At 38.6% G+C, this 72089-nt stretch overlaps 5 protein-coding genes across 5 annotated transcripts; 4 read left to right on the top strand and 1 right to left on the bottom strand.

Annotated features, from left to right (window-relative positions):
* The first annotated feature begins 28454 nt into the window (after positions 1–28454).
* LOC113066500 (somatostatin receptor type 3-like) lies at positions 28455–29294 on the top strand. Its single transcript, XM_026238367.1, has one exon. It carries the CDS (start codon positions 28455–28457, stop codon positions 29292–29294), a length of 840 nt encoding a protein of 279 aa, XP_026094152.1.
* A 2634-nt stretch (positions 29295–31928) lies between these two features.
* Positions 31929–32774, top strand: LOC113066499 (G-protein coupled receptor 4-like). Its single transcript, XM_026238366.1, has one exon. The coding sequence runs from the start codon at positions 31929–31931 to the stop codon at positions 32772–32774; it is 846 nt and encodes a 281-aa protein (XP_026094151.1).
* Positions 32775–38690: 5916 nt separating this feature from the next.
* Positions 38691–43143, top strand: LOC113066498 (P2Y purinoceptor 8-like). The gene is made up of 3 exons (XM_026238365.1): positions 38691–39412; positions 42922–42989; positions 43106–43143. The coding sequence occupies exons 1-3, from the start codon at positions 38691–38693 to the stop codon at positions 43141–43143; spliced, it is 828 nt and encodes a 275-aa protein (XP_026094150.1).
* Positions 43144–50196: 7053 nt separating this feature from the next.
* LOC113066497 (uncharacterized) lies at positions 50197–58051 on the bottom strand. Its single transcript, XM_026238364.1, has 3 exons — positions 57828–58051; positions 51050–57306; positions 50197–50528 (listed from the first exon to the last, which is right to left on the bottom strand). Exon 2 carries the CDS (start codon positions 57156–57158, stop codon positions 51360–51362), a length of 5799 nt encoding a protein of 1932 aa, XP_026094149.1. The 5' UTR covers positions 57159–57306; positions 57828–58051; the 3' UTR covers positions 50197–50528; positions 51050–51359.
* Positions 58052–58064: 13 nt separating this feature from the next.
* Positions 58065–59496, top strand: LOC113067299 (E3 ubiquitin-protein ligase BRE1-like). Its single transcript, XM_026239698.1, has 3 exons — positions 58065–58198; positions 58289–58495; positions 58572–59496. Exon 3 carries the CDS (start codon positions 58631–58633, stop codon positions 59174–59176), a length of 546 nt encoding a protein of 181 aa, XP_026095483.1. The 5' UTR covers positions 58065–58198; positions 58289–58495; positions 58572–58630; the 3' UTR covers positions 59177–59496.
* Positions 59497–72089: the final 12593 nt, after the last annotated feature.

Below are 72089 nucleotides of genomic sequence, written 5' to 3'. Positions count from 1 at the left end.
ATTAAACTATCATTTTCTCCGGATTTGAAAGTTCGTGGAAACTGTCGGGATGATGTAAGTACACAACTAAAAAAAATATATAACATAGATATAGTGATTTCTGCAATTTTTAAAGCAGAAAAATTACATATTGCGCCTTTAAGGAAAATATAACAAAAATATATCAAAAATTTAACAAAACGTTACAAACTCCACAACTCAGTCCTTTGGACCACTGGACATTTGTCTGCTTATAGCATCAGTTTGCTGTTTGGTGTTCCTACACACTCCTATGAAGGATTCTCTGCCATTTTGACTAAAAGGATGAAGGAACTCTATTCATTTTAGGGTTGCAACCCGTCCTTTAAAATACGGAATCGTCCCGTATTTGAGAATAAAATAGCATGTCCCATTTTGAATCTATACGATATCTATCTGTCCCGTATTTTCAGAGTTGTTTTCAATGCAGCATCTCGCACAAATCATCCCACCAGCATTTTGTCGAATACTCGTCCTATTCTGCCCCTGATTGGGTAATACTCGCTGCCATCTTTGGATTGATAGTTTTTTTTCAGTTTCATGGCCAATCAGTGTCAGAGGAGGGCGGGTCAATTTGTCGGTGAGTGTTTTCTATTGTGCATTGTGGCAGATGTGCGACAGCATGCCTCGGGAGAACTCAATCATCTCCTGAGGCAGACAGTGTAATGACAGCTTTTTTAATCACCTCAATCATTTTCTGATTGATTACATTAGATTTCATAAGTCATTTTAAATGGTTCGCGTCTCCAATACGCACACAGTTTTTTTTTTTTTTTTACCTAACTGTTGGGTTCCACATATGGGTCAATGAGTTGGGTTATCGTAAAATTTGTTGGGTCATCTTTTTTCGTTGTTGGGTTATTTTTGGTTATAACCCAACTGTTGGGTTAAATATGTTTCCCGCTTCACTCCGTTCAAATTGTAACGGTCCAGTCAGATACTCGACTGCATTTGTGAGAAAATCTGCCTGGACGCGTGTGAGAAAATCACAATCGTAACAGATAGGTATGCATTTGTATGCACTAGATTTGGTATTTGTTCAAAGGCTGCATGCAATTTGTTGAATGGTTTGTATTTATTTGTGAAATATAATTTAGGCTAATTTATTTCTACTTGTAAAACACAATATTACTTAACTGCGTTTTCACTCAAACTGACCTTGGTAGAGGGCTTGGGCGTTGTGACGTCACTACTTGGCGTGGCCGCCATGTTGATGGCCTTCTTTACTGCTACTCGGACTACTGCGCAGTGTTTTGACCAGGGGGGCAGGGTTTCATATTTTTTTTGAAGCAGCCCTGGGCGCCACCATTGGCTAGCGGACCCCCACCTGCTGTTAGCATTATATTGACTCCCATTCATTTTGGCATCACTTTGACAGCAAAAACTTTACATCTGAGGAGTTGAAAGACTCCGGTAGTCCATTAATTATTTCTAAGGTATAAAAGGTATAAAAGGCTCCATTACCTTGTATCTTACGTTATGGTTCCGTAGAAGCAGTTTTTGTAAAAAATGGGCTAACAATTGCGTCATAACCTGCGACTCTCTGTCGTACAGTTCAGAAATTACCATATGGACAGGAGGAGAAGCTTGCAGGCAATCTTTTACTGTCTATGAGGCAATCGGGGGGACCCGGAGGCATAAAGTCAAGGGAGATGATTAATCAGAATACTTACCAAAATTTGCTCCTGTTCACGTTCGCCTTCTCTGCAAGATTCAGTGGGTGATTCGGATTTCTCTTGGCACAGCTATTAGAAGACTTACAATTGTCAGACAGGTTGCTCACGTGACATCTACATCATCAAGCTCAGTTTGAATTTATTAATTAAATTTATTAATTAAAAATCTATTTCGACCATGGTAAACCGTTGCTGTATTGTGGTGTGTAATAGCGCAACACATAATTGCCATGAAAAAAAAAAAGAAAATTCTGTGAAGCTAGGTCTAATGTGACTTTGCTTACAGATTGGCGTGAAATTGTGCTCCCACAACAAACACACTGTTATCTTAAAGAGGCCAACATCATGCTAAGGTTGCTTTCAAGTAAGCAAAATGATGCTTTGAAAACATTTCCAATACGTGAGAACCACGGAAAAAAATGGGAGGGTTGACAGCTATTAACTAAACTTTTGAAACACATAGTTAAAAGTACATGTGTGAATAGTTGTTAGCACTAACGGTTACTAAATTAGCAGCTAGTTGGAGAGCAGCCTACCTTTGTCCGGATTACTGTATTCCCACTGTTTGCAGGTGTTGTGCCAAATTTCGATCCCCTGCCGAATTATTACCCCCCCTTGTTCAAGTCGCTACATGATTACTTAATCTTAACCCCACCACTAATACGAACCCCTCCCCCACACCTATTCCTAAACCTACTAATACTAAGGGGGTAATAATTCGGCAGGGGGTCGAAATTGGGCACAACAATGGTGTTATGATCTGTAGCTCCTGAACCCATCCATTTGTGAACTGCACATGAGACTCCAATGACTTGTAGCTTCGGAACTGTTCTGAAGTGTAGGCGCTCACAAAACAAAGAAGGTAGCCGAAGATATCTGTAATGCAAAAGTGCAGCAGCTAGTCGTCATCGGTCGAGTCGACTTTTCCTTTGCAAAGCAGATTGAGTTTGTTTTTGCGAGTCGAGTTTTCCTTTGCAAAGCAGATCGAGTTTGTTTGCGAGTCGAGTTTTCCTTTGCAAAGCAGATCGAGTTTGTTTGCAAAATGCTGGTTTTGTTTGTTTAATTATGGCACAAAATTTACTTCATAAAAAAAACAGCTGATGACAGATTGTTTATCAGAACTGTTTGTCAGATTGCTAATGATTGACAGTCAACGACGAGTGCCAACTTGCTTAAAATTTACATCCCAACATAACAAAGAGAAACAGTGTATTAATATTATTTTTTTTTTTCCTTTTTTCATTTTGATATGCAAGGTTATAACATTTCCATATCTTGTGTTAAATGACTGGCACCTGTGTTGAGCTGCTGTTGTAATATATAATGGAAGAATGAATGGAAAAAATAAGTCACTTCTCTGTCCTCTAAATAAATGTTTTATTTTATTTTATTTTTTACAAAATGACACATCAGAGCCTTCATTAACTTTGCTTTTCTTCTTTTATCTTCAGTACATTATCTCTTAAAATGCCAAACACCTGTCCAAATGTACCTTTTGTGGCATATATGCTACTTCAAATGTGTACTACATGTTTGCACCTTTGCGATTTCAGCACTCTCTGTCATTGACTGTTTATTCAGGGAGATAAATGTGTATTTTTGATGGTTGTAGTCATTTGCATAGATTTATTCTGTTTATTTTGAGTGTGCTTAAACGATTTGTACGAGTGTTTGCTTGTGGTTGCTTTTTCCAATAAAATCAGTGGCCCAGTGTCATTATTTCCATTTCCAAATGAGGGCTACCATATCAATAATACATCAAACTTGACATCCTATCATAACTATGTTTTGTTTTCCTACTGGCCGTTGTAAGATGTTAAAATACTGAATCTTTACTTATTTTATCACATTAAAAAAAAAAAAAAAAACATGTTTATTGAAGAAATGTATGCAAAGTAATGTTTTATACATTTAAAGGTTAATATATTCTATATAGAACAGGATTTTTAATAAAAATATTAAGTCATTATTTATTAAACCTTTTGTAAATATATTTGCATAGCAAAATTTATGTTGTACAATGAATAGCATTATATATATATATATTTTTTTTTTTTTTACTTTTGTTGTACTTCTGTTGATACAGTCCAGTTAACCTCATGCATTTACGCTTCTTTCTTTCCCGTAATTATTTTCACTTTTATACATGTTTTTTGAGCTGCTGAACTGAGAATACAAACACAGAGTTGATGAACAACTCTACAGTTAACTTCACCTCAGCTGAAACATCTACAAAGTACACAGTTTAGTCCATTGGACCATTGGAAACTGTGGAAATCTTTGTGTACAGCATTAGTTTCATTGTTGGTTGTCCTATACACTCCTATATTATATGGCTCATCGTCACAGGAACAGGAAGTGAGTTGCATCAGAATTCTTCATTCACTATCTCTCTGTTTGTGAGATTGGTAACTGTCTGAATTGTTTGTTTTATATTGCAAATTTGTATTTTATTTCAAGTATCACCATATTACCATTATTTTTACTAGGACCAGTCTTTGCTGCCCGTCTTCTGTCTTGGTGTCTGATCTGTGTTATCAGGCAGTGGTTCATCCTGTAATCTTTCTGAAGTACAAACCTCTCAGATATAGAGTGATCTGCTGCACTGGGGTCTGGATGATCACTCTTGGATCCTGTTTGTGCAATATGTTTATCTCTTATGCATATACATGGTCTTTCTCTCTGCAGTTCGTTTTTCTCTTCTTAATCCAGTTGTTTTGTCTTGTGGCCGTTCTCAGAGATCTGAAGCAGTCAGGACCAGGAGAGAGAAGGAAAGAGAGAAAGGAGGAAAACCACATGAAGAGAAGAGCATTTTATCTCATTCTAATAACTTCTGTTAGTATGTTTATCGTACATGTTTCATATATAATCACAGGATTCTTAAGTATTCTAAATCACAATATTCAAGCACTTTGGTTCATTTCTTTGTTTTGTTATGTACTGGCTGGTTTTGTTCAGTCTGTTCTTTTTCTGCTTTGGGCTGGAAAATTCTCCTGCCTCTGTTTTCCATAAAACCCTCCTAGTTTACTAAATTCTGGGCCTTCTGTACCTGGACAAACTAATTTGATTATCAGTAGATGACTAAAACTAGTTTTCTATTTCAATTTTTTTTTACATATTGTTAACTCTTATTATAACATCATAACCTCAGAGCCACAAACACCAGAACAGCAAGGCTCAAGAACAGTTTCTTCCCCCAGGCAATCTACCTCATGAACAGTTAAATGTTCCCTACTTATGCTTATAAACGTGCAATACCCTTATATTTATTTGTTAACCCTCCATCCTAGAACATTCCTGCATCTCACTCAAATCCTATTCCATTATCATTTATAGCACAATTGATTATACACTTATTTATTTGCCAATTTGTAAATCTCTCTTTTTTTTTTTTTTTTTTTTTTTGTCTCTGTGTTGTTGTCTCTGTGTACTGGAAGCCTATGTCACTAAAACAAATTCCTTGTATGCGTAAGCATACTTGGCAATAAAGCTCTTTCTGATTCTGATTCTAACATGAAGAAAATAATGAAAATTTATGTGTGTATTATTATTATTATTATTATATCATTGTTTTTTATTTGATTTTTTTTTATGAAGTGTTTTTAACAGATATTGTTCATCAGAATTTTCATAGATATTCATCAATGTGCCACCTCACATAAAATTTGACATCCCATCATAATAAAAGATGTGTTTTGACATGCTTGGTCACAAAATTCCCATATCATGTTTAATGAGTGGCACCTGTGTTGACCAGTTTCAGAATGAGGAATGTTTGGAGAGACTGAGAATTCTCTTTTCCAGTAATAGCTCCTGTTCCAAAGACAATTGGCCACTGATTTTTTAACTCTTTAAACTTTACATACAAATTTGAATATATGGTGTGTTTTGTGACGTGTGGGAAATTATGTCATGCACAAAATGTAGGACTATATTCTTGTATATTCTATTACGTTAAATAGACTGGGCTATTTCTGTTTTATTGAACAGAAGGAACCATTTAAATAATTTTTCTCATGGAAAAATATGATATGTAGATTATGCATATGAATGTAGGCTACAAAAGGAAATATAACTGAATTTATGAAGTTGTATTTTTAAATCGTTTAATAATGTGCTCTGGGTAGTTGATTGCAAATAGGATTTTTTTTTAGAATTACCGAATTGATTGTATAAACTGTATGCATAAACATTTTATTAATTCAAAATTATTAATGTAAATAAGTTGATTGAATTAGTCTGAATTATATTTTTTACACTTCTGTAAATCACAGCCGTGGAATACTTGTGTGAGCTGTTGAGCAGAGAAGACAAACACAGAGGAGATTAATAACTCTACAGTGAACTTCATCACACCCGAAACATCTACAAACTCCAAAATTCAGTCCATTGTGAAACAGTCTGTATAAACGTGCCTTTTAGTAAAGTTTAATAATGTCTGTGTTTGTTACGACTTTCTCTCTCATTCACTTTATATTATATTCGTTTCGTTATAAGTTGTGCTGATCATGGTTATTGTGATCTCAGTAAAACTCAGTAAAATTAAAATGACGCTTATTCTCATGGTCAAATTGTGTCATCATTTGTTTCATATAAATCATTTAACTTTTATTTAGTTTGTTTTATGACAAACTGCAACTAAGCATGACAAATATTACAACTGTTCCAGTGTTTATCCAATAAAACACTTCATCAATGGCCTATTGTCACATTGCTTGAAATTTAGATTCCAAAATAACAAAGAGGAGTATAGGATTTTTTCTTTCTCATAAATTTTGACATTCTTGGTCATTACATTTCCATTTCTTGTGTTGAATGAGAGGCACCTGTGTTGACCAGTGTCACAATATATGTTTTTTTTTTTTTTTTTTTTGTGGGACACAAAGCAAATTAAGTAATGTACATATTGTATATTTTTATTGTATATACTTGTGGCAGCAGTGAAGTCAGTCTACAAAACAAAGCACATAGATTTTACAGCGACATTCACTCTTCAGGTGATTAACTCCTTTTTAATAAAACTTCTTGTTTTTAACCTCAACAATATGCAACACTGTCACTTTATCTACCTTACCAAGGGTTTTGGGGCAGGTTCAAAACTAACATCAGTGAGCTCATGTTGTTATACTGAACAGAAGTAGCAATTTAAATCAATTTGCTCATGTGAAATGATTTACAATTTGATTGTGCATATGAATATAGGCTATAAAAGGAATCATTACTGAATTTTTGAAAATATTTTAATGATATAGGAACTAGGAAATTGGGAGGAGATGAATAACTCTAAAGTGAACTTCAAATTATTTGAAACATCAAACTCCACAACTTGTGGACTGTTTGAACATTTTATGTATTCAGTATTAACCTGTTGTTTGGTCTTCCTGCACTCTCCTATGTACTATGGCTCATCATTAAAGGAACCGGAAGTGGAGTTGCATCAGAGTTCCTCAACCTCAATCTCTCTCTCTGTGAGATTGGTTACTCGCTGAATTGTATGCTTTATATTATGTCAATTTGCTTGCCAATGCAGTTGTATTGTCTTGTGGCTGTTCTCGGAGCTGAAGCAGTCAGGACCAGCAGAGAGAGAGGAGGAAAACCACATGAAGAGAAGAGCTTTTCTTATTATTCTAATAAATACTGTGACCACCACTCTCATATATGTACCACTTGCTAACGCATGATTAGTTACCATTCTAACAAACCAGAATATTTATTATTATTAATTAATTTATTTATTTATGTATTTATTTATTATTATTTTATTTATTTTTGCATAACAGGTGTTTAATGAGTGGCATCTGCTCTCGGTTGTTTATAAAGACTGGATATTCACTGTTCAAGTGATATTCAAGTGATGACAGAAAAGTATTTGTCGAGGGGGTTTGCTTTTCATTTCTACTTTTAATATTTGCATTTATGGTGTTTTATGTTACGTTACAGATGTCATGCACATATAAATTTTCTGTGACAGCTGTGAGACCAGTCTACAAACCAAGGCACAGAAAAACCATGGCACTAGAGAGACTGAACATTCACTCGTCAGGTGACAATTTTTTATAATTAATAATATTTTCTTGTTTTTCACTTTCTGATGTTTTGCCTCAAATTCAGTGTTATTATGTAAAATTAAACTGGGCAATTTATGTTTAACTAAAAGGAAGTAGCAGCAGTTTAAATTAAATAAATTAAATTGGAACACATACATGCACACACACACACACACACACAGACACACACACACACACACACAAATAAATGATATTTGTGGATTGTTTGGAAATGGATGTAAACTATTATGCAAACTATATATATATATATATATATATATATATATATATATATATATATATATATATATATATATATATATATATATATATATATATATATATATAATTGTGTGGTTTGTTTATTTGGATTTAATGCTGCAACTGATTTATTTTAATTGTACACATTGTAGTTGATTTACAATGATAGTTTATTTTCACTTCTCTTCTTCCATAGATTTGACATTTCATTTACCATTTCTATTAGACACTTTCCATTTGATATGTTTATGAGCTGCTGAACTGAGAAGACAAACGCAGAGGAGATGAATAACTCTACAGTGAACTTAACCTCACCTGGAACATCTACAAACTACACAAATCAATTAATCGGAATAATGGACCGTGTGGAAATCATTAGAGATCATTAATTGTCTGAATAGTCTGATTGCTATACTATCAATTTGCTTTTCAAATCCTACAATAATACCAATGGTTTTACAAGGACTTGTCTTCACTGGTTGTTCACTGTTTCAGTGTCTGATCTGTGTTGAGCGTTACCTGGCAGTGGTTCATCCTGTAACCTTTCTGAAGTACAGTGAACCCCCCCCCCCCCCAACCCCAACCCCCGGACGCCCACCGGGTCAGTTGTTTGTGCCAAAGACTTTAAGTTCTGAAGTTATCCGATGGGGTCATTATTCCAATGAAGCTTGCCATTCGGGTTTTAATCGTACCATGTTTTTTGTTAAACTGTGGTTTTGGTTGCCAGCCATGGCTCGTGACATTCGGCGTTTTGTTTTGGCTTGCTTTGTCTGTGCTGTTTCGAAGTCTTCCAATCGACCCCCTGCTGGACTCCGTCAGCCGCTGTTAGTTCCTTCGAGACCCTGCTCCCACATTTCGCTAGATTTAATTTCGGGTCTCCCCAGTTTGTTTCTAAATTTTGGAGAGAATTTTGTAAATTACTGGGGGCAACTGTTAGTCTTTATTCTGTATTTCATCCTCAGAGTAATGGTCAGATGGAGAGGGCCAACCAAGATCTAAAATGAGTGTTGCAATGTTTGGTTTCTCAGAACCCCTCCTCTTGGAGCCAGCAGCTCTCATGAGTTGAGTACGCACATAACTGGTTACCAGTTTCAGCTATGGGTCTATCGCCTTTTCAGTGTAGTTTAGGGTACCAGCCACCACTTTTTCCAGAATTGGAATCCGAAGTCATGGTTCCCTCTGCCCACGCATTTATCCAGAGTTGCCAACGCACCTTAGAAAAAGGTTGCTACGGAGACCACATCCTACCCATAGGGAGGGGACATGTGGAGATACTGATATGGACTGACCCAGGGGGCAGTACTACATATGGAAGGGGTCTCTGAGGCAGGTCCTACCTTGGAGTAGGGATGGAACGGCTGCCAGAAGAGACTGACAGAACGGGTCTGTCAAGGGAAGACACGGGTTTGCCAAGAGGGAAACCTTACCGTGGAAGTGAAAGTGAAAAGAAAGTGAAGTGACATTCAGCCAAGTATGGTGGTGAACCATACTCAGAATTTGTGCTCTGCATTTAACCCATCCGAAATGCACACACACAGAGCAGTGAACACACACACACACTGTGAGCACACACCCGGAGTAGTGGGCAGCCATTTTATGCTGCGGCACCCGGGGAGCAGTTGGGGGTTCAGTGCCTTGCTCAAGGGCACCTAAGTAGTGGTATTGAAGGTGGAGAGAGAGCTGTTCATGCACTACCCCACCCACAATTCCGTCCGGCCCGAGACTAGAACTCACAACCCTTCGATCGGGAGTCCAACCCTCTAACCATTAGACTTCCCCAGAATACACATATGGGATTACCCATGGGAAACCAAGCCATATGAACACCTAGCCCAGTACAGGGGCTGACCGGAACTCCGGGCATGCTAACACCAGTACTGGGCCTGGCGACAGACTGCTCTGCCAAGTCTGACTGCCGAGGGTGCTGGAGGATGCTCAACCAGGGTGCGCCAACCGGGGAACTCTGCTGGGAGGAGAAAGGCACTCACCTCCCCGTGTTAGGGGGAATGGCGCAGCAAGCGTGACACCCAGCCAGCCCTTCCTGCAAATTTACCTGTTACCCAACACACGGGAAGAAACTGGCTCTACACGAAGGTTGCAAAACCTTGCGAAGGTGTTAGGTGTCACCCAGCCCGCAGCTCGACAAATGCCTGTCAGAGAGGTGCCGTGTGCCAACACATAGGAGGAGGCCACACTCCATGTGAGGTGGGCCTTCACCCCCAGGGGGCACGGCTCGCCTTGGGAATGGTACGCCAAGACGATGGCATCCACTATCCAGTGGACCAACCTCTGCTTATAGACAGCCTTCCCCTTCTGCTGACCTCCAAAGCAGACCAGGAGCTGCTCAGAGCTTCTGAAGCTCTGGGTGCGGTCCACTTATATGCGAAGCGCTCTTACAGGGACACAGCAATGCCCAGGCTGGATCTGCCTCCTCCAGGGGCAGCGCTTGCAGGTTCTCCACCTGGTCTCCCAGCCGGGGTCTCTGGACAACGTGAGAGTAGGCCGGCCCGAACACAAGGCCCTCTTCACTTACCGAAAATGCTTGGAGGTCCCCGACCCTCTTGATGGAAGTGAGCACGATCAGGATTACTGTCTTGAGAGACAGGAAGCTCGACTGAATCCAGCGGCTCAAAGGGACCCCTCTGAAGTCCGGCAAGGACGAAAGAGAGGTCCCAGGAGGGAATCAGGGGTGTCCTAGGAGGATTTAATCTTCTGGCACCCCTCAGGAACCTAACGATCAGGTCATGCCTCCCCAGGGACCGGCCGTCCAATGCATCTTGATGGGCTGCAATGGCAGCCACATACACTTTCAAGGTGGAGGGTGACAGCCCACGCTCCGGCCTTTCTTGCAGGAAAGAAAGCACGACTCTGACCGAGCATCTCCGGGGGTCTTCTCAGTGAGAAGAAGACCAATTCGTGAACAGACTCCACTTCAGAGTATAGGCCTGCCTCATAGAGGGGCTCTAGCCTGAGTGATAGTGTCCACCACCGCTGGAGATTCCAAAGAACTGGACACGGGTGCCAAATGGTGCCCAGCCCCTGAGAGAGTAGGTCCCTCCTCAGAGGGATGCGCCAGGGAAGGGCTGTCACGAGGAGCATTAGTTCCGAAAACCAGGTCCGGGTGGGCCAGTAAGGCGCAACCAACAGGACCTGTTCCTCATCCTCCCTGACCTTGCACGGTGTCTGTGTGAGCAGGCTCACTGGGGGAAATGCATACTTGCGTAAAGCCCGAGGCCAGCTGTGTGCCAGTGGATCTGTGCCCAGGGGGGCCTGGGACAGGGAATAGTACAGCTGGCAGTGGGAGGACTTGTGGGAAGCAAACAGGTCTACCTGGGCGAGGCGCGATCGCAGCGTTGCCATGGTCACACACGCAGTGCATGCATGAACCATCCACGAACGCGCCTTCAGTGTCCTGAATGCCCAGACACGGAAGACAACAAACGTGGCCGTTGTCAGAGAACAGGAAACGACCGCATCCAAAAGGACACGGACGAAACGGCGTCTTTAAAAAGACGTGAATCGTCCGCGATTTGATCTTTTAGGAAATCTGCTCTCTTAGTTGAAGCGCCCAGGGGAATCGCTGAAAGGGAGACCGCTGTTTGCGCCGTACCGCCAACCAGAACAACCAGCTTCCCAACACAGCAGATGAATGGCTTTGTGGAGTATAACAGCTTTCATACAACCACTCGGCTCCGAAGCAAAAATCTAATGAGTGTATGCACCTGTCGCCCTATTTATACCCGTTGGCACGGGGAGTGGCTCAGGTATGTTAAATCCACAAGCCAATTTTCATTGGCATTTTCTCTTAAACTCAGAGATGATTGGCCTCCCAAGTGAGACCCCATATGTCGTTCGACATAACTCGTAGTGACCGACAGATAGGGAATGGGCTGATGACTTCCTTGTTCTATGAAGTCCCTCCTTCAGAAATACGTAACGAGTTTTGAATGTGCCAGCGGTTCCTGTGTTGTGATTTGACAGCAGCTGAGCACACCCGGACCTCCTGGAAACCCGATTGGGCTAGTTTTAAAAAGCAAGTGGGTATGATTTGTTTTGAAAACCGGGCAATCCTGATCTGAACCATAGACAGTAAAAGAAAGCACCTGCTGGAGATGTACTCATAACCACAGGAGTGTTTTTTACTGACGAGATGCGCATGAAAATCGGATTCGATTTTTTTTCACAGCCCTAACATCTAGTTAACAAAGATAAACAGCGTTGCCCTTTGTGTAATAAGTTACAGAAACTATTAAACGCACCAACTTAAATAATAAAATACACATACCAGCTGTGGATTATCATTTTCGGGAACAGAGTTAAACATAAATTGTAACCATTAAACAAAGGTGATTGGACTCCGAGATGAAAATAACAGCGTTTGGACGACATGGCGACAAACACAGACGCAGCTCTTCCGCCTTCTCCATCGGAGCGCAACAAGGCCATGCCCTCTTTGTTGTGTATTGATGTAGGCAGAGGTTAGTCCAAAAACTGTTTTAGTGACGTCATTACTGCAGGAACTAGAGGGATGTAGTCCAAATGGGTCGTTTTTGTAGGCAAATTCTGTTAAATAAAATATCTCGCTTGGCATTGAACTTTGAGCTTTAGCATTTTACAGATATTATTTATACTCTAACAACAACATTAAACACTAACTAAAGTTTAAAACATGGGATCATGAAGAACGGGACCTTTAAATTTGAGCCAAAATCATAACAATTAAAAGAACCAAAGACTTAAACTACTTCAGTCTGTGTCCACTTAATTTAATTAATATACAAGTTTCACAATTTGAGTTGAACTACTAAAATAAATTAACTTTACCATGACATTCTAATTTATTGAGATGCACCTGTCTATGTTCCATCACTGGCTTCTTTAGAATTATGATGAAACAAAATATTTTGCCTCTTTGGATCAGTGGTGTTGTTTGTTATGTACTGGCTGGTTTTGTTCAGCCTGTTCTTTATCTGCACCATGCTAGAAAACTATCCTGTCTCTGTTGCTCATGAGATGTGCAACTGCAGTTTTTTTTTTTTTGCCAATTCTCTTGTTTTATCTTCTACCATTTTTACCCTTTTTAGAATTAGGATTACATCATAACATTCATGCTGTTGTCGACACTGAGGATAAGGTTTTAACAAAATGTAAATAAGTCTTTGTGAACATAGACTTACATTTGTTTGCTTTCAGTATTTGCATAGTTGGTGATGTATTTGACATGTAGCAGATGAATTCATGCACACACATTCTTGATGTCTCACATCTCATCACATACAGACTGGACATCCATCCTTCAGGTGACAATCTGTTATAAATATGAGATCTAGATAACTATTATTATTTAGATTATTACTAATAGAGTCATAGCAGGAGATATAAACACAACAAAGCATTGAAACTAAATGCAAAGTTTGGTTGAATGAGTTCAATGAATGTTGAGATTTTTGTGCCAAAGTTTTTTTGTTTTGTTTTTTATCCATAGGATGAGTAACTCTACAATGAATTTCACCACATATGGAGCATCTTCAAACTTCACAACCTGTTACTTTGAGATAATGGATATTTTAGACATTTTCAATCTGATATTCGCTCTTCCTACACACTCCTATGTTATGTGGCTTATTGCCAAAGGAACAGGAAGTGGAGTTGCATCTGAGTTCTTCACCCTCAATCTCTCTGTTTGTGAGATTGTTTACAGTCTGAATGCTGTGTTCAATATTTTTGTTTGTTGTGGTTGGGATCAAAGACTCAAGATATTGAGACGTTTTTTAAAAGGATTCGTCATCACTGGTCGTCCTCTGTTTCAGTGTCTGATGTGTGTTGAGCGTTATCTGGCAGTGGTTCATCCTGTAACCTTTCTGAAGTACAAACCTTTCAGATATAGAGTCATCTGCTCTACCGTGGCATGGATACTTATCCTTGGCTCCAGTTTAGGCTGCATGTTTACATCAGACTCTTTATATATATATATATGGTTCTTCTCAGTGCAGTTTCTTCTCTTCCTCTTCATTCAGATGTTTTTCCTTGTGGTTGTTCTCAGAGCTCTGAAACAGTCAGGACCAGGAGAGCAAAAGAGAGAGGAGGAAAACCACATGAAGAGAAGAGCATTTCATATCATTCTAATAACTACTGTGAGCATGATTATTACATATGTGCCATTTATTATCGCAGGATTGTTTTACATTCTGTCACAAAACTATATTATTGAACTTTTTAGTTTTGGATTATTTTGTTTTACTTTTGCTGGTTTGATTCAGCCGGTTCTTTATCTGCACCGTACAGGAAAACTCTGCTGTCTTTGTTCCTCACAGGATGTGTAATTGTAATATTTTACCAAATTCTCTTATTTTATCTTCTAGTTCTTTCTTCTTCTTTCAGAAATAAGATTTTTTATATATATATATATATATATATATATATATATATATATATATATATATATATATATATATAACTACTGTGAACATGGCTGTCATATATGTGCCATTTACTATATCAGGATTGTTTTTCATTCTGTCTCGAATATTTTGAAGATCCTGTAACTGTCGAATTATATTTTTATATTTTGGCTGGTTTGATCTAGCCTGTTCTTTATCTTTGCCATACTGGAAAACTTTCCTGTCTCTGTTGCTCATAGAATATGCAATTGTAATATTTTTATCTTCTCGTATTTTTACTCTGTTAGAATTAAGACTACATCAAAGGCTAATGATAATTATATAATAATAACAACAATATTTTTTGTATGTTGTTATTGTATTTCATATCATTCTAATAACTGATGTGAGCATGACTCTCATATTTGTGCCACTTATCTCAGGATTGTTTTTCACTATAACACAATAGTTTATTAAGGAACTTTTTATTGATGGTGATTTTGTTTAATGTTGGCTGGTTTTGTTCAGTCTGTTCTTTACCTGAAATAATCTAAGGCTCTCCTGTCTTTACTTTCAATTAAACATTAAGTTGTTTAGCTTTAACCCCTTAACTGCCACTCACGTTTTTGAAGATAGACTTGAATGTGCATGATACAAACCAAATTTTGTATAATACATGACTGAAAACATCTTGTAACATGATTTTGATGTACCATTTACATGGTAATGCAATGTTTGATTTTAAAGGATGAATTTAGAAATTTTAAGTTTTCAGTCTATATATAATTTCTGATGATTTCTAAAATGTGATAGATAAAAAAAAGGCAACGAAGAAGTCTTTTTTTTAAACAAAGGTCAAAACTCTTGTTATAATTTATACTTTTGAGAGTGCACTCTTGTCATAAATTAATCTATTACTTTTCCTACATAATTTTTAAAAAACTTTGGTAAAATGTATATCCGGGAGTCTTAGACCTTTCCAACGATATATAGTTTGTCAAGATTAGATTAGATTTGATTGTAATATAGTGAAGTAAACATAGGTGTCCCATATATGGGACAGGGTGACAGTTAATTAAGATCTTAAATTACTAAAGTTCGTTTTATTTTTTTTTCCATTTCGATTGAACTGTTTATTATTAATATGATGATTATTATTATTATTATTGTTATTATTTATATTACTGTTTATGATGTCAAAACATGTAAGTATATTCATCTGTCATTGATGTCACCCGTCTTGACTGCAGACAAGATAGGACAATGTATGGTGTGATTTTACTGTTATCACATATTTATCTGTAAACACATACATGGTTATAATAAAATGATGCCTCTGTGAATTAGGATTGCAATTTTCTAGTTTTCACTGATTATATAATACAATGAGCAGTTCATATTAAAACAGATTTAATTCATTAATTTATGCGTGTTTACACAAATGGGCAGGTATGCACAACTACAACATCAAGGGAAAGTATTTTTTCAAAAAGCGGTGTTACTGTACGTGATAATTAAATTTGTAATTTAATTGGAAAGTTGACCTTGTATTAAATTTAACTGTCTATGTAGTAAAAAAAGGTGACCTTTTTTGTTGATTTACATATGCAGCCAACATATACAACATATACAACCTTAGTAACAATACACAGCTCGTTGAAAATTGTCAAACTTTTTCTTTGAGTCAGTTAAATGTCTTACTGAACTATGCCCAAATTAGTCAAAACTAGTTGGCTCCAATGTTTACTCAGACAGGACTATGTTTTGTGTTTTTGTTTTAGTTTTTTTTTAGCATAAAATATTTGCATATGTTATGTTTTCTATAATGTGTTGATAAAGTCATTTGTAGCTAATGGTTTGTTAATAACGAGAATTGGACCTGAAAATAAAGTATGACCAAATATTACATTCTGAATAGTGTTTAGGTTATATGTTAAGTCGTACTGCATAGTTTACTTGTTCTGACTTTGTATTTGCTCAGACAACTTGTGAAATAAATCAAGCCGCAAAATACTGTAGTTTTGAAAGTGCATGCACAGTTAGCTGTACAATATATATGGTTAGTGGAAGAAATGTATGTGCTTTGATTATTCATTTAACTATTTAATCATTTAATCTGTGTTTACAATTGTTAAGAATATGTTGCTAAATGTATACAGATAATATAATGGAGTTGCATCAGAGTTCTTTATCCTCAATCTCTCTGTTTATGAGATTGGTAACTGTCTGAACTCCTTGCTCTCTACACTTAATAGTTGGATTTGGCTTCCAAGGCTCATACAGTTAATGTATTTTTTAATAGGAATAGGCATCACTTATTGTCCTCTGTTTCAGTGTCTGATCTGTGTTGAGTGTAATCTGGCAGCGGTTCATCCTGTAACCTTTCTGAAGTACAAACCTCTCAGATAATGGATAATTATTTTTGGCTCCTGTTTGTTCAGCATGCTAATTTTAATATTGTCTAATACTCCTGCACATACATGTTTTTTTTTGTTTGTTTGTTTGTTTTTGCATTGCAATTTCTCCTTTTCATCTTTATCCAGGTGTTTTGTCTTGTAACTGTTCTCAGAGCTCTGAAGCAGTCAGGACCAGGAGAGAGAGCAAGAGAAAAAACACAAGAGAAGAGCACTTCATCCAATTCTTATAACAACAATGAATATGATAATCCATTAATATTTTGGCATTCAATTCAAAGTGTTTTTGTTTTTTACATTTGGTTTCCTGTTTTTCTTTTGTATGTACTGGCTGGCTTTGTGCTCTTTATTTACAATAGATTTGAAACCTCTTCTGCCACTGTAAAACACCATATTGTATATTATCATTAGCAACTACACTTAATTTAATATTTTTATTTCTAATATTATAGTTTCACTTTTTACAGTTACATTCTTTTGATCAGTCATGATTATAAACAGCTTATTTAATATTTTTAGCCTGAAAAAAAAAAAAATTGATTTAGTTGATTAATTGATATTTTATTTGAGTTCATGAAGGAGCTCAACATGGAGATATTTAACTTTGTGATGGGATTTGTACATCCCTGTTCAGAATTCAATATGGAGGCGCTCAAAGCAAAAGGATCGAGTGACTGGTAGGATGTTGATTTTTTCCTTTTTTTTTTTCTACAGTTGACGATTATTTACATTTAATGTTGTTATGGAGATGGACTGTCTTTCTGCATCTGTGTGGTTTGGACAGCCACAGTTGAACTGTTGTTTTAAATCGGAAAGAGTAGGCTACTGTGAAAGTTGTGGTTTTACATACATACATTATCTTTTTTCTCCTTTCCTTTGTGAAAATTGGACCATTTTAAGTTTTAAACATAATTATTGTAAAACTTATTTGGATTTTGAATTGAAATTGAACTGGTTGCTTTACAGATTTCCATGAGACCATATGCCTTTTCCTTTAAGGAAGAGTACTGCTATCAATAAATGTAGTTACTTAGAAAATAAAGTACAAAGTCATTAAAAGTATGATCATCTCTTTCAAAATAGTTAATATCTTAAAGGGTTGTTCACCCAAAAAATAAAATGATCCATCTTTTACTCACCCTCAAGGCATCCTAGGTGTCCCTTAAAAGATAAGTCCTCTATTTATTGATTGATTTATTTTAACTAATGATGTCTGCCTCACTAGTTGGATTTCAACAAGTTTTACTTTATTAGAGAGGACATTTTTTATAGTTAGATTTTAGATCTGCACAAGTAAAGTTAAACTTGTACACACACACACTACCCCCAGGTCTTGCCCTACCCCTACACATAATCCTCATTTACATTTATGCTGCATGTTTTTTTAGTAATTTGAATCATGGGAATCATTGGATGCCTTCATGTTACAGACGGAATGGCCTGAAACCTGAATACTGAATACACTAAGGAAGTGCATCTCATAACTGAAAACGATGCTATACACATCTCGATGCATAGCAACAATATGATACATTGCTACATATGAAGCAACTAACAATGTCATTCCAAACGATTCGCCCCTATACGATGCAGTGCGATTTGATTTCTATTCGATTAGATTTGACACAATGTGATTCGATGCAATGGAAAAAAATATGATCACTTTTATATCCTAGGTTTCAGACAGACAGGAAATCATAAATTACTGTAACTTAAGTGGCTTGTAACTTCGAATGCCTCGAGGTCTGTTTCAAGTTTACCAGGCTTAATTCAGTTAGTGTGACTCATTGTCAAATGATTTAGCTTCATAAAGAAAATTTAATACAGATCAACCACGGTCACTGTGGCAATTTATTCTGGGAAACAAAACCTGGTCTGAGGCAGGCTAACCGTCAGGCTACTAATGAGACTCTCACATACTATGGCCACTCAGACAGCTGGACCTTTTAGCTGAACAGATAGCAGAACATTAATCTATAATTGTTTTTTAAAGTATTAGAATCACTGAAAAATGACAATTTAACAACAGCAGCTAAAATATAGTCACAATAATTATACGGTAGTAAGTGGTTCAGTGTATTGGATCTCAGGAGTTGATACTATCAGATTCCTATGAGTGAAGCAAGCCAAGAAAAAAGCATCATTCATCTGCCCGGTGGGATTTATCAGAGGATGCCCGAGCTCCTTCAACTTTTCAAAGAGTTATTGAAAAGTTGGTTGGAGACATGAATATGTTGGAGGTATTAGTCTACCTGGATGACCTCATCATTTTCGGAAGGACATTAGAGGAGCATGAAGAGAGGATACTCAAGGTTTTGGACCGGCTGCAGTGTGAAGAATTGAAGTTATCTGTGGACAAGTGCACCTTCTTATTGATAGCTTTTCTCTTTTCCTCACTCTGGTAAGTGCACCGAAACTTTAGCATTAAATCTGCAGCATCCTCAGTGGTGCTAAAGTCTGACTCCAGTGCACGAAGATAGTCACTGAAAATAGCAGATGGGTTTCCAGTCTTCTCAAACCTCACAATGTCGGCTGCAGGATCTCTGATAAACTCTACTAACCTTTGCTTCTTTACATTATCAGAACAATGCCATTCCTCCAGAATGTGACCCAAGGGTTCCACCCAAAACTAATACTCATCTTCTCCAGGAGGAGTTGGGATACACAAGGACGCAGCTTTCTATATCTGACTCTCTCCTCAGATGAGGTCACATGACACGTTTGCACAAGAGAATTTATGGCATCAACAAATTAAGTGTTGAGATCGAGGCACACTGTAAAACCGAACTGTGAAATTAATCAAATGAAATTAGTTAATTGCACTCAAATAAAAATGAAAGTTCATTGGACTTAATTTAAATATGTTCTGTAAACTCAAAATTTTGTTGTAGTAAGGTGAACTTAAAATGATTGCGTTTTCAAGTTCCCAGCATGCTTTGCATCAGAAAACAAGGAATATAAATTTTGAGTGAAGTACTCTCTAATTATAAGTTGAGAAACATCAATATTTATAAGATAACTGAGATAATTTAAGGCAACTGTACATGTAATTTATAATTTAATGTAAACTTAAGAGTTCTGTGAACTTATTAGGGTTTACAGTGTATGGTAACAGACACTTAAAAATATATATTTTATTGAACTTAAAAATATTAAGTTAATTTGACTTAAATTTTTCGATGTAATCTGTTTCAACTATTTTTTTGAGTTAAGTGAACTTGTCGGAAAGCCAAACTTGGAATATCAGTGTGATTTCAAAGTGAAATCAAAGTGATTTTCCATCTATTTGGAGAAAAGAGATCAACTTAAACTGGAACTCATCTTCCTTACTCTGCTTAGGTGTTTCAACTGCGATGTGAACAACTGTTTTAGAATTGTCTTAAGTTAATATAAACCAAAGTCCATCAACATATAATTTGCACCTGTATGTTTACAAAAAAATCTGAGATCTCATGAAATGTAATATTTAAATTATGTAAATGAATATGTAATGAACAAATACTAATGGTGAAATTCTCTTTTGGCTTTCTTTTAAACACACCTCTAAATTCAGGAATCCAAATATTTGTTCAGGTCTGTACAACAGCATCACATTCCATCTTGCGTAGGAGATCTAAGTGGTGGGGAGAAGTTATCACCCAGTGTAACGATAGATCACAGGAGACGAGAGATCCAAGAGCAGTGTGTTTAATGGGTAATCCAAAAATCAGTACCCAAACAGGCAGGAGGTCATAACCATGAAATCAGTCAAGAAACAAAACAAACAGGAAACTAGAAACTAGAGAACACAAGGGAACGCGAGAAAACCAGGTGAGGTAAAATAAGGGCTCCATGAAAACAGAAAGAGAAAGACTGGTATTAATAGACAGGATAAAGAAGGAAGTGGAGACAAAGCTATGTGGGAAATGTAGTGCCTGTGGTGAAGTGCCTATGGGGAAGTGAGACCACTAGTGGACACCAAGGGAAACACAGACCAGACACCGTGTCTGGTTGAATTCCTCCATTGCGAAAGCACCCAGGGTCCGTGGTGTCACTGCGCTTGAGTGGAGGACATCTGAGAAGATCACGCCATGGGTCACCGGGCCTGTGCAGAAAAACAAACAAACGAGTAGAGGTGGTGGGACTGTTAGCAGCGAGCTTTCCAGTGCAGCTCTCTGCTCTCTCATCTGGGCCCGCCTCTCCTCCAGGTCACAAATCTGCTTTTCCATGGCCTCCAGCTCGAGCTGAATTTGGCTCTGAAGCAGTCAGGAGAAAGATATGAGGAAAGAGAGACAGAAAACACTATGAAGAGAAGAGTGTTTTATCTCATACTAATGACAACTGTTAGCATGGCTATCATATATATTCCATATACAGTGACATGATTCATTGTGATTTTAACAGAACAGCATTTTCCGGTTCTTTAGTTTACTGCTGTGTTTAGTTATGTTTTTATTCTATGTTATATTATGTTCTTTTTCTGGGGTGTTTTAAGAAACTGCCACTGTTCTCTATAAAACCTTTTAAAGTCATCGGCTACAATGTAAACAACATTGAGTAATGAGTTATTTATTTAGTTAGTTAAGTTAGTAAGCTAGTGTGATTCCAGAACATGCATGGGTAGAATGGCCAGCAGTCATTTACATGACTGTTTTATTCATATTCATTATTCAATTATGTATTTTCTATGCTGGTTTATCAAATATACAGTATCTGATGTTTTATCTACATGTATCTACATGTTTTTTGTTACGTGGTTTTGTTTTTGAATAAAGCATGACAAGATACCATTTTACATATTGTCTAAGAGATTATATCAGATGTGTCTTTGCATTGTTTTGCATTTGTGTTTATACCACAGATATAATACCTTGACATGCTTTTGCATTGTGGACCAACTCCAATGAAATCTTTTTTATTTTTATTTTTATTTTTATTTTTTACAAATTGTTTATCATAGAAGTCAGAAATTATTATTTATATTTTATTATTTATATTATTTATATAATTATTATTATATTTTATTTAAAATATTATTTTTTAATTAATTTGCATATCCACTTTATGTGAAGTGTTGCATTTATAGCCATTTATTCATTTGACAGGTTTAAAGACTATAAAAACAGCACACTGTAAGTATTATTAACATCTAGAAGTACTGGACATTCAATCTTTAGGTGACAAATAGATAGATTGAATTTTACAGTCAATAATATGCAAATAACAATGTGATCATCAAATAAAGATAATTTGTTTGATATTAATGAATGCAACTACATTTTTAATTTAGGTATTGCACAGCATAATTACTGAATGTGTGATTTATCAAGTTACCTTAACGATCATAACCTGCACACGAAAATATTTTATTATCATATGCTTTGGTTATTTGGATTTTAAATCTAAAACTAAAAATAGTGACGGTTGGATGTTGGAAACCTGTGCTGACTTTTCTTTTTTTTTACCATGCGGTCTTAAGCTAAAAAGATATGGAAGAAATTAACTCTACAATGAACTTCACTACAAACTCAACAAATCATTCCATTGAACTAGTGAGCAATGTGACACTGTTTGTGTGCAGCATCAGCTTTCTTCTTGGTTTTCCTTTACACTTTCATGTCATATGGCTCATTGTTACAGAAACCGCAACTGTAACAGACTTTTTCAACCTTAATCTGTATGTTTGTGAAACTGCAAACTGTTTGAAATGTTTAATTGATATACTGTCATTTTGGTTTTCGATTTTCAAAAGATCGGCACATTTTTTCAAGGTCAAGGACTCACTATCGCTGGTCGTCCTCTGTTTCAGGTTCTGATCTGTGTTGAGTGCTACTTGGCAGTGGTTCATCCTGTAACCTTTCTAAAGTTTGATACATAGAAGAGCTATAAAGTAATCTGCTGCGCTGCTTGTTGGTTCTTGTTTGTTGTGCGTGTTTATCTCATTCAACAGTAGTCCATATACATGGTTGTTCACAGTGCAGTTTCCACTTTTCACTTTTGTTCAGTTGTTTTCCATTGTGGCAATTCTCAGAGCTCTGAAGCAGTCAGTTCCAGGAGAGCAAGAGAAAGGAAAAGAAAAGGAAAACCAAATGAAAAGAAGAGCATTTATTCACATTCTAATAACCACTATGACCCTTGTTTTCATATTAGGCATATCAAATCTCAGCATTCATTTTAACACATAGTAGTATTTTGGCTCTGTGGTTTATAACTTTGCTGGTTATTTGCTGGATGGATTTGTGCAGCCTATTCTTTTTCTGCGTTGAACAGGAAAATTAACCTTTTCCTAATGATACCTGCATCACTAATGCTTTTAGTTCATGTATTTATTTTTAACTGTCTGAAATAATATAAATTCTCTTTTATTCAGAGTTTGTGATCCCAAAACTAGTTAGTGTAGATAAAATGATCATTCTTTCTTTAGAGAGGTCCACCACTTTAAACCAACTTGTGATTTAAATAATTGACTTATTTGCATACACTTTAAGCCTTTTATGTGCGTGTCAGATGTGGTTGTTTCACTTATTGGTGGTTTGTTTTATTTTAATAAATACTTCCTGCTTCACACAGTTTCACCATTTTCCAAAGGGCTGGGCACTGATCGCCCTGTTGAGTTTTTTTTTTTTTTAAATTTCCTTACTTAACCTTTCATGGTGCATTTGAAATTAATATTTTAAACTAATATTTAAACTTCTCATTAAAAAATAAAAGGTCTTTAAATTTGTGCTTCGGGCAACTATGCTTTGGCACAGTATCTGTCAAACTAACTAAAACCGAAAGCACTTAAAGGCTTAAAGGGGTTTGATGATGTTTCTAAAAAGAACATTATTTGGTGTATTTGGTGTAATGAAATATGTGTATGTGGTTTAATGTTAAAAAAACACATTATTTTCCACATGAAAATAGGCGCATCTCAATAAATTAGAATGTTGTGGAAAAGTTCATTTATTTCAGTAATTCAGCTAAAATTGTGAAACTCATGTACAGTATTAAATAAATTAATTGCACACAGACTGAAGTAGTTTAAGTCTTTGGTTCTTTTAATTGTGATAATTTTCTCTCACATTTAACAAAACCCTCTAATTCTTTAAGATACAAAATTCAATCTCATCAAATCAGAATATGGTGACATGCCAATCAGCTAATCAACTCAAAACACCTGCAAAGGTTTCTTGATCCTTCAGAATGGTCTCTCAGTTTGGTTCAGGCTACACAATCATGGGGAAGACTGCTGATCTGACAGTTGTCCAGAAGACAATCATTGACACCCTTCACAAGGAGGGTAAGCCACAAACATTCATTGCCCAAAGAAGTTGGCTGTTCACAGAGTGCTGTATCCAAGCATGTTAACAGAAAGTTGAGTGGAAGGGAAAAATGTGGAAGAAAAAGATGCACAACCAACCAAGAGAACCGCAGCCTTATGAGGATTGTCAAGCAAATTCGATTCAAGAATTTGAGTGAACTTCACAAGGAATGCACTGAGGCTGGGGGTCAAGGCCTCAAGAGCCACCACACACAGACGTGTCAAAGAATTTGGCAACAATTGTTGTATTCCTCTTGTTAAGCCACTCCTGAACCACAGACAGCAGCAGAGGCGTCTTACCTGGGCTAAGGAGAAGAAGAACTGGACTGTTGCCTGGTGGTCCAAAGTCCACTTCTCAGATGACAGCAAGTTTTGTATTTCATTTGGAAACCAAGGTCCTAGAATCTGGTGGAAGGGAGGAGAAGCTCATAGCCCATGTTTCTTAAAATCCAGTGTTAAGTTTCCACATTCTGTGATGATTTTGGTTGCAATATCATCTGCTGGTGTTGGTCACTGCACCCGTTTACCATGAAATTTAGGAGCACTTCATGCTTCCTTCTGCTGTCCAGCTTTGTGAATATGCTGATTTAATTTCCAGCAGGATTTTGCACCTGCCCACACTGCCAAAAGCACCAAAAGTTGGTTAAACGACCATGGTGTTGGTGTGCTTGACTGGCCAGAAAACTCACCAGACTTGAACCCCAGAGAGAATCTACAGGGTAATGTTAAGAGGAACATGAGAAACAAGAGACTAAAAAATGCAGATGAGCTGAAGGCCACTGTCAAAGAAACCTGGGCTTCCATACCACCTCAGCACTGCCACAAACTGTTCACCTCCATGTCACACTGAATTGAGCCCCTACAAAGTATTCGGTACATGTACAGTAAATGAACATACTTTCCAGAAGGCCAACAATTCACTATTTTATTATTATTATTATTATTATTATTTTATTGGTCTTATGGAGTATTCTAATTTGTTGAGATTTTTGTCAAATATGAGCCAAAATCATCACAATTAAAATAACCAAAGACTTAAACTACTTCAGTCTGTGTGCATTGAATTTATTTAATACACAAGTTTCACAATTTGAGTTGAATTACTGAAATAAATTGAGATGCACCTGTATATTTATTTATCCTTTTGCTTGTAATTAATCATTAGAAAATTTACTTCCATTCAACTTAAGAATGTTTTACTTACATTAGTTTTATATTATGCTGTTGATTTGAAATTATTATTGGCATTATTATTGCCAGCTCCTAGCTTCTAAGGGGAAAAAAAGAAACATCTTCGCGGAAATAGTTCCCTTTCGAAAGGGAACTTCGACAATACCTCATCGACGTTATGGGGAACGCCTCAGGCTTGACAGGTGTCTGAAATCAAATATCAACTCACAGCAATCATGCTGACCGGCGACAGCCGTGAATCATCAGCTTGAATGATGAGCGTGCGACCTGGTTATATAAAAAGGGCGCCTTGACAATATCCTTTCCGTCTTCAGGGACTGTTATGTCTGATTTAAACGTCTGCTTACAGCGAAAATGAAACACACATCTAAGGCAAGTCCTAAAAATATTGTGAAATCTGCTGACCAGTGCCCAAGATATCTGCTGACCAGTGCCCAGCGCAACTCAGCGACCGAATCAGGGGACAGCCCTGCCCCCTGGTCGAGATCCTGCAGCAGGTCAGCTTGGCTGATATTGGCCTTTTCTACCAGCCCTCTCCCTCTTCTTGACTCCCCAGGCGTCTACGTTACACCAGCCCTGGGGATGGGCCTTATGATAAGAACTATGTTCTGATGGCTCACCGTAGCAACTGGTTGATCTGAGCGCCTCTTTTAGGCATGTAAAAGTGGTGGACCCCAGATTCCTTGAGAACTCTCTGGCGAGTCTTCACTCCGCAAGGTGAACTTTTTGGTTTTTAAAATTCTGTGTGTATAACTAACACTGATTTGTATTTCTCTACAGACCTTGTTCCCTGTATAGACCTAGGGGGTCATTCTTAGAGGAACAATTAAAGTATTGGACTTTAGGGCCCTGAAGCCTTCCCCAGCTGGTGGCTAGAACGAATTAGGGAGAAGCTCAAAGAAGATTTGGCTTCCGTGCTGAGTATGTGATGGCCTTCCTGTCGTAACATGTTATATGCGTGGTGGGCCACCACTCATTTCTGTTAAGCCTCAGGGCTATTAGTCACCCCGGAGGTAGAGCAGTTGGTCTTCCTAAAAAAAAAAAAAAAAAGAGAGCTTTTTTGCTTTAGGTTTCGACTGATGCTGGCACTTCAGATAGATCTTCAGATAGATGTCCTGCCTATCGGTTTGTGACATTGCTATCCTGAGTACTCGCTCCCTGAGCTCTGTAAGGTTTCAGTAGGTTAATCTATCCGAGCCCTCAGGTAGATCTATGCTTGTAGGTCGGCCTTCACCGGGCCGGCTTTGTAGCTGGCCTAGGCTATACTAGGGATATTAGAGGCGTGTTGCTAAGTATAGCTGCCACATTCATTATGTGTTAGGCTTCCTCTCCTAAATTTCAGTCTCCTCCCTTAAATGGGAGTTGTTGGCCAAGGCCCGCCCCTTTCTCTGCATTCAGGGGTGATAGAGTAATGTAGGGTGTTAGCTGAGGTAGGATCAGTCTGGCATACTCTCCAGGAAATCCCGTCTCTGAGATCCGGGCCGAGTGGTTCACTGCCTGCTCCACAGTTCCTCGGGTTGGATGCCTTCCTAAAGGCAAGTGTCCAGAGGCTCTGTCTTCGGAAAAGACAGCTAGTGGCCAGTCTGTAGTGTCTTATGTAGTGTCACCAGGTCAGGCCTGCCTGGTGGCATTTCAGGTGGCACATTCCCCTGAATAGTGAATGGCTGAGGTTCCCTTGAGTTCCCTAGCCACATTCCCTAGAAGGGACCCCTTCTAAGAAGTTGAAGTTGTGGTCCTAGGCCCTTGAGCAGGCGCAGGTAGACCTTTCACTAAACTATGTTTATCGAGGTTTTCTGTGGTATCATATAGCTTGGGCTATGACCATAGGGAGTGCTGTCACTGACAGCCAGGTGTGACCTGAGGGTGAGTGGTTCTAGCATTCATTGAATTGCTGGTTCTGACAGTTGTCACTGCCATTGGGCATGCACTCCCTTTTACATGGCGGCGTGGGTAATTCGTTCCCCATAACGTCGCTGATGTAGTGTCGAAGTTCCCTTCGAAAGGGAACGTCTCAGGTTAAAAATGTAACCTTTGTTCCCCTGAGAACAGGGAACGAGACAATATGTCTCCCAGCCATGCCTCGGGGTCTGCCTGCCAAACAGTCCCTTCAGACGAAAGGATATTGTCATGGTTTCAAGGCGCCCTTTTTTTATATCCAGGTTGCACGCTTATCATTCAAGCTGATGATTCATGGCTGTCGCCGGTCAGCATGATTGCTGTGAGTTGATATTTTATTTCAGACAGCTGTCACGCCTGAGGCGTTCCCCATAACGTCGATGACGTATTGTCTCGTTCCCTGTTCTCAGGGAACAAAGGTTACATTTGTAAATTGTCAAAATGGCAAGATGCAAAAGATATTTGCTTTTGTTACATTTAAATTGACATTGCCTTGTTCTAGTTGTAAAGGTTAAAACAAGGTTAAAATACTGACAAGCAGTAGTATTTAATTGGAATCTGACTCTGCCCTTTTGGACTCAGACTGAGTCTCACTCGGGCCAATTTGGACTCACTCGGGCCAATTTGGACTCAGTTGGCTGAAGACTTACACTTGACCCAGACTCAACTTAGGTGGACTCAAACCCTCACTAGTGCTATATATAATTCCATTTCTCTGGTTAAATTGGTCCACAAAAACAAATGCACACAATTTCTCACTTGTATTCAAATGTTTTAATCCATTTGAATAGAAGCCCATGGATAATTTAGAATTTCATGCATGTTGCATTTGTTTGCATATGTTTTGTTTTATGTGAAATATATGAAGCCATGCCTTGAGACAGCTGTAAAGTGATACTGCAAAAACAGAACAGACTATCATTTACACCTGAGACTGGACACTCACTTTTCAGGTGAAAAACTCTCATTTTTGATTAATTTGCTTGTTATGTTTTTCAATTAAGTAATATGCAAAAAAAAAAAAAAAAAAAAAAAGCCTGTGATTATTAGATGTAATTTGTGTTATTGGTGAATTAGCTAAAATGAGTAAAGTGTCTGAATTGTATTATTTCACCAGGCATTTTGTTAAGAAAGTTGTAGAAAAGAAGTTCACAAATTCACATTTGTTTTATATTGATGAATAAAATCATTAGAACTTTTTGTTTAGAACAAATACTCTTCTCTCTTCAATTAGATCACTGTTGCAACTAATTATACATTTTGTAAGATTTTGAGAGCAAAAGGAGGAAATGAACAACTCTACAGTGTACATCATCACGTCTGAAGCCTCTACAACTCTTTCCTTTGTGCTAGTGGACATTCTTGAAATGTGTGCATGTGGTATAAGTTTCCTGGTTGGCCTTCCAATACACTCCTTTGTATTATGGCTCATTGTCACAAGAACAGAAAGTGGACTTGCATCAGTGTTCTTCAAACTTAATCTATCTGTTTGTGAAATTGGAATCTGTGTGGAGAGTTTAATTTTTATACTGTCATGTTGGTTTTCAAGTTTCAAAAAGTTAATATGTTTTTTAATAGGACTAGCAGTCACTGGTCGTCCTCTGTTTCAGTGTCTGATCTGTGTTGAGTGTTACCTGGCAGTGGTTCATCCTGTAACCTTTCTGAAGTACAAACCTCTCAGATACAAAGTGATCTGCTCTGCTTCAGCCTGGATAATTATTCTTGGCTCATGTCTTTTCTCTGTGTTTATCTTGCCATATACTATATCACATACATGGTTCTTCTCAGTACAGTTCCTCCTCTTCTTCTGCATCCAGTTGTTTTGTCTTGTGGTTGTTCTCAGAGCTCTGAAGCAGTCAGGACCAGGAGAGAGAGCAAGAGAGAAAGAGGAGGAAAACCACATGAAGAGAAGAGCTTTTCATTTCATTCTAATATGTACTGTGAGCACAGTTGTCATATATGTCCCATTTACAGTCTCAGGATTTTTTACCATTTTAACAAAACAGAATATTCGTTCACTTTGGTGCATTTGTGTGTTTTGTTTTTTTCTGGCTGGTTTTGTTCAGCCTGTTCTTTATCTGCACCGCTTTGGAAAACTCTTCTGCCTCTCTTCCGTTCAAGTTATGTAGCTTTGTTCATTAATTGTAATTATTAATAACATTCACATTTTATTTAAAGAGGTCAACCACATTAAAATTGTTTGGTCTGTGGTTATCATATATTTATTTATTTATTTACTTATTTTTAAATAAACGATTAATGCATTATGCAGTATGTCAAATTTCTAGTTTGTGGGTCATGAAAAAAATATTATATTTAAAATTACACAAATATGTCATTATATTTAAAACATAGACAAGTTTATTTTTTCACAGCAATGCATATGAGCTAAGCAGAGTTTACATCATTAAAATGTATACCTTGAATGCGTAGTCACTTGGAATTAAAGTCTCATTCATCATTGACAATATGAAAATTATGTCATTAATGAATCACCCTCATGTCGTTCCAAACCTGTAAGACCTCTGCTCATCTTCAGAACACAGTTTAAGATATTTTAGATTTAGTCTGAGAGCTTTCTGTCTCTCCATTGAAGCTGTGTGTACAGTCTACTGTCCATGTCCAGAAAGGTAATAAAAACATCATCAAAGTAGTCCATGTGACATCAGAGGGGTCAGTTAGAATTCGGTCAAAAAATAACAAAAACTACGACTTTATTCAGCATTGTCTTCTCTTCTGGGTCTGTTGTAAGCACGTTCACAACACTGCAGTGTAGTGATGTCCCATTCGTGAACGAATCATTCGATTTAAACGGTTCTTCTTGAACCAGTTCACAAATCGAACTGAATCGTTTTAAACGGTTCGCGTCTCCAATAAGCATTAATCCACAAATGACTTAAGCTGTTAACTTTTTTTTAATGTGGCTGACACTCCCTCTGAGTTCAAACAAACCAATATCCCGGAGTAATTCATTTACTCAAATAGTACACTGACTGAACTGCTGTAAAGAGAGAAGTGAAGATGAACACAGAGCCAAGCAAGATAACGAACAAACGATTAACTCATTCTCGAGTCAAGAACCAGTTGCATCGGTTTTCGGAAAAGTATTTATTTATTTATACGTTTATTTCTTAAGGATAATGCAGTCCCAAAGAAAAAGGGTCACGATCGTGTGTTGGAACCGCAGGCGGTGAGTAAAACTGCTTCAAATATCTCTGTGTTGCTAACTTAGCTATCGGTGCGTAAGCACATCGAGTAAACCTTGTACACCTTTAAAGCAAAAAAAAAAAAAGACGACATAAAGTGGAACTTAGTCATTTTCCAAAACCACTAAGTGTAACGGATGCTGCTGCTCTTGTTAAATTTCAGCCTCGGGATCTGATTCTGGATCATAAATAAACAGCTGAATCTGACTGTTAGCCATGGTTTGTTTTGGATGATGTTTTTTTTTTTCAGGGTAATGTCACAACTTCCAACGCTCTCAACGCAAAAGCCTACTCGCGCTCGTGATTCTTTAGCTCCGCCCACACGTCACGCCTCCAGCGGCTCGTGTTATTCCGAAAAAAATCGGCACAGACTATTTTTCTCTTATAAATATAATAAAACTAAAGACTTTTTGGAGATATGAAGGATGCGGTACTACTCTGTAGGTACTCAAGATTAACAGGAGATTGAGTGAAAATGAGCATTTCACCCCCCCCCCCCCTTAATGACATAATTTTCCTTTTTTGGGTGAACTAACCCTTTAAAATCAAGTTCTAACATTAATTTATTTTTCATTTTAATGTCCACAGTGGGGGTGGAAATGCTCACCATTTCTCAGTCTATTCAAATGTTTTAATTAATTTGAATGAACATCATTCAAATCACACATTTTCAACCACATGCATTTGCGTATGTTTTGTTTAATGTGACACATCTTTGATAAATGTTTGTGGCAACTCTGAAGTGAGACTACACTAACAGGACCGGGTATTATTTACACCCAGACAGACTGAACATTCACGCTTCAGGTGAAATATTTTAACTTAATTTGTTATTCCATTCAGTGAAATGCAAATATCAGCTTGATTTGTAGACATACTGTAGTTTGATTTATGGGCTATACTTATTTGAATTAGCTGTTGAATAAAACAAAGCAAGGTCTCTTTTTTGTAACACTTTATAATAAGTATACACTAATAAAGTACTTAAAAATCATTAGCTAACATGTAATTTATAGTTAATGCATACTTTGTTAACTGTAGATAATACATCAATATACACCATACAAACAGTCAATCCTTCATTCATTGTCTCTGTAATTAACACAATTATTACAATTTAATTATCTTGTTTTAAAGGAACTGTTAATTGGGAAATATCAGTGAATATTTATCACTTTAGATTCAGTCATAGAAAACGAGAAAATGTAATTAAGTGTTATAAATCAACCTTTACTGAACATTAATTGCACTAGTCTACTTAAAATGTTTACATGTACATTAAGGATACCCACACACTCTCATATTTGGTGTACAGGGGCTCTTCATAGGTTTCAAGGGTTTAATACTGTACTGACTTCCTATTTTAATATACTGTATTAACTACAGTTAATAAAGTATGAATTAACTATGAATAGTTGTAAGTACTTTATTATTGTATACTTTTCATAAAGCGTAACCTTTTTAATCTAGTAGCTTGTTTATCTAATATACTTACTCTTCTATTTTCCTATAAATGAATTATTATTTATTGTCAGGGGTCTTATACAAGACAAGAAGATGAATAACTCTACAGTGACCTTCAACACACTTGCAGCATCTGCAAATGCCACAACTCAATCCATTGGGCCAATAGAAAGTCTACAGTTGTTTCTGTGCAGCTTTACTTTCCTGTTTGGTATGCCAATACACTCCTATGTTATATGGCTCATCATCACAGGAGCAGGAAGTGGAGTTGCATTAGAGTTCTTCAACCTCAATATGGCTGTTTGTGAGATTGGAATCTGTATATTCTGTTTTGTAGATTCAATGGCAATTTGGTTTTCTTATCTCAAGATAGGTTCAAATTTTTTCCTAGGGCTAGGCATCACTGGTCGTTCTCTGTTTTTGTGTCTGATGTGTCTTGAGCGTTACCTGGCAGTGGTTCATCCTGTAACCTTCCTGAAGTACAAACCTCTCAGATATAGAGTGATCTGCTCCACTGTTGTCTGTATACTGACTCTTGGCTCCTGTTTGTTCAGCATGTTCATTTTAATGGCGCTCAATAATACAGCACACACATGGTTCTTTACAGTGCAGATTTTCCTTTTCTTCTCTATCCAGCTCTTTTGTCTTGTGGCTGTTCTTAGAGCTCTGAAGCAGTCAGGACCAGGAGACAGAGCGAGAGAGAGAGAAGAGGAAAACAACATGAAGAGAAAAGCATTTCATCTCATTCTAATAACTAGTATGAACATGGTTTTCATAAATGTCCCATTTATTATTTTAGCATTGTTTCGTGTTGTGACAAAGCAAAATAGTGTGGAACTGCGAATCGCTGCTTTGATTTGTTATTCACTGGGTGGTTTTGTTCAGCCGGTTCTTTATCTGCACCGCATTGGAAAACTCTCATGCCTCTGTTCCTCATAAGCATCCTCTACAAATAATAGTAATAGTAATAATTAAATAGAGTGCTATAACTTCTGTTAAACCAAAAATAGAAAATAGGAGAGCGTGCTTTGTCTATGTTTTATGTAGTAATCAGAGATATACTTTACATAATTTCTATTCTGACAGACAGAATAGTTTTAGCAATCAGCCTATACTTGTACTTAATCTGTATTACTACATACCTTTTTTATTATGCTGTAAGTAGTATTTTATTTGGAATTGAATAAGTTTTCCACAGAGAATAAAAATATATATCTCTGCATGTTTGCTCAAGTGAACATCATCAAAACAAAAGAACTCATTATTGTCTTCAGAAATAACAGGATGTTCATACCTCATTGCACATTAATGGAGAGAAGGTGGAGAGAGTGTCTAGCTTTAAATTCCTGGGAACACACATCTCTGAGGACCTCTCATGGACAATAAACATCATGACGCTAGACAAGAAGGCACAAAAGCGACTGTACTTTTTAAGACTTCTTAGGAAGATTAACCTGTCAGCAGCTTCTTTTGTTATTCTATCTATGTTCTATTGAGAGTGTACTCACAACATGGCATGCTGGTGTGGTATGGAAGCAGCTCTGCAGCTGACAAAAAGGCTCTGCAGAGAGTCACAGAGACTGCAGAGAACATCACAAACCAACAGTTACCTGCCCTGGAAGCCATATTCATTACACGTTGCCTGAATCAAAACACACAACATTCTAAAGGATTCACAACATTCCGCCCATCATTTGTTTTTACTTCTACCCTCTGGAAAACGCTATAGGTCCTTTAAAACATGCACCACAAGATTCACAAACAGTTTTTAATCCAAAAGCTGTTACTGAACTCTGAGATGAAAAAACACACTACAACTCATTCTTGATATTCAAGAGCATGCATTAATGACAATAAAATCTCTGCACTTTACTTTATTTTTATCACTTATTTCTATTTTTTCTTTTGCTGTATACGTTGAAAAGTCTATAATTTCATTGTTTGTCTCTTTACAATGAGAATATAAAGTTAATTGAATTGAAAAACTTGAAATATTTCCTTAGCTGATGTTCACATAGCAAAATCATGCACACATGGTCTTGTAACAGCTGTTATGTCCCTATATAAAACAGCAGTCAAACCAGATAGACTGAACACTCAATATTCAGGTGACAAACTCTTTTTTTTTTCTTTGATTCATTATCTGTCTCTGCTCTATGATAACAAAGTCTTTATTATGAGTTATGGGCATGCTAGATGAATTAGTTAAGTAAAACTTTATTGAACTGTGGGGGAAAATATTATTAATAATTTGTACTTAATCTTTGAATGTTAAACATTTAAATTAGCATTGTTGGTAACACTTTAGTCCAATTCACACTAAAAACTAGTTGCTTATTAGCATGTCTATTATTAGCATATTGGCTGTTTATTAGTGCTTATAAAGTACAAAGAATGCATGACATCCATAATCCTACCCAATACCCTAAACTTAACAACTACCTTATAAACTATTAATAAGCAGCAATTAAGTAGTTAATTGAGGCAAAAGTCAAAGTTAATGGTTAGTTAATAGTGAGAATTGGACCCTAAAATAAAGTGTGACTGCATTGTTTTATTGCATGATATTTATTTATTTATTTTTTGGGATATAATTGGGGTATTGTGTAGAATTATAACATTTGCATTGATGTTCCAGTTGATGTGTCATCAACATTAATATGTCCGAGATCTTTTTCTCTGTGATTCTTTGCTCATTCTAATCACAAAATAGTTTCCATTTCCATGTCTCACAACAGTAACACAGTTTTTGTTTTGCGTTATGTTCACTGGTCGTCTTCTGTTTCAGTGTCTGATCTGTGTTGAGCTTTATATGGCAGTCAGGACCAGGAGTGAGAAAGAGAAATGTGTGTGTGTGTGTGTGTGTGTGTGTGTTGGTTGGTTTGTGGTTGGTTGTTGGTTTCAATTTCATGTGATTCTAATAACTACTGTGAGCATGACTATCAATTGTGCCATTTATTATCCCAGGATTGTTTTTCATTCCAACACAAGAGCATAGTAAGGATCTTTTTTTTTTTTTTTAGATTATTTTGTTTTATTTTGGCTGGTTTTGTTTAGCCTGTTCTTTGTTTGAAATAATACAAAACTGTCCTTACTTTTATTTCAATTAAGTTGTTTAGCTTTTAGATATTAAATTGCTAAATCTTGTTATCTTTTTGGCCATTTAAATAAAAAAAATGTTAGTATATATATATATATATATATATATATATATATATATATATATATATATATATATATATATATATATATATATATATATATATATATATATTACTTTTTATGATGTCAGAACATGTAAATGTCTTGTCATCATTGAATGCAGACAAGATAGGACCATTAATGTCATACAAACAAGCTGAGTGCAAAATAAACCATCTAGGTGAAGGAGGTTTTTCAAAAAGTGATGCAGGCATATATTCTTCATTTTATTATGTTTGTGTTAAAAAGAATTAAGAAAGAAAATTATCCTGAAACCAAAATGTAAATGTGATTTTAAGACAGAAAGGTACTGTAGCAATTATCATATCAGGATTATTTTATTTTTTAATACATTCTTTTAAGGGAATTGCCCTGACAGCATTTTTAGAACCGCTGTATGTTGCTATGTTGATACAGATAGCAAAATACAGCAATTGTGATGTTTATATTGTTCAATCAAAAATGATAATTCTTTCAACATATTCAACATATACTTCTGTGGAACACAAAAAGAAGATATTTTGAAGAATCTATAGGTGTCCAATTTATACACACACACACCCACCCACACACACACACACACACACACACACACACATATATATATATATATATATCATAGAATAAATAAATTCTTACAGGTTTGGAATGACATGAGAGTGAACAAATGATGATAGAGTTTTCATTTTTGTTTGAACTTTCCATTTAAATTATTGTATAAACAAGGATTATGAAACCAACCTTATTTTGTACATTTCCCATAGAAGTTTTAAATTTTTACAATAACACAGTGAACAACTTTACATCTGGAGCATCTTCAAACTCCACAGCTCTTTACTTTGGGCCAACATCGTGATAATTTAATTGGTAATTTAATTGGAAAGATGTAATTTTGAATCAAATTTTATGTATTAAAAAAAAAAATATATATATATATATATATATATATATATATATATATATATAATTTATTTATGTTCTAATGACAGTTTCGAAACCAGTCCACCAAACAAACCACATATGATATATATGACAGATAGGAGAAAAACCCCATGAAAGAAGAGCATTTTATCTCATTCTAACAACTAGTCTGAGCATTACTATCATATATGTGCCATACATAGTCAAAGGATTCTCTGCTATTTTGACTCAGCAGTTAAAGGATAAAGTGACTCAGGGCATGTCTAAATCCACTTTTGCTATTTTAATGACGGGAAAATGGTTGGCGCGCCCGGGTGCATGGTCTAAATGGGTTGTCCCTATTCTCTTAATGGGTGTTTTTTGGGCGTAACGTGCAATATACACACACATATATATATATATATATATATATATATATATATATATATATATATATATATATATATATATATATATATATATATATATATATATTTAATTAGCCTACAAAAAGTTGTATGCTTTACACTCCTTTAATTTTTTATATTTGGGATGTTTGTGTGCTGCTGTGCATCCCTGTGTTTAATAAGCAGTGTTTACACGCGTTGTGGACCTGCCTATACTAACACGCTCTTTAAATAACAAAGGAAAAACATTGCGCCAGACTTTAGACCAGGTTTGAGTTGGTCTATGGCGCAGCCTATTTTCAGCTCCTCAAAATAGCAATGCGCCTGAACACCCTTTTTTTTTCATACCAGCATGCCCATGGGCGCAAAAATGAGCTCAAATGCATTTGCTAATTAAACGACGTGGCACTGGAAAGGAAAATGCGAACAGTGCCGGACTGAAACTAGTAAACACACTTGCGGTGAGCCTTGCGTCGCATTGTGGCGGGTGTATTATAGGGCCCTATGTGTGTATCTCAGGGATATATATATGTATTATTATTATTATTAATAATATTATAACTATGATTGTTTTTACAGTATAACCCTGTAAAACAGGTTTTACAGGTTATACTGTAAAAATAATGAATTTATCTTTTGTTTCTTATATTGAAAGTAAAATAGGTGTTGAAATAATTCATCAAACACCTTCCCAAACAAAAATAAAATGCATTTTTTTGTTCTTGTTTACTCAGTCAAGACTGCCCATCCTTATCAAGTTACTCTTATAACTTTAAAGGGGTCGTATGATGCTATTTTCTCTTTGGAGTGTTACAAGCTCTTGGTGCAACCCCGCCCAACTTTCCAAGGTCAGTCTGGTGCTTCTGACTCAAAGTCTGTAAGTATGTTTTCACATTGTAAAGGATTTGCCAATGATGATTCAAGCGTGAGTTTTGGGCAGTGTAGAGTCATGCTTGTTGTTTGTGGTTTCTCTGATCACAAATGCAGAAATGGTTTTATGTACATAAACATGGCGCGATACACAACACAACATATAAAACACAGTATCACAGTATGGCGAGGCGCACCATTTCATCACGTGCTTGAGGCATTCAGCCAGCCACAACGCACTGGATAGCTTGCCAATCAGTGTACAGACCACTGCCACGGCACTTCGACGACCACTGGCATGGCAACAACATACCAAAACTCACTAGTTCAATCTTATTTGCCCTTCAGATGTTTGCGCTCTGCACGTGAACGACGCCTTGTTGTGCCATCCCAAAGAAGTTCAAAATGACTCTCACGGACGTCTTTACTCCTTTTCAAGAAACATTTAAATACTCATATATATATATATATATATATACTATATGTATATAATACTTTTTCTCCAGAACTTAACCAACTAATTCTAGCATTTCTCTTTCTTTTATTGTCTTTCATTTGATAAAAAAAAAAAAAAAAAAAAAAAAAAACATGGCTATGCATTCTGTACTAGACTAACTGAGACTTGTCATGGCACTTATACTGTTGTTGTTGTTCTCTTGTTGACCTCACTGCTTCTACTGTTCTCATTTGTAAGTCGCTTTGTATAAAAGTGTCTGCTAAATGATTAAATGTAAAAGTAAAATTTACACCTTGCTTTACCGAAAAAATTAAGAAAGGCAGGGCATAGATGATCATGTGGAAAATAATGTGTTTTCTGAACCTTAAACTGCATAAACATATTGCATTACACCAAATACACAAATAATGCCCTTTTTATCAACTTCATATGACCCCTTTAATATTTGCATACCTGATGTTTTATGTAATGTAGAATGTTGGAAATGAAGTCATTCACATATATTCTGGGTACAGCTGTGAAGTCAGTCTACGAAAAACTGCACAGAGATTCATCAGGTAATAAATCTTTGATACATTTTCTTGCTTTCAACTTAATAATCTAAATGTTGTTGTCTTTACTGGACTAAGTGTATGAGAATGAATGATAGTTCTATTTTTAAATGAAATCAATTTTAATGCAGATATGTAAGTACGTATATGTGTAAGTACATGTCTGTCTGTGTGTGTGTGAGGCAGAATTTTTTTTTTTTTTTTCATATAATCCTCTGGGAATACATACATTCATTTATTTGCTCTATACTGTGTTTCTAAGAGATTTCAAGTTAATTCCTTTTGTTTTTATTAGACAAAAATTACATTCATTCATAAAAGTGAAAATGTATTCAATTGCTGAATCTTTGACCTAACATCTTTCCCTGGTTTTCCCTCCATAGATAATGGCTGCATTGTTATTACATTTTATATGTTTCATATTTTTTTTGTGAGCTTCTGAATTAAGGGATACTGTAAAAAGGAGAAGATGAGTAATGCTACTGTGAACTTCACATCTGAAGCATCTACAAACTCCAGATACAATGCATTTGGGGAAATTCCCAACATGGACATTTGTATTTGCAGCATCAGCATCTTATTTGGTCTTCCTACACACTCCTATATTACATGGCTCATCATCACAGGAACTGGAGTTGCATCAGATTTTTTCAATCTCAATCTCTCATTTTGTGAGATTGGTATCTGCCTGAACTCATTGTTTACTCTAATTTATTATTGCACTGAGCTGTCACATTTAATAAGCTTAGCATGGTTTTCATCAGGACTGCTCATCACTGGTCGTCCTCTGTTTCAGTGTCTGATCTGTGTTGAGCGTTACCTGGCAGTGGTTCATCCTGTAACCTTCCTGAAGTACAAACCTCTCAGATATAGAGTAATCTGCTGCACTGTGGCCTGGATAATCACTCTTGGGTCTTGTTTATGCTGCATGTTTATTAGCCAGTTTAAAACAGTTTACACATACTTCCACTTAGTTCAGTTTCTCCTCTTCCTCTGCATCCAGTTGTTTTGTCTTGTGGCTGTTCTCAGAGCTCTGAAGCAGTCAGGACCAGGAGAAAGATGGAGAAAGAAAGAGGAGGAAAACCACATGAAGAGAAGAGCATTTTATATTATTCTAATAACTACTGTGACAATGTCTATTGTATATATTCCAAATATTGTCTCAGGGTTGTCTTTCATTCTTATGCAAAAGTATATTGAGGTCATTTTTTCTGTTGGGTTGTTTTGTTTTATTCTGGGTGGTTTTGTTCAGCCTGTTCTTTATCTGCACCGGGCTGGAAAGCTCTCCTGCTTTTGTTCTCCATAAAAATTACTAAGTTAATTTACTGAAGTTTTTTTTTTTTTATATATTTTATTTGTAGGATACTGTTTAGTTTCAGATAAATACTTTTATTGACGTTTGAGTGGAACATTTTCAAGTAATCCAGCCAATCAGCTCTAGAGGAAGCCCATTTACTGTACTGTACATAGCTGTCTCAGCATCCCTCCACCATCCCGTACTCCTCTCTTTTGGTTGGATTCCAGGTTCAGGCCAAATTTCAAGTTCATTCTTTACCCTGATTCTGATTACATGTGAACCTGTGAATTTATTTATGAAACTGAAACATTGTAATCTGATTCGATGTCATTTAATGTTCGTTTTTTTGTTTGTTTGTTTGTTTTTAGAAAGATAACCCACCTTATGTTATTTATGCATGCAATCGTTGACTATGACTTTGAAAATGTTTTCCATTTTGAGGATTCTCCCAGAGATGATTTCATATGACCTGAAATCCTACACAAATACTTTATGTCTATAATTTGACAAATGTTAGATATATGTATTTGCATAACAGGTGTTAAATGTGATGCACCTGTGCAGGCCAGGTTTAGATTTATGAAAGCCATTTAAGACTGATGCTTTTATGCTAACAAACTAGATTACATTTTTTTGCCAGCCTAATCAATGGCCAGCTGATAAATGTTGTTTGGAAAACAGTTTCAGTTGTATGTCAAGTTTAATCGTAGGCTATCAGATGAAATTACTAAACAACATAAAATACAGTATGTAAATGTTGTCAAATAGCACTATTTTGTGGGTCACATTAAGACATTTTAGTCGTGTCTGCATTTAAACCTTGATTTGACTGGCAGTGGTTCATCCTGTAACCTTTCTGAAGTTCAAACCTCTCAGATATAGAGTGATCTGCGGCACTCAGGCCTCAAAATTGCTGTTTGTTTTGCATGTTTATTGATTAATAACAATATCAATATAACAATTTTAAGTACTTAATGAAAGGGAAAATTTGAAAGCCAAATCCTTGATTGTCCTATTCTAAATCTATTTTTTTTTCCGTTGTATGTGTGTTTAAATGTAATTTTTCTGTACATTTACTGTATATGCAATAAAAGTAAATGAAATTATGTAAGCATTCAAAATTAATTTTTCAACAAGAACAGCTATTAAACTTTATTTAAATATTACAACATAATATAGTGCTCTCCAATATTTATATGAATAAATCTTTGACAGAGACTTCTCCCCTATCAGCCAATCACTGTGTGAATAGTAAATAAGCATGCTGGCATCATCCATATCAATGAGGTCAACCCCTGCACTTACTATGAGCTTAAGACTTCTCTATATTCCTTAGTTTGTCTCAGCAGCTTTGTGAATAGGTTTTTAAAAGAAAAACAACCTGAAACATTTACAAACACTACAACTCAATCCACTGGTTTAGTGGAAGGTCTAAAAATTTGTTTGTACAGCATTACTTCTCTGTTTGGTCTTCCTACACAGTCCTATGTTATACGCCTCATCCTCACAAGGACCAGAAATGGAGTTGCTTCAGAGTTCTTCATTCTCAGTCTTTCTGTTTGGGAGATTGAGTCTGAACAGTTGTTTCTGTATGTTTACATTAGTTTGGTTTTCACATATCACTACTAGGACTAGGCATCTCTGATTGTCCTCTGTTTCAGTGTATGATGTGTGTTAAGCGTTAGCTGGCAGTGGTTCATCCTGTAACCTTTCTGTAGTACAAACCTCTCAGATATAGAGTCATCTGCTGCACTTCAGCCTTGAAAGTCCTGTTTGTTTTGCATGATATAAAGTTATGAGCTCCACTGCTATCTGGATAATCACTCTTGGGTCGTTTCTGCTGCATTTTTAATATAATCATGTTTTATATTTATTTATGGTTCTTCTCACTGCAGTACCTACTCTTCCTCTCCATCCAGTTGTTTTGTCTTGTGGCTGTTCTCAGAGCTCTGAAACAGTCAGGACCAGGAGAGAGAAGGAGATTGAAAAGAGGAAAACCTTATATGTTGGATATGTTCATTTTACACTGCAGCACGTCCCTGAGCTTGGTATGAGGGGTAGGAGAGTAGCGTGAAGACCCCCTGAAATTGTCCTTGTTCCATTCCTATAAAGGAGAAAGATAATGTTATTAAGATGTCTTTAGTGCATCCTTTGCTAGGAGAGGGGTATTCTCCCCTCTAACGCGAGGGAGAGAATGGCAAGTCCCCTCTTGATTTAAGTAGCAGGGGTGTTCATCCCCTGCTGAAGGATGAACAGCAGTCCCCTGCTGCTATAGCAGCAAAGGGTGTTCTCTCCAGCTGGAGAGTACAGCATCCCTTCCTTCTGAGGGGAGTTCATCCCTCGCTTGAGGGAAAGTGCAGCGGTCGCCTACAGGTATCGTAGCAAGGGGTGATCTCCCTAGTGGGAGAAAACAGCAGCCACCCCCCCCCCCCTTCTTTTCCTCATCTCCTTCTCATTCTCCTTTTCATTCAAATCCTTCTCCATCTCCATTTAAGTTTTTTTTCTCATCTCCTTCCATTCAACAACTTCTCCATCTCCATTTAAGGTTTTTTTCTCATCTCCTTCTCATTCTCCTTCTCATTCAACTGCTACATCTCCATTTAAGTTTTTTTTTTCACATAGCAGCAAGAGTGTTCTCTCCAGTTGGAGAAAACAGCAGTCCCTTTCCTTTTTCTCATCCTCCTCCTCATTCTTCTCATTCTCCATCTCCTTCTCCATTTCCTTCTTCTCATCCTCCTCCTCATTCTTCTCATTCTCCATCTCCTTCTCCATTTCTTTCCCTTGCGGTCAGTGTGTTATTATTTATTTATTTATTGTTAAATGTACGTAGTACGAAATATCCACTGGTTATAACTGACACTTCTATATTTAGCTGTAAACCATGCTTGTCAAATACGCAGGTGTTTCAGAACATTTCGTGAGGACAGATACTTTACACTGCTTAATACGGCACCATATATTTCAAGAATAAAGTTCACATGATCATATGCTTTTTAAATGCTAATACAGAGGGGTATATATACACTTTGATCGGTGTAGTATGATGAAGTGGCTCAATACAACAGGCAACTACATTAAAAGGCCTTTACCGTTCTAAAACACCAGATTTGTGGCCATTATTGGAACTGAAATGTTGAATTAACCCCGAAACACACGTTGTCATGTAGTGAATCTGGCCGATCGTGAACAGTTGTGTCGTCATAAGTGCTCCAGCAGTCACTCTGGAGAAACTGCAGGCTGAGTGTAGCAAGGTTCAATGATCAAAGAGGAAGGAGACCGGGATCGGTGTTCTGAGGCTCGTGGGTATTTATTGAATAACTTCAAAGAAAAAGAAAATAAAGTCGCGACACATGAGCACACGTTTAACGTCTTTTCACTCTATGCGACTGCTGTCTGCTTTGAGGCTTCTCCAGCTCGCCTCCGCTCGGATTCCCAACGAGTCCTCAGCTCTCTCGCTCTTCTCTGGATGTCGTGCGGCTTAAATACCGGTTCCCCACGCCAATCACTGCAATGAGACCCAGCTGTTAATCGTTTCTCACCCGAACCAGTTACCACCGCTCGTCTCTTCATTTGCTCTCCCGTTGCAGACTTCGCTAAACCACGCCTCCGCCGCCACACTGAGTAAGCTGGCTGCTCTCGAAACACTCTCGTGGTACTTTGATGCCACACAATCATGTGCATCGGCGCAGACTCAGTTAGACAATATTTCTAACCGGTATGCACTGCTTCAGTCAGATTGCGATCGGTTTGCACAGTGCTGGTGAGTTGAACAAATCTAATGCCTGAAGCTCAGCGAATCAGCTGCCTAAGATCCGATGCAGCCAGTACTTCTCACAGTGATTCCCGATGGTTTCAGAGGATGGTTAGTCCTTGTCGCCCACTGTTGTTCAGGTACACCAAGGTTTTTACACCTTTGAGTAAATCCAAGCACTTCCAAGACATTTCAATTTCTAGCACTTTAAGACAGGATAAATTAAAATTTTGCATACATTCTCAAAGATAACCCACAGACACCCTTACTTGTAAAACATTTGGATTTTGAGGTGCATTAGCAATTTCATTGTTCTAGACAAAATCATCAAATTACCAACAGGCGTTCCATTTGGACCGGTACAATGGTTTATATGAATGTCTTTACAATATGTGACCCAATATGTGAAACCAGTGACACAAATCGGCAGCACAACTTTCAAGCAAAATGAGAAAGAAGCGTTTTTTTTTTTTTAAATTGGTGATTTTCGTTTTTTTTGCAGAATCTATTAGTTGATATCACAAAGAAGCCTCTCCGTGTTTGAGATAGCAGTATTGGTATATTTAAAAGCGTACATTTTGAGGTTGAAATCAGCTAGTTTGTCAGAGATTCTAGCACGCAGTAGGGGCGTTTCATTGTCTGTCTGTATTTCCATACTGGATAAGCCGGCTTTTGTTTCTTTTGTAATTGCCCCCGCCCTCCGAGGGAAGCGTGGCTACTTAGTATGCACTTAGTATGCAGCGCTCTGGCCGGCTCTAGCGAACAAGCGCTCACTGATTCTGAAGACGATCTCAGCGAAGATGAAAGTAGCATAAAAAGACTGTATAATATCCCTAATCTACAACTGAGCGAAGATGACGACGAGGAAGAATGTATTGGACTGGCGTCAGACGAGTTGGACTGTAAGATATCAGAGGCTATATCAATAGTAACATTTGATGGGGATAAAGACAGAGAAATGGGGAAAATCCGTAAAATTTAGAGGCAAACGCACAGTGCAAACTTCGGATCTGCAAGAATACTTTTCTGTTTCTTATGGGGTGAGTTTCCATAAACATCAAAGTTTGTCGTTTTGTGTTCATTCTAAGAACACACATTATCTCATGTTTAGTCCATGTTTAGACCTTCCCATATCTACCTATTGTTATTAGCTAGCTCATCGGTTATCACAGAATCCGGTTAAAAAGTCCTAATGCTACACAATGCAATCATTTTTATAAAAGTCAAAAAAGATAAATTACTGACATTTATAATGCACATTCTCCTTTATTATTAATAGTATGCGGTCCGATTTTTCCCGTTGTGTCTGTCGTTGCTATGCAGGGGGTATGGCTTATCTAAATGAGATGTAAATGAGCCCCATTGTCACTAGCAGCAGAACTGCAAATCTTCAGAGGCTATTTCTGCTGTTTGAGTTTTTTTGAGTTTCTACCTTCAAATGGCCACAACTTCTCCAAATATTATCAGATATCCATGTGTTACACATCGTTGGAAAGCTTGGAGACTACACTTTCAGAATTCGTTCTTGTTTATGTCGTTCTGCTGTTGTGATGACGATGTTTGAGAGAGTCCAGTCCAGTGATGCATGATCTGAACACGACTGTAGCGTTCAACACCGTATGTGGTTAATTATAATGCCAATAATATCTACCCTGATGCTGGGGAACCCAGCATAAGATTGTATGCATGCGGTCTTTGGATGTAGTTTAACTGTGCAGGGAATTTTTTGTTTGCCTTATATGCCATTTGTGTGAAAGCATGGCAATTTGCAAAATGGAACTCGGTTGGGGGTTCAAGACAACAATCTTCAAAATTCTTAAAATACTAATATATTGCTTATGTACCAACATATAATATTGTACACTCTCGTTTAGATCATCAGAAGACGAATTCATAGATACTTAACATGGTAAAATTACATATAGGTAAGTTTACATGAACTTGTGGTTTAAACGTAAGCATGTACGTACGCATAAAACAGTAAAATTCAACAGACAATATACAAAACAGCAATAATATAAGCAATGACCTAAAGGATATGTATGTTCATTCATACAGAGGTTTTCTTATGAACTTATTAGAGAAGAGTCCCTTTGTATGGGCATTATGTGTCTGTTTTTGAGATACTTTGAGAGGGTTAGTTCACCCAAAAATAAAAATTATGTCATTAATGACTCACCCTTATGTTGTTCCAAACCCGTAAGACCTCCGTTCATCTTCGGAACACAGTTTAAGATATTTAAGATTTAGCCTGAGAGCTTTCTGTCCCTCCAGTGCAAGTGTGTGTATGGTATACTGTCCATGTCCAGAAAGGTAATAATAACATTTTCAAAGTAATCCATGTGACATCAGAGGGTCAGTTAGAATTTGATGAAGCTTTGAAAATACATTTTGGTCCAAAAATATCAAAAAACTATGGCTTTATTCAGCATTGTCTTGTCTTCTGTGTCTGTTGTGAGCGCGTTCACTGCAGTGTAGTGATATCCGGTTCACGAATGAATCACTCGATGTAACCAGATATTCTTGAACCAGTTCACCAAATCGAACTGAATCATTTGAAACAGTTCACGTTTCCAATAAGCATTAATCCACAAATAACTTAAGCTGTTAACTTTGTTAACGTGGCTGACACTCCCTCTGAGTTCAAACAAACCAATATCCCGGAGTAATTCATGTACAGTTCTTGTTAAGAGTTTATTTGTGGCATTCCTGGGTGCCATAAACTAGTGTTATCAGATAGTTTGCCTTTGGTTGCTATGGAACTAGAGGCCTGCCTTTTTTTAAGGTGATAGTTGCATTTCGGGGGAAGGGTCCACAAATCCATTGGTTAGATGAGGGGGCATTAGATATTATTTGTTAAATATAACAAATAGTTGTCTGTCTAGTTTGTCCAAATACTTAAACTGTAAATGTCTGACTATAATTCTGGAATCTTTCCAATTATTTGGAATCATGTGGAATTAAAATCTGTTTGAAAACCTTTACATTTAATGGTAAACAAAAATAAATAAGTAAATAAATAATAATAATTAATGTAATTATTATTTCTAGTTTTGAATACATTTGCAATACTACCTTCCTCTAGATAAGAATTGTATCATTATTTATAAATAATTTGTGACATCCACAAACTCTGCAACTCATACAGTTCCTGAACATTCTGGAAAACTTAAGCATCAGTTTGCTTTTTGTTTCAATGGCTCATCAACACAGGAAGTGGAGTTGCATCAGAGTTCTTCAACCGCAGTCTCTCTGTTTGTGAGATTGGTAACTGTCTGAATTCTTTTTTTGTGTACTTTATATACAATTATGTATAAAATGTATATTGCATTTCATTTTCACACCAGTTTTCATCATTGCCAGGCATGACTGCTCATCCTCTGTTTCAGTGTCTGATCTGTGTTGAGTGTTACCTGGCAGTGGTTCATCCTGTAACCTTTCTGAAGTACAAACCTCTCAGATATAGAGTCATCTGCTGCACTGTGCCCTGGATAATTATTTTGGGATTTTTATTTTTATTTTCATGTGTTTTTATTTTAGCCTCAATCAGCATTGTGTCATTCTCAACACAGTTTCTCATCTTCCTTTCCATCCAGTTGTCTTGTGGCTGTTCTCAGAGCTCTGAAGCAGTCAGGACCAGGACATTATTTTGCCAGTAGGTGGTGTCAAGTGAACTTTTCTTTTTTAATTGTCCAAATTAATTACTTTTCTTTAAAAACACATATTTTTCTCTCAGTTTTGGCCTTCCGTCCACACTGAGACAGCGTGTTTATCAAGGAAAACTGAAAATGCTCTCCAAAGTGGATAAATTTGAAAACGCCATTTTTGCGTTGTACTGTGGACTGTGAAAACAGAGGCTTTTGAAAATGATGATACAAGTTTAGTCATGTGACACATATTATACCAATAGATACTCATGTTTATACTGGTATGGTGCATGTTATGTGCTATGCACTATTACACTATTGTTATAGATGTGTTACATTGTACACTCTTCATATCACAGTACTCCAAAGATGAAAGCAAATTTAACAGCTATCACTATTTGGGGCAAAACACGAGGGCAGTTGCATCATTGATCAGACATAGCCTACAATCGTGAGTGTGTGCGACCTGGACCTATCAGTGAATGTTGAGTTCCTTTCGTAAATAATATAAATAAAATTTGCTGTCAGAAAAACTGCATGAAACGTCTCATGTCTGTTCCTTGTGTTTCATCTGCAGTGAGTTTTAGAGGCTTTACGCATACACAGAAATCAAATGTAAAGTTTCTGATGTTTCTATATGGATGAAACACTTTTGGAAAACACTTGAAAACGCTAGTGTGGTCAGAAATCCTTTTAAAATGACTCTCTTTCTCTCTCTAACACTCTTTAAGATCTTCATGCAAATGTTACAGGAGGAACAAGATGAGCAGAGAGAGAGAGAGAGAAGCGAGGCCAGTCACGATTACGAACAGATTTTTTTTTTTTTGTATTTTGAGCTGGAAAAAAATTAATTGAATGCAAGAAAATGTTTATTTGATTTAGTATATTTAATTGATGTTCTATTTGATTTTATTAATGAGCTCAATACGGAGGTATTTAACTTTGTGATGGAATTGGTACATTGCTGTTCAGGATTCAATATGGAGCCACTCAAAGCAAAAGGATCAAGTGACTGGTATAATGTTATTTTTTTATAATTTTTTTTACAATCAACAATTATTTAAATTTAACGTCGATATAAAGATGTCCGTCTTTCTGTATCTGTGTAGTTTGGACAGGTGCAGTTTAAATGTTGTTTTATATTGGAAAGTGTAGGCTAATGTGAAATTTTGGGTTTTACATGCATTTCCCCCCGTAGTGAAATTTGATAATTGTAAATTTTTATCCATAATTATTGTGAAGCTGAATTGGATTTTGAATTGAAATTAAACTGGTTGCTTTACAGATTTCCATGATACTAAAGGCATATTCCATTGAGGAAGAGTACCGCTATCAATAAATGTAGTTACTAAGAAAAACAGAAAAAAGACAATAAAAGTATGATCCTCTCTTTCAAAACAATCACTATCTTAAATGGTTAGTTCACCCAAAAATGTTAATTATCCATGTTTTACTCACCCTCGAGGTATAAGGTGTCCTTTAAAAGATGTCCTGATTTCCCCTTTGTCCCTTTATTTATTCATTTACTTATTTTAACTATTGACATCTACCTCACTAGTTGGTTTTCAACAGGTTTCACTTTATTAGTGAGACATTTTTTAATAGTATGTATAAGTAAACCTGTACACACAAGTAGTCCTATCATACACTTTATCTCAAGTCTTGATGATTTATTACCCTGATTTATGGCCTGATTTATGGCCGTACAGTCCGTGTAGATTGACAGGTAGTCAGAAGTGTGCATGGTCAGTTGGATTGATTTATGACTATAAGGCCTGTCAGTCAAAGCGGTTGCCATGCCACTGGGTCCTGTGACCCTTGATTGACATGGCAGAGGTGTGTAAATCAAAAGATCAAAGAGATCTCAGATTTGACTTGTGTTGTGTTTATTACTGGATATATGATGGTTGTATCTGTAACCAGTGCAGTGGTGGGGGGTTTCTTATGATGGTTGTATCTGTAACCAGAGCAGTGGTGGGGGGTTTCTTATGATGGTTGTATCTGTAACCAGAGCTGTGGGGGGGTTTCTGTGAAGTCCTGTTGTTCACACCTAGAGACAGTGGGGAGGTGTCTGGGTTTTTTCCTGGGGGGGAAAAAATGGCTGTGCAAAAGTGAGGGTTTTGATGTCTTGGCAAGATCAATGTTTGTTTGCTCTATATGGTGCTGATACCTAGGCACCGACAGGCCACATGCCCCCCGTCTACAAACACATTTGAAAACGAGGACGATGTCTGGTGTCTTTCCAGGTGAGAATTTCAAAGAGTGAGAGAGACCATTATCTAAATCATCAGCTAACCAAGTCGCTGAAGAGATAAATAATTGAATGTTATCTGAAATTAATAAAATCAAACAAGCATTCCTTAATTTTAAGAAAATACTATCCATAATATGTGATGTGTAAAAGGAGTTGAAATCTCACGCTAATTTTAAAACCGACTTTAAACACACACACACACACACACACGCACGCACGCACGCACGCACACACACACGCACGCGCGCACACACACACACACACACACACACACACACACACAAATGCATGTTGATATTTAAAATAGGTGATACTATTTTCTATATAAAAAATAGTCTCCATTCGTTTCTTAAAACATACAGAGTGGTTTTTACGTTAGGTTGTTGCTCACACCTACATTGTTTCCTTTGAGGCTGCTGTGGCGCCATGTGACGCCTCTTTTTCGCGACTGTTTTTCGCGTGTACAAAAGCTAACGCCACAGAAGCTGAAGCTTTCTTCAGCGGCTAAAACAGTTTTTTTTTGCTACGTCTTAAAAGTACGAAAACATTTTTAAAAATGTCTGGCTCTCCTAATGGTAAGTCTAGTTTTCATTAACAGCCATTTTAAATCAAATTTGTTTATGTGTGATCACGAGTCATCCCATTATTTGACAGGCAATTTGATGTTCTGTGCACAGAGCAACGGTTATGAGACGATTGTGAACGAAATCAAAGCACTGAACGCGGGCGGTATGTTTGAACGATTGTTTCTTTATTTATTAAAAACCGTTATGTATAACGAATGCGTGTTTATGATCGTTCTTTTTTCATTATCCCCCACCGACAGCACGCCCTCCACAGCCTAACGTTGCGTACGAGGTACCGGGGGTTAGGACTGACATCACACCCGCGCCCGGTAAGTTCTGTTAATAATTTATATTATGTTGTAAAAAATAAAATAAAACTGTACTTGTGGCAGGATTGACGTTTATGATCGTTTTTTTTTCTTTTTCTTTTCCCCCTTTCTCATTCATACAAACAGCGAGCGCACAGTCGATTAGTACGGTGAAGGGCCGAGTCGCGAGAGAAAACAGGGGATCGCTCTGTGGGTTTTTATTTTTAATCAATATATAGATCTATTAAAGATTTATCTTACAATGTCAGAAGAAAAAAAGACTAAATAAAACTTTGTGTCTGTGCCAGCTTGTTTAAGACAACTTGTTAACCGGTTGTAAAATTGAGTGGCTACAGGTAGCTCTTCTCTTTTAAATGTATTTGCTGGTTGGCAACAGATCCACAACGGGGCGTCCAGTAAAAGACTTGTACGGGATTAACCCATTTATTGTCACCACAGAATTTGCATGAGTGTGTGTGGTTTTCTACAAATAAAGATAAAAAGAAAATATATATATAAATACAAATAACAACAGTGGTCACAATGAGTATAACAACAACACAGTATCTACACAGAGAATATATTAAATACAGTGATTTAACAATCAAATAAGAAACATGTGCAATTATATGGGAAAATGCGCTGTTAGAAATGACTAATAATGCACAGTTGAAATCCGACACCTCTCAGCGCTGAGGACAGAGATGGAGCCGCTCTGTCTAGAACATTAGTGCGCATGCGCCAAAAGAGTGCTTTAACTCTTAGAAATGAGTGATACATATTAGATGTATATTAAATAAACCATATAATGATTAAATAGCACACAGATTATGTCCTTAAAACATAGCGGTAGTATATGTGAGATAACTAGTATGTAAATACACACGAACATCTTTACCAGCGAGTTCGTCTTTGTCAATCGCATGCATTAATTTATAAACACTCAAAGCAGTTCAATGTTCACAAGCAATATAGAAAGCAATGGATGAGCAGACTGTTACTCACTTTTTAGGCACGCACACAACTTTGGCAAATATAAATCGCTACAGTGCAGCTCGCATCTGTCCGCTTTCCCGATCGCTCTAACTCCGTTCTGTGGGCGGGACCGCTGACCTTTCGCATCCTGCATGTAGTCCTGATTGGCTCACAGGATGGATGCTGCGTGTGCGTTGAGTGTGGTGTATTGCAGGGGAAGCTTAGCCAAATGAATATAACCTGCGTGTGGCCTTTTTTACAGCCGCCCCCAGATTTCCAAAGGGAAATATGTACAATAACAAAAGGGCCTATAACCTGTCCTACACCATTAAAAGTACCTTTAATCTGGTATGGCAGGTAATCGGATGAGGCGTGCCACTGGGCGTGTGTATGACTTCTTTCCAACTTTAATTTCTGCTGCTCTTACTCTGCGGTCTACTCCAGGGAATACCTTCGACACCTGGCCCACTGGCCAGAGTGCTCTGGGCAGTTGGGGGTCGACAATCAGGACAATGGTGCCAACCTGGAGATCAGATGTCTCATCTTGCCACTTCTGGCGGGTCTGGAGGCTGGGAAGGTAGAACCTGATGAAGCGCCTCCAGAATTGGTCGGCAAGGACTTGACTATGACGCCATCTGCGTTGACTGATCAGTTCAGATTCAGGGTATATTACAGGAGGAAGTGATGAATCTGGCCGCCCCATGAGAAGGGAATTTGGTGTGATAGGGTCTAGATCAGAAATGTCAGATGAACTGTAGCCTAGTGGCTTGGAATTTAAGATCCCTTCAATCTCCACCAGCACAGTGTACATTACTTCGAAGGTGACAGACTGGGCACCAAGTGTTGTCATCAAGGCCTGTTTAAGGGAGCGAATCTCTCTTTCCCAGCTGCCACCAAAATGTGGAGAATTAGGGGGATTGAAGTGGAATTGTATTTGCTGGCTTGCCAGTTGCTGTTGCAATTCAGGGACGATAGCTGCGTATGCTTCCTTCAGTTCTCTCTCCCCTCCTTTGAAGTTAGTCCCTTGATCCGATAATAGCTCGAATGGCTTGCCTCGTCTAGCGATGAATCGTCTGAGAGCCATAAGGAATGAATCAGAGTCAAGGCTATGAAGGATGTCAATGTAAACAGCCCTTGTAGTAAGACATTTGAACAGGATGCCCCATTTCTTTTCATTTCTGCGACCTACTTTGACAGTATATGGACCAAAGCAATCCATTCCTGTTGAGTAGAAAGCAGGCTTAAATAAACGTAATCTGGCTGGAGGGAGGTCTGCCATTTTTGGGACTTCAGGGTTTCTTCTCCACTTCTGGCACTCCACACAAGTCCTCTGACAACGTTTGATTGCCTCTCTGCCGCGAAGAATCCAATATTTTCGCCGAAGCTCTGCAAAGACTCTTTCTGGGCCTGGATGATGGAGTTTAGTGTCATAACTCTGTATGAGCAGTTTGGACACTGGGTGTTTTGGGTCTAGGACAATGGGGTGCACAGTATCAGGATCTAGATAAGGGCTACAGCGAAGGCGACCTCCTACCCTGATTAGCTGTGTATCATGGTTCAGTTCAGGGGCCAGTGCCTTTAGCCGACTGTTTCTGGGAAGTGATTTATCTGCCTTTAACTGCTCCAGTTCAGAGGGGAAACACTCTTCCTGAGCTTGCTGTAGGACACTGATTTCCGCCATCTTGTAGTCATCAGCTGTTGGATTGCCTGCCGCCCCATGACAGGCCCTGGACTCCAGTAGCTCTTCAAATGTCTTATACTGGCTGAAGTCAGGGAATGACAAGCTGGCTGTGAAGCAGGTAAGGAGGCAGGGAACTGTTTTACGAAGCTCACTTTCGTCTGCAGGCATGGGGTGTGGGATTTCTGGCCACTGATTTGGAGGACCTTTGAGAAAGGATGGCCCTTGGTACCAATGGCTATCTGGCCCTAGCTTACATAGGCTTTTCCCCCGTGTTATGTCATCTGCTGGGTTATAGGTTGAAGGAACATAACGCCATGTGTGCTGGTCTGTAATGTCCTGGATCTCAGCAACTCTAGTTCCAACAAACACTTTGAATCGGCAAGAGTCTGAATGCAGCCAAGTGAGAACTGTGGTGGAGTCAGTCCACAGAGTGAGTTGGTGTATGGGAAGGTTCAGTTCTGTTCTGACTACTTTAGCCAGCTGTGCCCCAGTCAGTGCAGCACAGAGTTCCAGACGGGGGATCGACTGCTGTTTTTTGGGTGCCACTCGTGACCTGGCTGTGAGGAAGGCCACCTCTACCTCCCCACATTGATCCTCTGTGCGGAGATAAGCGACTGAGCCATAAGCCCGCTCAGAGGCATCACAGAAGATGTGTATCTCTCGCTGACTCATGTCGGTATCTCTGATTGGACTGGTATAACACCTTGGAAAGACAATGTGTTGTAGGGCAGGCAGCTCCTCCACCCACTCTGTCCAGGTCTGTAGAAGATCTGCAGGTAAGTGCGGGTCATCCCAGTCTCTTTTCTTATCCCAAAGGCGCTGTACTATAAGCTTGGCTTTGGTAGTGTAGGGAATGAGATAGCCCAGGGGGTCATACTGACTTGCTATGATTCTGTAAATGCTGCGCATGGTGGTCTCAGTGTTTTGTATGGGACAGTACTTATATGAAAGTGTGTCTGTTTGGTGATTCCAGAGGAGTCCCAGGGCAGATTCTTGGGTGTTGCTCTGCCCTTGTGAAATCCAAAGTTCAGTGCTGTCAGATCTGGCCTCAGGAGGTAAATGGCTTATGGTGGAGAGTTGGTTACTGGACCACTGCCTCAGGTCGAAACCCCCTTCTGCCAATAAGCTCCGGAGTTTGTCAACGAGACCCTTGCCTGCCTCTACTGAGGTGAAACTCTGCAGAAAGTTATCAACATAGAAAGACTTCAGTACAGCATGGCGGACGTCTTCCCCAGGTTGGCTATGGTCCAGGATGTGTTTTTGTAATGCAAAGATGGCACAGCAAGGGCTGCATGTGGTGCCAAAGGGGAGAACCTGCCATTCATAAATGTTAGGTGGATCCTGTGGATTTAGATCCCTCCAGAGGAATCGCAGAAGTGGCCTGTCTTCGGGAAGCAATCTGATCTGGTGGAACATCCCCTTTATATCACTGCTGATAGCAACGGAATGCTCTCTGAACCTGAGCAGCACTGCAAGAAGAGATGGGCCTAACACAGGACCAGGGAGCAAGAGCTTGTTAAGGTTTTGGCCCTGATACTGAAATGAGCAATTAAATACAACCCTGTTCTTCCCGTTGTGTTGGACCAGATGATGGGGAATGTACCAGGTGTTGGTTAGACATTCTTCAACATTTAGTTCCACCTTGACTGCATAACCTGCCCGCTCTAGTTTCTGAATTTCTGCTGTGTAGGCAGCTGCTTGCTCTGGATCTTTGGCCAGCCTTCTCTCTGTGGCCCGCAGATGTGGGAGAACAGCATTTTTGGGAGCCTTAAGGTCTGGCATGTTTTTAACGCGCAAAAGTGGGGTTGCATAGCGCTTGACGCCATCCACCTCTACTCTCACTGTCTTGCTTTCCAGAATTTTCACTGCTTCCTGATCTTGTCTGGACCTTGTGCTCATTTTTTCACTTTGCCATGGAAGCACGTCCATCTGCCAGAGTCTCTCCACTTGTCTGAGAAGATCAGTTTCAGGTGGTGCTACTGAGGTTAAAAGACACTGTTGTTCAGTGACCTCATGTTGCAGGTGTTGTACAGGACCTTGCAAAGCCCATCCGAGACGAGTCTTGATAGCTGCTGGTCCCCCTGGGGGGCCTAGACGGATTGGCTCCACTGCTGTAATGAGGTGGGGATAGTCTGATCCAATGAGCAGGACAGGGCGAACTGACTCTAAATGGCTCAAAGGAAGCCCTCTGAGGTGGTGGTATTTCTCTCTCAAAGTCTTAACCGGATGTGTGTGTTCAGCAAGACTTAGCTGCTGGGCTGTGAATGCACCCTTTATGCGATACAGTTTGCTGGGCTGAGACAGGGGGGAGATATGAAATGACACTGATGCACCAGTGAGCATTTGTAATTCCTGCCTAACTGTGCGAAGTGGAAGATCTTCTGGCTGACCTTTCAGGCCCAACTGTTGAGCAGCATTGTGCAAAAGGATGGTCCTCTCCGATCCATCATCTAAGATGGCATAAGCTTTTATCTTGTGTGCCCCGTTTCGAAGAATGACCTTGACAATCTTCAGAAGAACCTTTCGACTGGCAGGAGGCTTACGAATGAGAAGTATCTCGTTCATAGTATTGAGGAGGCAGGCATTAGCAGAAGTACCTTCATTTGGGGTAGTCTTTGGGAGGTCTTCACTCCTGAGATTGATGTCATGAAGGACCAGAAGGTGACGGCTATTACACTGTTTGCAGCGCATTCTCAGATTGCACTCTGAAGCTTGATGATTCCTTCCACAGCGGCAGCATCTGTTGCAGTCTTTGATCCAGTTCCGTTTCTGGTCTATGGTAAGCTGCTTAAAATTGTTGCAGTTGTTGAGGGAGTGTTTGTGGTGGTCACAGTAAGGGCAGTAAGGGGTTAAAACAGGCTTGTTGGCCGTAGGTATCATCTTTGTCAATGGAGGTGCTTTCTCTGTGCCAAGCAGAATGGTGGCACTTTTAGTGAATGTCTTGGGGTCTCTGATCACTTCTCGTGGTCGTGCTGGATATCCACGACGACCGGCTCCTGCAAACCTTGTTGTGTCCTCCTGCACTTGAATTTCATACTCTAGCCACTCTGACAGATCAAGAAGGGTGGGGATTGGCACTTGGTAGGGATGTGCAAAGCGCCGAAAACTTGACCTGAGATCGTGCGGCAGCTTCCCTAGGAGCCGGGAGACATGAGAGCCGCACTGCAACTCAAAGGTGCCCTTCTTTCCTAGTTGTTCTAACATGCCGACGAGGGAACGAACCTTGAGGGCGAAGAGTCGGAATGTTTTAATGTCCCCACTGGCTATGTTTGGACCATCCATGAGCTCTGCTATGCGTTGCAATGCGAGCTGATGTGGCTGTCCGTATTGCTGATCCAGTGCTGCCATGGTCTTTGTGAAAGGTTGTTGTGAATGGCTGTATGAGTCGGCGATAAGCTGGGCCTCCTCTAGTTTGAGGTGATCAGTAAGTATTTGGAATTTGAATCTTTCAGTGGCTGTAGCTGGCAGAATATTTTCCAGAGCTATCTTGAGCCGCGAGAATTCTCTAGGGTTTGGATATACGAAGTCTGGAATTGTGGGGGTTGGACCTCGGTACATCTGCTCTAGCTCGGGCGGAACCGGACTGGATGCTCTGCATGGCAGGTGAGAGCGTCGGGGAGACCCGAAGGATGGAGGGACTGCTGACTCTGGCTCATATGATGTACAACTCAGCCTGTCAGGCATCTCAGCCCTGGAATAATAGGTTCTTTCCACCCTTGATTCATCCCACTTGACATTTTCAGAATGTGATGTATGGTACGGCAAGGTAGGCTTTGCGCTGGGGACAGCGGTTGGAGCTAAGAATGTTTCAGAACTGTGCTCAGGCTGATCTGACTCAGCAGGCCTGACTCGTGGGGCTGACAGTGGTGCAATGCTCTTATCACTCTGTTGTGTTCTCAACAAACGGCGTGGTGCAGGTACAGGTCGCGTAGGAGTGACCGGTGGAGAAAACTGTTCTGCAGGCTGTTGCTGCACCATTTGAATCTGTAGCTGCTGCATTTGTTGTTTTAACTGAGAAAGTTCTTGTGAATACCGATCTGTAGCTTGTTGAAACGTGTCCCTTTCTTGCTGCATTGTCTGCAGGGTCTGTAGCAGATTGTCATGGGCAAGTCTTAGGTCCCTATTTTCACGCTGGAGGATGCTGGTTTCAGAGCCCCATGGTTCATCGTCAGACCACTGTAGAGGGTTATCAAGCTCTTTGTGCGGTAACTGTTGTGGAGTGATCCCAGTTGCACGTGCACAGTCCTCTGGTTCTAGGCTGGGAGGCACTGTAGGATGAAGCTGAGAATGTGGTGACATGCATTCAGGAAACAGCTTTGGGAGAGTGAAGCCGCTGAGATTATAATCTTCATATCGCACGGGGAGGACTGTCTTCCTCCTGGCACGCACGACCGGCTCATCCTCTTCATGCTGTGACATTTCTCCGTAGTAAATCTGGGCTCCGGCTCGAAGGACCATGTAAAATTGAGTGGCTACAGGTAGCTCTTCTCTTTTAAATGTATTTGCTGGTTGGCAACAGATCCACAACGGGGCGTCCAGTAAAAGACTTGTACGGGATTAACCCATTTATTGTCACCACAGAATTTGCATGAGTGTGTGTGGTTTTCTACAAATAAAGATAAAAAGAAAATATATATATAAATACAAATAACAACAGTGGTCACAATGAGTATAACAACAACACAGTATCTACACAGAGAATATATTAAATACAGTGATTTAACAATCAAATAAGAAACATGTGCAATTATATGGGAAAATGCGCTGTTAGAAATGACTAATAATGCACAGTTGAAATCCGACACCTCTCAGCGCTGAGGACAGAGATGGAGCCGCTCTGTCTAGAACATTAGTGCGCATGCGCCAAAAGAGTGCTTTAACTCTTAGAAATGAGTGATACATATTAGATGTATATTAAATAAACCATATAATGATTAAATAGCACACAGATTATGTCCTTAAAACATAGCGGTAGTATATGTGAGATAACTAGTATGTAAATACACACGAACATCTTTACCAGCGAGTTCGTCTTTGTCAATCGCATGCATTAATTTATAAACACTCAAAGCAGTTCAATGTTCACAAGCAATATAGAAAGCAATGGATGAGCAGACTGTTACTCACTTTTTAGGCACGCACACAACTTTGGCAAATATAAATCGCTACAGTGCAGCTCGCATCTGTCCGCTTTCCCGATCGCTCTAACTCCGTTCTGTGGGCGGGACCGCTGACCTTTCGCATCCTGCATGTAGTCCTGATTGGCTCACAGGATGGATGCTGCGTGTGCGTTGAGTGTGGTGTATTGCAGGGGAAGCTTAGCCAAATGAATATAACCTGCGTGTGGCCTTTTTTACACCGGTACCCGTCCGTTACAACTGCGGAACGACATGAAACAGCAAACAGTGCTAGACACGGAACACCATTAGGAAGAAGAGTGGTTGTGACAGCGCAGATCCATTCACCACCGCAAATATCTACTAATTCTACACCTGTTGGTATGTATTAATCATTTGTATTATTATTTAGAATATATATGTATCACATCCATGAAAAAAAAAAAAAAATGTTTGTTCTTTCCACTCTAGATTGTACGGGGAGTTTTGCAAACAGTATACCTCAAGCAGTTGCTGATGCAGGTGTTAGAAGACCGTGGGTAAAATCAAGATCACACCATGAACACCAGAATGTGACTGCTCCCCCGGTTCAGCCCGATAGACAAAAGACTGTAGACCCCTGTGAGATCGACGTGATACCTAACACCCCCGAGCGAAAACGTCCGAGACAATCAACTCGTGAGTATAGAGGAATTAAATTAAATTATTATTATTATTACTACTATCGGTATTAATTATTATCAATATTGTACAGAACCAGAAGACAAGGAGCTCTGGGACGAGCATTTTGCCCAAGCATGGGATGGATGTGATATGAACGTCCAATCTAATGTGGATCAGGAGAAGAATTTAAATCAACCCACAGACACTGTTGAAAACGTCGCCGATTCAGATGATGATGATGCAGACAAGCTTCCTTCAAACCAGGAGGAATACAAGAACCAGCAGCTGAACGACACAAACAATGACATTTTGAACACTATTGTCAAGAACCAAGAAAGAATTATAGAGGACCAAGCACGTCATAAACAGCAGAACGACGCAAACAAAGCCATTTTGGACACTGTTGCCAAGAACCAAGAACATCATAAACAGCAGAACGACGCGAACAAAGCCCTTTTGGACACAGTAGCCAAGAACCAAGAAAGAATTATAGAGGACCAAGCACGTCATAAACAGCAGAACGACGCAAACAAAGCTGTTTTGGACACTGTTGTTAAGGAGCAGCAGAAACAAGGGATCATCCTTAAACATATTGTTGCGTTACTAAAACGTCATCATGGTGCACATGCTAAGACGGCCTGTGATCAGGAAATGACTGTAACGCTGTTAACTGAACTGCTGGATCTTTTTAAATAACTGTATTGGTGAGTCCTATTTTCTTTACCCAGTTTTTTTTTTTCTAAGTGTGTATTATTTTTGTCACAAGTGTGCATAGATGTGGTTTTATGATTAGATTTTTTCCTTCTTCTACGTTTAGTTGTGTGGTGTGTATTTTGTGAATATTTTTAAATAAATTAGTGTTAGAAATGGCTGCAAAACGTTGTCGGGAGTCATGTGATGGTGAACAAGATCCACCGTTAAGGGGTAATAGGGATGATAATTTCCAAAATCAACAAAACACCACAGAAAAGCTACTCAGGCTCATACAGACTGTTGATGAGATGAAAAAACACAAACCGTCTAAATTGTTACAATTAATAAACAGGGTACAATCAAGGGCAGAGCCTCCTCCAGAACCGGTTTTTGATTTTGAACAGTTTTTAAACTCTCAACAGCTAGACGAAGTGTCAGAACCAGTTTTTGATTTTGAACAGTTTTTAAACTCTCAACAGCTAGACGAACTGTCAGAGCCTGTTTTTGATTTTGAACAGTTTTTAAACTCTCAACAGCTAGACGAAGCCCCCGAACCAGTTTTTGATTTTGAACAGTTTTTAAATTCTCAACAGCCAGATGAGGTACCAGAACCACGACCATATCCAATTTTTGAACAGTTTTTAAATTCTCAACAGCTAGGTGAGGGAGCAGGTACCAGGTCACATCACACACTTGACCTAACAGACCCCTGCATGGGTCTCACTCAAGCTGAAATAGAAACACTTGTAAGAGCGGGTGGCGATGTGGCCGGATACACTGTAGTACCACGAGGGCGATTCAATGGTTTGGAAATCCGCAGGCTTATAAATCTAAGGGAAATATCTTCTACACGTCTATCAGACTACACTGTGTTTTTACATGACACGTTTTCCGAAATAGTGGCGTTTTCCAGATTATTAGGTGGAGATGGTAGTTTAATTAACATCACTTTGAGCGGTCCTAGCTTGACATCTGATGTTAATACACTCTTGTCAGCTAACAATGATTACAGTGTCGATCTCTTCATCAGTGATCTTGAAAAAATCATGCAAAGCAACACAGATGTACAGTTTGATGAGTGTTTAAATTTAAAAGTGTCTATAGCAAGAAGTAAACAAGGAGGTGCTCGACGAAAATTAAGGGAACTAGCCCACAATCAGGTGATTGATAAGAACAGACTTAATTTGTTCGTCCCCTCAAACATTGCAGGGGAAAACAATCTTTGTTTTGCAATCTGCTTAGCACACTTTCTTAACCCTCAGAAACCACACACTGAGTTAGTGTCCGTAGCATCAGCATTGCAGGAGTCTGCAGGATACACCGATCAGCATATGATATCACTTAAGGATATTGCCCAGTTTGAACGTATGTTGAATATTAAAATAGTGGTCTTCTATAGAACGAATACAGGAAAGCTGGAGAAATATGCAAACACAGATGTACCGCATCCTAAAACAGTGTTTTTGTACCTGCACGACAATCATTATTTTATGATTAAAAATCTGAAGGGGTTCGTAGGCACACCATACGTGTGTGAGTATTGCTATCAAGGGTTTACAGCACAGCGAGATCACAGATGTCAATACACTTGTGATGTTTGCAACGATTCTGAATGTCATCTTTACCCCAAAAAAACAAAACACTGCGGTGACTGTTTGAGGTACTGTAGGTCAGACTATTGTTTTCAGAAGCATAAAAAACCACCTCTAGGTCAGAAATTTGCACAGTGCGACGTTACCAAATATTGTGGTAAATGTAATAAACGTTACCACGTCAGTGGCGTCAACCCCAAGCCACACAAATGTCCAGCGGATTGCTGTGTTCACTGTAGTGAGGTTTTGGTTACCGACGGTGTGCATCAGTGTTTTATTCAACCGGTTAAGGTGAAGGAGCCAAATAATCGCTACATTTTTTTTGATTTCGAAACTCGTTATGAAAATAACAGACATTTTGCAGTTTTTGTATATGCGATCACGTTTGAGGGAGAAGAATTTTCGGCCGAAGGTTCTGATTGTGTAGATCGTCTCATTAAGAAATTCAGACAGCCTCGTTATAATAATTACACATGGATTGCACATAATGCATCTGGATTTGATAATTTCATTCTTTTGGAATACTTCACTAAGATGGGGATCCCTCCTAAAATTACAATGCAAGGGTGTCGTCTAATCCATATGTATGACGAGGCATTCAAACAGAGATTTATCGATAGTTACAGTTTTATACCCATGCGTCTAGCCAACACACCTGCTGCTTTTAATCTGACCAACTCTGTGAAGGGTTATTTCCCACATCACTTCAACCGTGTTGAAAATGATTCATATGTCGGACCATACCCTGCTAAAGAGTTTTACGGATATACGACTATGTCAAACAAAGACAGAATGGAGTTCGATGCATGGTATAGTACTATCTCCGACAAAGTGTTTGATTTTAAAAAAGAACTAGCAATTTATGGAAAAAATGATGTCGTTCTGCTGAGGGATGTATGTATGAAGTACCGTGATGAATTCATTCTGTGTACAGGGTTGGACCCTTTTAATTACACCACTCTGGCATCCACCTGCATGGCTATCTATAAAACACACTATCTCCCAAAAGACACAATAGCACTGACACACAACAGCGCATATATCAATCAGAACAAAACATACTCGAACGTATCAATTGAATGGCTTGAATATATCAGCAAATCACGTTCAGTGGTTGTTCAACACGCTCTAAACTACGGCGAGGTGTCATTCGGCAAGTATTATGTAGACGGTTTTTATATCGATGGCACAAATAAAAAAGCATTAGAGTTTGCCGGGTGTTTTTTTTCACGGTTGTGAACAATGTTATAACCCCAATGATTTAAATCCATTATTGAAGGTACCTTACGGTCTTCTCAAAAGACAGTTTGATGACAAGATTGAAATTTTACAGAATGCATACAATCTTCATACCGAGATTCAGTGGGAGTGTAGCTGGACCCATGCTAAACAATCTGATGCCGATGTGATTGCGTTCATGTCCGTCTATAAACATTCTGAGAGATTGAAACCCCGCGAAAGTTTGTACGGCGGTAGAACAAATTCATTCAAGTTGTATCACAAGACAACAGAGGGTGAGGTCATACGGTATGTGGATTTCACAAGTCTCTACCCGTTTTGTCAGGCCACAAAGTGCTTCCCGATAGGTCATCCCCAAATAATTTTCAAAGATTTTGATAATCTTGAAAATTATTACGGCCTTGTTAAGGCTACAGTACTACCACCTCGAAAGCTGCTTCACCCTGTACTACCCTACCGCGCAAACAAAAAATTAACTTTCCCGCTCTGCAGGTTGTGTGCAGAACAACAGAACCAGACACTACCATGTATGCACACAGATGAGGAAAGAGCCATCAGTGGTTGCTGGGTAAGCATTGAAGTGCTAAAAGCTATTGAAAAAGGCTATGTTGTGGTAAATTTGGATGAGGTATGGCATTTTCCCCAACGATCAGATACACTGTTCCGTGATTATGTTAAAACATTTTTACAGTTCAAACAGGAGAGCTCAGGGTTTCCAAAAGATGTGGTGACCGATGCAGACAAAGAATCTTATATCAGAGATTACTTTGAAAAAGAAGGGATTCAGTTGAATGTGGACAAGATTGAACCGAACCCTGCGCGTAGATCGATAATGAAATTGGTCTTAAACTCACTCTGGGGGCGGTTCTGCCTTCGTGAGGGTTTACCTAAAACTGAAATACTTACAGATCCGGAACAATTTGCACGACACATTTTTAGTGCAGAGTACGACATCAGACATTTCTCATTTGTGTCAGACACTGCGGCAATTGTACAGTGGTCTTACCCCGAAGGGAAAGCCCCCCAGACTCGCGATGTCAATGTCTTTATTGGTGCTTTTACAACTGCCCATGCGCGTTTAGAACTCTATGAGCTTATGGACAGGCTGGGTGATAGGTTGCTTTATTGCGATACCGACAGTGTTGTTTTTACAACCAGAGAAGGTGAATATGAACCGCCACTAGGTCCATATCTCGGTGATCTTACTGATGAAGTCGGGCCCGGCGATCATATTACCCTCTTTACCAGCACTGGCCCGAAAAGTTATGGTTTTGTCACCGCTATGGGTAAGGTTTGTATGAAAGTGAAAGGCATAACACTTAACGCTTTAAACTCCGAAGCCATCACATTAGATTCAATGATTGGACTTGTTAAGCATTATGTGAAGGGGAGGGGTGATAGCCGTCATATTCTTGCACACAACGACACTATTGTGAGGGATAAAAAGGATTTGACGTTACACAATAAGTCATTTGTAAAGAAATTCAGAGTTGTGTACGATAAGCGTGTACTGCTCCCTGACTTCACTACACTTCCATATGGCTTCTGACAACGTTTTTGGTGGGGGTGTACATGACACAGAAGGGTTTGACATTCGACTCCAATGTCCTTTTTCATTGGTTATAGCAGGCCCAAGCAACAGTGGTAAAACCTTTTTTGTAAAAATGTTGTTGCAAAATGCAGGAAAGTTGATTTCTAAAAAAATTGACAATATTGTTTTCATTTATTCTGTATGGCAACCTTTGTATGATGATTTGTTGAATATGTATGATAACAATATTAAATTTATAGAAGGAATTCCACAAACTTTGGATGATGATGTTTTGTTTCCTGTCAATAAAACATCCCTCGTCATAATTGACGATTTTATGCAGGATGCTTCCAATAACAAGCAGATTGAGAAACTTTTTACAGTCTATGTACATCATAAAAATCTGAATGTTATTTACATTCTACAGAATTTATTTTTTCAAGGTAAATCCAGCAGAACTATTAATTTGAACACAAATTATCTGGTTGTCTTCAGGAATTCGAGAGACGCTGCACAGATTAGTATTTTAGCTAAACAGATGTACCCAAACAACTCAAAGTTTTTCATGGAGTGTTATGAAGATGCTACTGGCTCCCCCTACGGTTACCTTTTGATTGATTATAAAGCAAAGACCCCCGAACAGTATCGTCTCAGAACTGCATTACTTTCACAACATCCTGTTGTATACCTCCAGAAAAAAAAAAAACGTAACTGATTAGGGTGAAAAAAAGATGTCTGGGAGACTTTTAAGAAACCACTCTCTTTTAAAGCTGTTATTAAAAGCAACACCCAAACAAAGACGTGTTATTTTACAGGCAGCCACAGATGAGTTCATTTTATGTTTGTGTGAATTAGCTCTTAATGTTCTCCACGGTAATATCCCGCTCACACAGCAGCAACACCAGAAGCTGAAAAGAAAAAGAACTGAAATCAAATTTGTTGCAGATAAGAAAGTCGGAGTCAAAAGAAAGAGACGGTTGATTAACCAACAAGGCGGGTTTCTTCTTCCACTTTTAAGTGTTGCGGTCCCTTTCATAACCAGTTTGATCGCATCTAATAAATAATGTCAGGGATGGAACATGCTGAGAAGATGTACCTGGTTCCACAAAGACAGCTGGATAAACTAAAGGCAGGTACCACACGTGAATCTATACATCAGGTAGTGGAGAACGATCTGGATATGACCATGAGGGATATTTTGCACAGGAATGATCTGGAACCATATGAAAAGGCAAAGATGTATACATCTGTATTGCAGAGGTTTTTAACATTATCCAAGCTGGCAGACAGCGAGACCAGCACACTAACATTATCACTTCCATCAACTGCACAAGCTGAGAAAGAAGAAGAACCTGCGGAGTCTACGGGTATGAACACCCAGTATGTTTTAGATGTTATTGCAGATGATGTTTTGAAGAATGTCCCACAGAGGAATGAAAAAAACGTTCGCTACATTTTGGATAAAATGTCTAAAAACAAAGATATTGCTTCTTGGACAGCGTCGGGAGAGTTTGTATTTAAAGGTAAAACCATCCCTGGTTCACACATGCTGGATTTAGTTAAAAGTGTCATGGCACCGCAAAAGATTCTTGACGAACGGAGACCTGCTGGGTGGAATGAGTTTCTGGAGGCATTTGCCTGTTTAAACATGCCTTATTCAACGGTCCCTAATCACTATGTTAGACATACGATTAACTCTTTTAAAACCAAATCGACACCTCCAATAACCAAATCTTCTAAAAAACGTAAAAAACGTGAGGTAGACCAAAGTACCACATCAGGACAGTTTAATTATCCACAAGATGGTGTATTTAAATCCCCCACTCTTGATCGTAGCAAATGGTTACATTTTTAATCTCTGAGTTTTTTATTTATTTATTTTTTTTTTAGAGACTGCGTTCTCATTTTTTTATTCACCATGTTATTGATATTGTTGTGTGTGTGTGTGTGTAAAATAAAGAGTTATAACAAGAATTTTCTATTTTGTTTTTTATTATTGTGAAATATTAAACACTTGACATGAACATTTCACCCGTTTGCACACACTGAACACACTTGAAAACATTTTCATTACATTGAGATTGTTTTAGTTTTTTTACAAAAGCAGACACACGTTTGTCGTTTTTAATCAAATCGTCACTATATAACTTTAACACATAATCATAATCACGACCCCTTGCCATGTGATAGAGAAAGAACACACAATGCTGTCCGCAGGTATCTGATGAAAAATCCTGGACCTGCACAGAGGAATATTGTACCACTCTAGAATTTAGTTTTAAAAAATCACTGATTATTAGTGGAAAACTGGGATAGTCGTATTTATTTCCAAAGCTATCGAAGAAATATCCAACGCCGTCCTCGCTTATGTGGATGGCAAGCCAGTGTTCACCAGGGAGGCGAGAAACATGTGTGTTAAAAATAACCGATGACGGTAATTTTCTTAAAGGTGTTTGTGGTAAGTAGTCGCATGGGAGCACACCGAGGAAATGGGTGTTGCATGAAATCTTGTCCATGATAGCCGTAAGCTGGATCGTGTTCATTATTATGTATTAATAGTAATCAACCAAGATCTGACGGCGGTTTGACACTTCAATGACACTGTCAAAAATAGAATAGACAATAAGGTTAATTGTGTGGGGTAGAGGCTGTCTGAACCGTGCTTCAAGTCTAATATTCCCCGACTTGATAAGCGAGACGTGTTGTCCACAACCCTCGTCTGGCGTGAGATTGAATGCGTAGAGGGTGTAACCGTGCAAAAAGTCCTCTCTATCAATAGACAGTGCTTGGTTTTTGAGATGTTTACCGGAAGCCAAGGCTATTTGGTAGAATTCACGCACTGCAGAACCGCTCCCATAATCAGGTTGCAGAGGCTTTGCAGGGAATTGCTGACCGTCCAGATAAATAGATAAAAATTCTAAATCATAATTTTTAAAGGCAAATGGGTTTTTATTATACGATCCTGTAAAGGCATCATTGTCAACCATGGCTAGAACAATAGATTTTGGAAGAGTTCCTAAGAATAAGTTTTCTTGATTGCAGACTCGTGAGCCTGGAGGGATTGAAAAGTTTTTCACACAAACGCGGTCGATAGGGTACTTGGCGGTGGTTGAGAGCAGCGCTTGTGCGTGCCCTAGCCTCACGGCGGGTGAGACGCTAACTTTTTTCACAAATAGCGAGGCTGACAGGATGTTTAGCTTGTAGGCGATAGCATCGTTCCTCATCAGACAGAATTCATCTTTACCCCGTGTCATACGAATTTTAATGTCGACACCATTGAGCATCAGTTTTTCCTGAAAGAAGATATCGCTGTGAATGGGTGCTAGTAGCTCGACAACATTACTAGCGTTGGTAAAGGCCGCTCTCTTTGTCAGACCGTGATTTCCTCCTGCAGGGTCCGCAGCGTCCATGTGGCCTGCTGTATCTTTATAGAACAACCCGGCGGAGAAAAGTGTTTCCAGGGTATGTTTATCATAATTTAGAAGGCACTCAATAAGACAGCGATAAGCATGGGTGTTTGTGCTCTGTGATATCAAACGGTCCCCCAGTGACACGTCAACCTGTGAAAATATTGTTGCCCCTGCGTAGTTGATAAGGCCCACTGGTGCTCCATCTGCGATATCTGTACCATCAGGATTAGTGATTTTGACCCTCAAAAATAATAAAACATTGTTTAAGTCGATATAATCTGCCCCATTTCCTGCAATAAAAAACTCCAAAGGCGATGTGTCCGAAATCGCTGATAATGGTGGTATCTCTATATAGGTGTTTTTTTCAACAGCAGTTTGTGTCAGAGGCACTGTGAACAGATCGAGTTCAGATTTAATGCATTCTTCCGACATGTTATGTAGTAATGCCATGATCTAGAAAATTGTTTTGACAGATTTCTTCGGCTTTGCGATTGTTACACGTTTTGCTGTCTCCTTGCGCTTGCGTTTTGCGACTGAGGTCTTCTTAGGGATACGTTTTCTTTTCTTCTGTGTTTGACCACTCCTTCTGGACCCCGGTGGCCTGGACGTTCTTTTGCGAGACATCACCATTAGCCCCGATCCGTCTTGAGCATTGTTATTGTTAAAGGAGTGTGTTAGGGTATTGCTAACAACATTGCTTAGTATGTTTTTTGCAGCTGATTTAAGATGTGGTCTTGCAATACTGAATCCACGTTTTAGTAATGGTATGGCCATTCGAAAGAGACCCCTGAAAAGCCCACCTAGACCCATTCCATACATAACGCCACCCCCTGCATAACCAGGAAGGCCATTACCGGCCTGATTTTGGTAATAGGCCACGTAACGCTCAGGATCCATTTTGTACGGGTTAGAATAGGGCATTATTTATTTTTAAAATAATCCCTGTTTCACGGGTCTGAAGTGTAACTTAGCACTCACCTTGCCGTAAGTGAAACGCACCTTTTGATTCTGATCGTCTTTTACCTCTATAGTTATATCTGTGATGGTTGTTTTATTGACAGGTACGTAATGTGCCTTATCGTATCTAACACTGAGAATCTTATTATTCTCACCGTCTATATGTACACATCTCAGTAGTGGGACGTGCGCATCACCAACTGATTGATATTCAATGATATCTGTATATATATACAGGCTGTAGAAACCACCGTTTATGTCTGCTTGATACGGCGCATACGTCACAGCCGTGATTCCTCGGCCATACTCTTCTTCATTAGCGGTATTTGCGGATTCTATAGCGACTCCGGGGGTTAACCCTAATATAACAGCAAGCTTCCCATAAAACGTCAGCGATATCTTCGGAGGGGCTTTTAGAAAGACTCTGTTTTTTACATGATCGTAGCCAAGGGTCGTCCCTGGAGGTAAAGTTGTGTTGATTTCTCTAATCAGAAATAGAACATCCTCGTAATAACCAGTCTTTAGTGTGTTACATAGCTTTGATATGGTCTGAGCTCCATTGCTGATGTGAATCTTAATCCCTTCGCCAACGACATGATGGTCAGACTTTTTCCACCCATCATCGTCCTGTGTGATAATATATGCACCGTCTTCCTCTGGAAATGTGTACCATGATTTGGGGAATTCAAATTCGATCAAGCCGACCTCCCATTCACCTTTTAGGCTTATAGTTCTTGCCAGCATGGTCCTATAACTAGAAATAGTATTTTCTGGATAAACGGCTAGCGACGCATTACAGGGGAGCGTCAAGTAAAAACCACCCTCAGACATGATTGTTTTTTAAACGAATGCGCACACATCTATGTGTGTTTTCATTTTATGGCGTCTGCACATCTACCACATCTTTCTCATTCACCCATGTGTTGAATTTTGAAGGCCATCCTAGCCACTGGATCAGAACCTTTGTTGACCTGCCTTCTCGTCTCCTGTCCAAAATTTTTTCTATTTTAAATGTTTTGTTTGTACTCACAGATATTTTTTGCAATTCCTCCTCATAAAAAACCCCATCGATAACATCTCCGTCATAATCACAGAGTCTATAGACGGGGGGATCTCGCGGAATGCATGCTTTTACAGTGAAAAACTCTTCTGTATAGTTTTTCTCATATCCTTTTGCAAATGGTCCCCTTACTTTAGAAATTCTTACTGTGTCACCAATCTTATACTTAAATACAGGTTTGACTTTGTGTGAACCCATACCCCCATATAAGTTATGTAGCACCTCCGATGCATTTTCTTTGCATACGTCTATCGGTCTCATCTTGATGCTTCTGTGATAGCTTGCGTTGTATCCATCTGTGAGGTCTTGAAGTATGTCTACGTACCGTCTGGAGTTTGTAGCTGTTAAATATCGAAACATTCGGGCCTTATAGCTGCGGTGAAATCGCTCAATAATGCTAGCTTTTAACTCTGTACCTGTTGCAAAATGTAAGATGTTGTACTTTCTCATTACGTTTTGGAAATGTTTGTTAAAAAACTCTTTTCCTTTATCTGTTTGTAATTTCTGAGGGACTCTCCCCTCTTTCAATATGGATTCAAAAGCTTTAGCCACTTCAACACCACTCTTGTTTTTTAACACACATGTCCAAGCATATTTACTGAAAATATCTATGCATGTCAACAGAAAATGATTGTTGTCGTTATCCTTGGCATATGCCGACATATCGACTAGATCCGCCTGGAACTGCATGTCGATACCATAGACAAAAACCCTGTTCCTTTTGTATTTTAGAGGTGCTGTCCTGTGTAATGTGTACGCATCCTCCCCGGCTAGCCAGTCTGAAATTTGTTTATCAGATAAGCGAACGCCTGTTTCCTTTAAAACCGCATCTTTTAAACGCCTTTTACCCCCTAAAGAACCAGGGTTAGAAGGGTTATAGTAAATATTTTTCAGAATCTGTTCAGACATATCATCACCCCTCAGAGTCTACAAAAGAATAACACATCTGCTTTAAGTGAATTGGTTTTTTATTTATCAAACGTTGTCAAGGTACTGAAGAAACTTTACACACATTACAATTTTTTTCTCAATCATGTAGTCAACCAGTGTTTCAATAATCTCACAAACATTAGTCTGATCATTTCTTGAAATCAGCATCACACATAGGTCTGTTACATATGTACACAGGCATAAAACATCAGCAATTCTTATACTGTTACCACAATCAGTCATTAGATCCAGTATTTTTCTGATAGTTACAGAAATCGGTTCACAGGCATTAATACACATACGCATGACATCAGTCCATTCATTTGACATTGTTCTTACAATTTCCATTTGTTTCCTGAGGTTTGTAAAACGTTTGGCATCAACATCACATCCGTTTACTGTTAAGGATACACCAGGATTGTCGTCAATGATCTTGTACAGCAAGTTGGTCATTTCACATCTAATACGCTGCTTAAATATACATTTAGTCAGTACATTAACACACCATCCGTTCCCCATGGCCTTGTTACGCTTGTTCAATGTGTGCACCGCCCTTCCAGCAGTCCACTGCGTCATAGACAATCTGTTCACTGGCGACATCCACAACTTTTTCTCTGATCTCGCGAAGCTTCTCCACAATGAAAACCTCGTCACGCAATTCGCACAAAATAGAGTCCACCGAGCCCTGGACCCTCTGTGGATTAATCCTTAAACCGAATCGGTTTAATGCTTGAGCTATGATGTGTTTAAGCTCAGGCTTTACCAGGTTACGTGATAATTCGTCAAAGTAAGCATCAAAGAAATAGGCGCAGGGTTCAAACAAACAGGAGTGTCTAAGTTGACTAGGATGATCAACTTCACACCCCAGACAGAGTTCCTTAAGCTTTTTGTTGATTAGGTGTTCCAACAGAATTACAATAGTTGCCTTTATGATTTTAAACGCATCAGTGCGAATACAGCCGTCTATGTCGTCGAAGCTGGCACAGACCGTGGCTCCAGCTACAGCACCGTTAGCACCGTAAGGCGTTGTAAGAAACGTCAGGTTGTGATACCCCAGCTCCATGCAGAAGTTATCCAGCCAGGCGTTGTCATGGGTTTGTGGGAGGATCTCCAGAGTCGTAGCGTTGTCGTCAGGCATTGCAGGCAGGGTTTCGGGGGTGTTGCTGTAGCAGCAGGCTGACGTGGATTCTTGAGACATGACGGTAAATGAATCTAGCGAGTGTACCGATCTGCAGACTTTTTCTTAATGGCTGTAATATGTGGGTGGGGATAAGAACTGGTCAGTTGTCTTGGAAACGCCCCGTTCAGGGTGGAACAATTTCATCTTTACGGAGCTGTAACGATCATACATATCACACCATCTAAACATCTTGTCAATAGATGTAAAAACATCATCAATTATATGAACATCTTTCCACTGAAACAAAAACTTCATGTCATAGTGCATGTAGTGCTCAGCTTCAGGTATAGGCCACACATGCTCACGGATCTTTGTCTTGTCATTGCAGCAGAAAATGTAAACACAGTCATCAGGAAACTTTTTACTGTGATCCGCAACCACTCTAAATCTTGTGTCAGGGACTATGCCATCCCATTCTGCAATGTACAACGGATCATCACCACAGTCATTCAAATCTCTCCAGACATAGTTGTAGAATAACCACCAGTCTTTGTCAGGGAAAATCAGGCACGGCTCACGCGTTGTAAAATTGTCTTCAACATCCATAGCATAGATCTTCACGGTACGCATCACTTTGTCAAACACAAATCTTCCGACACGATCACCAGACATTGAGAAATCACGAGTCGTCATATTAATCTCTTCATGAAGAAACTTTGTCAAACTAACGCTTTGTTTTTTCCTTGGTGCAAAAGTCAGTTCCTTTCTCATTTCAACAGGCCCTCTTGTTGGTGAAATACACATCACTCTTCTAGTGGTTTTGGGAGTCTTTGGAGCAGCGGCAGCCATTGTAACAGGATTGTTCAGAATGCCTTCTCTGTTTAAATCACTATTTCTTTAACCCCTATTTAAAACGTAGTTTCAGGATGTAGGCACTGTCTCTAGGTGTGAACAACAGGACTTCACAGAAACCCCCCACAGCTCTGGTCACAGATACAACCATCATAAGAAACCCCCCACTGCTCTGGTTACAGATACAACCATCATATATTCAGTAATAAACACAACACAAGTCAA

The sequence above is a fragment of the Carassius auratus genome, chromosome 50 (assembly GCF_003368295.1).
Source record: "Carassius auratus strain Wakin chromosome 50, ASM336829v1, whole genome shotgun sequence".
NCBI lineage: Eukaryota > Metazoa > Chordata > Actinopteri > Cypriniformes > Cyprinidae > Carassius > Carassius auratus.
Note: the sequence above shows the minus strand (reverse complement) of the source record. Positions and strands in the feature narration are given on the sequence as shown.

Coding starts and splice junctions, on each gene's coding strand:
- LOC113067299 (XM_026239698.1), top strand. CDS start 58,631: ATGAACGTCCAATCTAATGTGGATCAGGAGAAGAATTTAAATCAACCC.
- LOC113066497 (XM_026238364.1), bottom strand. CDS start 57,158: ATGGTCCTTCGAGCCGGAGCCCAGATTTACTACGGAGAAATGTCACAG.
- LOC113066500 (XM_026238367.1), top strand. CDS start 28,455: ATGAACAACTCTACAGTGTACATCATCACGTCTGAAGCCTCTACAACT.
- LOC113066498 (XM_026238365.1), top strand. CDS start 38,691: ATGAGTAATGCTACTGTGAACTTCACATCTGAAGCATCTACAAACTCC. Junction 39,413..42,921: donor TCTTTCATTCTTATGCAAAA/GTATATTGAGGT, acceptor GTCTGCTTTGAG/GCTTCTCCAGCTCGCCTCCG. Junction 42,990..43,105: donor CTCGCTCTTCTCTGGATGTC/GTGCGGCTTAAA, acceptor CTCCCGTTGCAG/ACTTCGCTAAACCACGCCTC.
- LOC113066499 (XM_026238366.1), top strand. CDS start 31,929: ATGAATAACTCTACAGTGACCTTCAACACACTTGCAGCATCTGCAAAT.